The 71888-nt window shown below is 34.3% G+C and overlaps 6 protein-coding genes across 16 annotated transcripts in view; 3 read left to right on the top strand and 3 right to left on the bottom strand.

The window, feature by feature from the left end:
- LOC137824545 (probable beta-1,3-galactosyltransferase 14) overlaps positions 1–1233 on the bottom strand; it is a 6428-nt gene extending 5195 nt beyond the window's left edge. Inside the window, exon 1 of one of the 2 annotated variants that reach the window (XM_068630213.1) lies at positions 721–1233. In XM_068630213.1, coding sequence (XP_068486314.1) covers positions 721–1082 — 362 coding nt within the window. In that variant the 5' untranslated portion in view covers positions 1083–1233. The remainder of the gene's footprint in view (positions 1–720) is intronic. The other variant, XM_068630217.1, reaches the window with a different exon arrangement.
- Positions 1234–12915: 11682 nt separating this feature from the next.
- LOC137808535 (uncharacterized) lies at positions 12916–17626 on the top strand. Its single transcript, XM_068609700.1, has 3 exons — positions 12916–13251; positions 13326–17398; positions 17547–17626. The coding sequence occupies exons 1-3, from the start codon at positions 13199–13201 to the stop codon at positions 17624–17626; spliced, it is 4206 nt and encodes a 1401-aa protein (XP_068465801.1). The 5' UTR covers positions 12916–13198.
- Positions 17627–21462: 3836 nt separating this feature from the next.
- On the bottom strand, positions 21463–25557 carry LOC137823036 (cold-responsive protein kinase 1-like). Of its 3 annotated transcripts, none has more exons than XM_068628141.1 (7): positions 25365–25557; positions 24721–24831; positions 24278–24393; positions 23752–23962; positions 23430–23667; positions 23136–23286; positions 21463–22264 (listed from the first exon to the last, which is right to left on the bottom strand). In XM_068628141.1, exons 2-7 carry the CDS (start codon positions 24791–24793, stop codon positions 21884–21886), a joined length of 1170 nt encoding a protein of 389 aa, XP_068484242.1. In that variant the 5' UTR covers positions 24794–24831; positions 25365–25557; the 3' UTR covers positions 21463–21883. The 3 variants fall into 3 exon arrangements, with proteins under 3 accessions (XP_068484242.1, XP_068484221.1, XP_068484232.1); XM_068628120.1 differs by having other exon boundaries at positions 24721–24767; positions 25365–25492; XM_068628131.1 differs by lacking the exon at positions 25365–25557 and adding an exon at positions 25130–25327.
- Positions 25558–37888: 12331 nt separating this feature from the next.
- On the top strand, positions 37889–40728 carry LOC137827558 (cytochrome P450 703A2). The gene is made up of 2 exons (XM_068633746.1): positions 37889–38871; positions 39933–40728. The coding sequence occupies exons 1-2, from the start codon at positions 37942–37944 to the stop codon at positions 40605–40607; spliced, it is 1605 nt and encodes a 534-aa protein (XP_068489847.1). The 5' UTR covers positions 37889–37941; the 3' UTR covers positions 40608–40728.
- A 63-nt stretch (positions 40729–40791) lies between these two features.
- On the bottom strand, positions 40792–44951 carry LOC137827566 (uncharacterized). The gene is made up of 6 exons (XM_068633760.1): positions 44814–44951; positions 44328–44716; positions 44028–44080; positions 43746–43783; positions 42393–43005; positions 40792–41179 (listed from the first exon to the last, which is right to left on the bottom strand). Exons 2-6 carry the CDS (start codon positions 44704–44706, stop codon positions 40997–40999), a joined length of 1266 nt encoding a protein of 421 aa, XP_068489861.1. The 5' UTR covers positions 44707–44716; positions 44814–44951; the 3' UTR covers positions 40792–40996.
- Positions 44952–62764: 17813 nt separating this feature from the next.
- On the top strand, positions 62765–67783 carry LOC137828357 (UBP1-associated protein 2C). Of its 8 annotated transcripts, none has more exons than XR_011083866.1 (3): positions 62784–64233; positions 67169–67255; positions 67296–67415. XR_011083866.1 is itself a non-coding variant. In XM_068634891.1 (2 exons), exon 1 carries the CDS (start codon positions 62913–62915, stop codon positions 64227–64229), a length of 1317 nt encoding a protein of 438 aa, XP_068490992.1. In that variant the 5' UTR covers positions 62765–62912; the 3' UTR covers positions 64230–64233; positions 65111–65450. The 8 variants fall into 8 exon arrangements, 6 of the variants coding, with proteins under 6 accessions (XP_068490992.1, XP_068491042.1, XP_068491031.1 ...); XR_011083864.1 differs by having other exon boundaries at positions 66913–67255; XM_068634891.1 differs by lacking the exons at positions 67169–67255; positions 67296–67415 and adding an exon at positions 65111–65450 and having other exon boundaries at positions 62765–64233.
- The last annotated feature ends 4105 nt before the right edge of the window (positions 67784–71888 follow it).

The raw sequence follows: 71888 nt of genomic DNA, 5'->3' as shown, positions 1-71888 counted from the left end.
AATCCCTCAATCCAAAAATGATAGTCTTTTCATACATTATTAATAACAACAATAAATATGTTACTTATTCAAACAATTTTATTATACTAATGTCATTCTTCTCAATAAAGACATTACTTTTATTCGTTGCAAAAGCAAAACATTCTCTTCAATACTTGGGAGCAAATTAAGAATAAAATAAATGAAAACTAAGAACATAAGTTCATTTGACTTTTTTTTCTAGACTAAAACCACAGACTTCCCATGTTCGACCTTAGTAGAAACAAACAACTCTTTGTCAGACTTTACTTATCTTTCGGTCGAGTATAGTCTTAGCCAAAACCCTGGGATACTGGTGAATCATATCCATGGACCAAAAAACACGACACTCATCCTGGGAAAGATGAACTAGATGTAATTGTTTGCTAATTTCATGACTGTCGAGATATGAGACAAATGGAGGCAACCAATTTTAATCAATGAAAACATTCTAACACTGAAATCGCTCAATTAAACATATACTAACAAAATTTGCATAAATGCAAAAGAACACCAAAACTGTGAACAACTACAACCACAACAACCACAACACAAAAAGCCTTATATGATTGATGAGGTGGACTAAAGGGACGAAACGGCACTATTTGGCAGAGTTAAAAAGCAAAGCTTGAGGACAAAAACTGCATTTAAGCTAAAATACACAATTGGAGAGGAGTTAGAAGAGATAAAGCGAACAAATACCGTTGAAGGCCTTGGTGATCAGAGGGAAACCACGTCTTCCTCAACGCCTCTCTTCTCCCAGCGGATCCAAACCCCGTTTGAATGCCCACAAAGCCCATGACCTTGTGCCTCTCGCCATCGCCGACACCGACAGCGGCGTTGGCATTGGCATTGGCGGCGTGTTCCCAGACGACGCGCACCGATCGGGGGTGCACGTTGATGCAGCGGTTGTGGCGAATCTGGGCGATTAAGGAGACGACGGCGAAGAGGAAGAGGATGAGGAGGGCGGAGAGGAGGAGAAGAGAGAGGGTGGATCTGCGCGTGGCGAAGGGCGAGGGGTAGCGCGCGTAGGGGAGGGCGTAGGACTTGGGGGAAGAAGGCATGGCTCAGGGAATGTTGTGAAGGTTGAAGAAGGTACGTTCATGGCACACAACAATGAATGAAGACTCATTTTGTTCTTAGAGACTAGAGACTAAGAACACTCACCATAACGCTTATGCTTCTCACTTTTTTATTTTTTTTTTCATTACACCTAAATAACTTTCCTTCCTATCAAAATTATTAAATGAATATACATAGGTAAAAATAATATACAAATTTATTATTTAAAGGTTTTATATTAAGATATTATAAAATTTTGGATTTAAAAAAAAAATCCAACTTTAGTGCTTCTTAATATGATCATACCCAGTTTTTTTTTTAATTAGAGTAGTAAAAATGGCAATAAAAAATGTTGATTAGATGCCAAGAGTTCGTTTAGAGTTTGAGAATGTTTAAAAAGCATAGGAATTTTGGAATTAAGATTACACTCAAGTCAACATATAGAACCTTACTGATAATTTAAATTAAACACTGGATGATGAGAGTAAACACATGTTAATAAAAATATAGTATTGTTTTAGATCATAAAATTGTGTTTGGTAAAAGCATTTTGGAGTTATGTTTATTCATAGTAAGATTATTTTTTGAATTCTTTTTGAAAATGTGATCATATAATTAGTTATGTAAGAATATTATAATAGTTGGACAGTAATATTACTACCACATAAAGTAGGAAGAAAAGAAGAAGAAAAATAGAAGAAAGAGTGGTTGAATTATGTTTTAATTAAATTTTTTTAAAAATTGTAAATATTGTATAATATGTAATCTTCATATGATAGTTTTATTTATTTATGAAGTAAATAGACTATAGTTCTTGTGTCCCAAAGATTACAAAAGATAAAATAAGAAACTTCCATTAAAAATTTGAGTAGGATGTTGTTAAAACTAGGTTAGTGTATAGGAGAATAACCTCTAGTAGATATGAAATATATAAAGCAATATATATTGGTTATTGGTTCGTTTGTCGTAAGAAACTACATTAATTTTGAGTTAATAAATAAAATTTAATTAGCAGATTAATGTTGCAAAGTACACTTTGAGTATTTTTTAGGTTCATAGTTATTTCTAACTAATTCATTGAGTATTATTTGACCTAATAATCTTATGATTAACTTTTTGAGTATTTTTTTTCCACAAGCTACTCTTAACTTGATAAAGTATTATTTCTTAAGTCACTCCTAACTCAATGAGTTTTCTTTTAGATCAGAGCACTCCTAGTTGGCGTTGACCCAGTTAAAGAGTATTATTTCTCAAACCACTCATGGCTCGATTAAGTATTTTTGACCAAGTCATTCCTACTGGCTAAAGAGTATTCTTTAGCAAGTCACTCCTGACTAAACGAGTATTCTTTACCAAATCATTTTTTATTATACGAGTATTCTTTATGCTTCTACTAGACACTCCTAATTACTCCATCGATTATTGTTTGTGAAATAGTTGTTGAACCAAGTGGAGTTCAATGTTTTGAAGAATCCAAATCCTTTGAAGGATGATGAAGCCTCTGCTTTGCTTGATGCTGTTGTGCTGGTTTTAGCCTTGTTCTGGAGTAGTTTAATGTTGTAATCAACACTTAGGTTAAATCTCAAAGCAATTAGCATCTCAATTTTAACAAAGCAAAATGTTTTACAAACTAAGTTGAAACAACCGATTGTTTTGTCGAAACAACCGATTGTTTACACTTAGGTGTTTTGAGAAAGTTTGAAAACTGTTTTTGAATGGTGGATTTTGTTAAGTAACAAAACAACCGATTGATTCGAAGAAACAATCGATTGTTTGTTTCAAAACCATAACAGAAAAACTATTTTCTTTGACTGAGCTTTAAATGCTTTAACTGAATACGCTCCAATCATTAAATGTTTTGACCAATCTATTTTAAATGCAATTAAGAGTTTGTTAAGATTTGATAACAAACTATATTCTTAGATATATTCTAAAAAATAGTTTTTGATATATTAAGAATCTTGAAACAAAGTTTTCATCTAAGAGTTTTTCAAATATTTCTGAGATTGCAAAAGAGCTGAGAGATTGATCAAGGTGCTGAATAGGGATTCTCTTGTATTGATTTCAGATATTCATCTGTAACAAGTGTAATCTGTGTAAACTGCTGAACAATTTTGTTTGTGTGTGTTGTTGAGATTGGTTGTGTGTTCTTGAGGTGTTCAAGATCAACAATCTTAGTGTTGGCCAAGTAGAGTGTGTTTCTTGAGGTTTTCAAGGTCATTCTCTTGGTTGTGGTGTAAGTGATCAAGTGGTGATTGCTTAGTGGATATCCTCAGGGTTTCTGAGAAGACTGAACGTAGCTCTTGTTTGGAGTGAACCAGTATAAACAACTGTGTACAATTTCTCTATCCCTATCTCTTTAATTCAGTTTGATATTTTGGAACTGGTATAAACAACCGATTGTTTTTCCAACTTTGTGCTTTTGCTATTTGTTTTGGAAAAACCGAATCTGTGATCAAGGATCTTTCAAAGAAGTTTCATTCTAAGTTTAAAAGTTTTCAAAAATCCCCCTTAAACAATTCACCCCCCCCTCTCGTTTAAGGCCATATATTCTAACAATTGGCATCAAGAGCTTGGTTCTTGAAAGTTATTCAAGTTGATCCAAAAATCTTTTTTCTATGGCTGGAAAACTATCTTTTGAGGAGGGTGCTTCAATCTACAAACCACCTTTATTCTGTGGATTGAATTACAAGTTTTGGGAAGCAAGAATGAAAATCTTTATTGAATCTATTGATCAAAGAATTTGGGACTCAATTGAGAATGGTCTTTACATTCCAAAGTTCAAAAAGGAAAATCCTTTCTTTACAAAACCTTTGTCCAAATGGGCAGATGATGAATGTAAGATGGCTCAGCTTGATAAGTCTGCCCAAAATATTATAGCTTCTGCACTAGAAACTAATGAATTTTTCAGAATATCAAAGTGCAAAACTGCTAAGGAAATGTGGGAGACACTCAAAGCTGCTCATGAACCAAAGGAAGCAATGACAAAGAGTCAAGCAAGAAGAAAGAAAAGGCAAAATAAGAAAAGCCTCAATCTTTGCTTAATGTCCAGAAGGGAAGATGACTCATGTAGTGTAAGTTCATCAAACTCTCCAAACTCTGAAAATTATGGTCAATTGCTTCAAGCCTTTCAAGAAACTCATGAAGAAGCCAACCGATTGGCTCTCTTGAACAATCGGTTGAAAGAAAAGAATAGATGGCTTGAAAACAGAGTAAAGGCACTGGAAGAGGATTTAGAAAACTCAAAAATGGATTTTGAAAATCTGGAAATCATTTACAAAAAGTCCTCCTGCAAGTGTGATACTCTAGTTTGTGAAAATTGCGAAAATCTTGAAAAGAAGGTCCACTATCTTGTTAAAACAGTGGATAAGCTTTCTAAAGGCCAATCTAACTTTGAGAGTGTGCTAGCATCTCAAAATTGTGTTTTTGGAAAATCTGGATTGGGTTTTAATCCACAAAACAAGCAAGATAGATTTTCAAAATCATTTTAAAAAATGCCAGAAAAACAATCGATTGGACCATCGAAACAACCGATTGTTACATGCTTCTATTGCATGAAAAGAGGTCATTCTGTGCGATTCTGTAAAATCAGAAAACATGTTGTTCCTAAAGGGCTTATGAAGTGGATTCCCAAGAAAAATAAAGCTTGTATTGATGAGTATAAACCAAATGGACCCACATTCATAAGGGGACCAAACCTATGTACTTGATAATCTTTTTGTAGGACATCTTGGAGGAAAGAAAACATCTTTGGTACTTGGACAGTGGATGCTCCAAGCATATGACAGGGGACAAATCAAAGTTCCTGAGAATATCCTTCAAGTAAGAGGGTTATGTCACCTATGGAGACAACAACAAAAGAAGAATACTTGGAAGAGGATCCATAGGAGATGAAAGAATCTTGGTGATTCATGATGTGCTCTTTGTTGAAGGCCTAAAGCATAATCTTCTGAGTATTAGCCAACTATGTGACAAGGGATATCAAGTAATGTTCAAGACAAACACATGTGAAATCTGTCTACCCAACACCAAAGAGGTAATGTTGGTAGGTAAGAGAGTTAATAATGTGTATCTTCTAGATATCTCTACACCATGTTCAATTGGATGTCTTCTATCCAAGCAAGATGAATCTTGGCTTTGGCATAGAAGAATTCCTCATATTCACATGAATCATTTGAACAAGCTAATATCAAAAGATCTTATGATTGGGCTGCCAAAACTCAAGTTTGAGAGGGATCACATTTGTGAAGCTTGCCAAAAGGGGAAACAAGTGAAGAGTTCTTTTAAAACCAAAAATCTTGTCTCTTCATTGAGACCTCTTGAACTCCTTCACATGGATCTCTTTGGACCCTCTAGAACTATGAGTCTTGGTGGAAATTATTATGCTCCTGTTATTGTTGATGATTTCTCTAGGTACATTTGGACTTTGTTCTTGGAATCAAAGAGTGATGCCTTTGCTGCATTCAAAAAGCTAGCAAGAAGGCTTCAAAACACAAAGAACAACAACATTGGCTCCATAAGAAGTGACCATGGAGGAGAATTCCAAAATGAGAAGTTTGCAAAGTTCTGTGAGAAGTTAGGAATCCTACACAATTTCTCTGCTCCAAGAACACCACAGCAGAATGGAGTTGTAGAGAGGAAGAACATATCTCTTGAAGAGCTTGCAAGGACAATGCTTAGTTAATCATCACTTCCTAAGTATTTTTGGGCAGATGCAGTGAGCACCTCTTGCTATGTAATGAATAGGGTGTTTATAAGGCCCATCTTGAAGAAAACCCCATATGAGCTGTTCAATGGAAGGAAGCCTAACATCAGTCACCTCAAAGTTTTTGGTTGTAGCTGTTTTGTTCTCATCAGTTTGGAGAAGCTAGATATCTATGCAGAAAAACAACCGGTTGATTCGCAGAAACAACCGATTGAAATTCTGCAACAGAGTGAGCTGCCCAAAGAATGGAGGATTCCTAGAGATCTGTCAGTGGATAACATCATAGGGCAGATAAAGGGAGGTGTCTCCACACGTAGCTCTATCTCAAACTACTGCAGGCACACAACTTTTGTTTCTCAAATTGAACCAAAGTCAATTGAGGAAGCTCTCAAGGATGAGAAGTGGGTTGAAGCTATGCATGAAGAGCTAAATCAATTTGAAAGAAATGAGGTATGGTTTCTTGTCCCTAAAACTAATGAAATGAATATTATTGGTTCGAAATGGGTTTTCAGGAACAAGCTAGATGAGGATGGAGTGATCACTAGAAACAAAGCAAGGCTAGTTGTCAAAGGCTACAATCAAGAGGATGGCATAGACTATGGTGAAACCTTTGCTCCTGTGGCTAGATTGGAAGCTGTGAGGCTGTTGCTGGCCTTTGCATGTATGAGTGGCTTCAAACTCTTCCAAATGGATGTAAAGAGTGCCTTCTTGAATGGCTACATCAATGAGGAAGTCTATGTAGATCAACCACCGGGTTTTGAAGATCACAAGTTTCCTAATCATGTCTTCAAGTTGAAGAAAGCTTTGTATGGTCTGAAACAAGCTCCAAGGCAGTGGTATGAGAGGCTTAGCAACTTTCTGTTATCTCATGGTTATGAAAGAGGAATGGTAGACAAGACTCTCTTCATCAAAAAGTCTAATGCAGAAATTATTCTTGTGCAAATCTATGTTGATGACATCATCTTTGGTGCTACACAAGATAGGCTATGGGAAGAATTTTTGACTGCAATGAAAGGTGAGTTTGAAATGTCTATGATGGGAGAACTATCTTTTTTTCTTGGATTGCAGGTTAAACAAACAAAGGATGGGATCTTCCTAAGTCAATCAAAGTATTGCAAGGAAATTCTCAAAAAGTTTGACATGGAGAATTGCAAAGAGGCAAGCACTCCAATGCCATCAAGCTGCTATATGGATGCAAATGTTGCTGGAAAGAGTATAGATCAAACAAAATACAGAGGTTTGATTGGATCATTGCTTTATCTAACAGCAAGTAGACCGGACAGCATGTTTGCGGTGTGTCTATGTGCAAGATATCAAGCAAATCCTAAGGAGTCACACTTCAAAGCTGCAAAAAGGATTCTGAAGTATCTCAAAGGAACATCTTCTGTAGGACTATGGTATCCTTCTCATTCTCCAATACATTTAATTGGTTATTCAGATTTTGATTTTGCAGGTTGCAAGCTAGATAGAAAAAGCACAAGTGGCACTTGTCACCTTCTTGGCTCAAGCCTAATCTCATGGCATAGCAAGAAGCAAGCATGTGTTGCTCTTTCTACTGCTGAGGCAGAATATATAGCTGCTGGTAGCTGCTGTGCACGGATCCTATGGCTCAAGCAACAACTTGCAGATTTCGGTTTACAAATCAGCAAAGTTCCTTTGATGTGTGATAACACAAGTGCAATAAATCTTACCAAAAATCAAATTCAGCACTCAAGGACAAAACATATTGAGATAAGACATCATTTCATCAGAGATCATGTGCAAAATGGGAACTGTGAAGTGAAGTTTGTGGAGACCAAACTGCAGCTAGCTGACATCTTCACAAAGCCTTTGCCAAAAGAGAGGTTTTTCTTCTTGAGAAATGAGTTAGGTATTCTTGATCTTAATAATCTCTCTTAAATTTATTTTTAATACATATTAAAGTCTATTTGTGAAGACAAATAGGGGGAGAATTATTGGTTCTTGTATATCTATGTCTTATATGCATATTTAAATCTCTGAATTTAAAATTGCTTTCTGCTGCTGATAGAAACAACCGATTGTTTATTATGCTTAATGAGTGAAATCCAACTTGCTACTGTAAGAAGCTTTGGATAGTATGAATGCTTTCTCTGCAGGAATTGCTTCAGATTTAATCAGTACAACACAAGCACCAGGGATTTGTCTTCATCAAATAGGGGGAGATTGTTGAACCAAGTGGAGTTCAATGTTTTGAAGAATCCAAATCCTTTGAAGGATGATGAAGCCTCTGCTTTGCTTGATGTTGCTGTGCTGGTTTTAGCCTTGTTCTGGAGTAGTTTAATGTTGTAATCAACAGTTAGGTTAAATCTCAAAGCAATTAGCATTTCAATTTTAACAAAGCAAAATGTTTTACAAACTAAGTTGAAACAACCGATTGTTTTGTCGAAACAACCGATTGTTTACACTTAGGTGTTTTGAGAAAGTTTGAAAACTGTTTTTGAATGGTGGATTTTGTTAAGTAACAAAACAACCGATTGATTCGAAGAAACAATCGATTGTTTGTTTTAAAACCATAACAGAAAAATTGTTTTCTTTGACTGAGCTTTAAATGCTTTAACTGAATACGCTCCAGTCATTAAATGTTTTGACCAATCTATTTTAAATGCAATTAAGAGTTTGTTAAGATTTGATAACAAACTATATTCTTAGATATATTCTAAAAACAGTTTTTGATATATTAAGAATCTTGAAACAAAGTTTTCATCTAAGAGTTTTTCAAATATTTCTGAGATTGCAAAAGAGCTGAGAGATTGATCAAGGTGCTGAATAGGGATTCTCTTGTATTGATTTCAGATATTCATCTGTAACAAGTGTAATCTGTGTAAACTGCTGAACAATTTTGTTTGTGTGTGTTGTTGAGATTGGTTGTGTGTTCTTGAGGTGTTCAAGATCAACAATCTTAGTGTTGGCCAAGTAGAGTGTGTTTCTTGAGGTTTTCAAGGTCATTCTCTTGGTTGTGGTGTAAGTGATCAAGTGGTGATTGCTTAGTGGATATCCTCAGGGTTTCTGAGAAGACTGGACATAGCTCTTGTTTGGAGTGAACCAGTATAAACAACTGTGTACAATTTCTCTATCCCTATCTCTTTAATCCAGTTTGATATTTTGGAACTGGTATAAACAACCGATTGTTTTGTTAAAACACCCGATTGTTTTTCCAGCTTTGTGCTTTTGCTATTTGTTTTGGAAAAATTGAATCTATGATCAAGGTTCTTTCAAAGAAGTTTCATTCTAAGTTTAAAAGTTTTCAAAAATCCCCCTTAAACAATTCACCCCCCTCTCGTTTAAGGCCATATATTCTAACAATAGTCACTCACTCCTTACTAAGGTTGGAAGGTTAATTGTTTATATGATCATAAAATCATTGTGTTTGCGTATTAGGAATTGGTTTTGTCATACAACCAATACAAGGTATGGAAGTCCTCTTCTAGTACATATCATTGATTTAACTCTCTTTGAGGATATACTCAGGATCCCATCTTACCAGAAATTTCAAATTAAACCCCTTGAATCTACACACATCATCAATATTGTTAATGTCAGTGCTAGTGATCTAGAAACCCTTTGGCATTTTCGATTAGGTCATATTTCAAATAAATGTATTGGTGTTATCAAGAATAAATTTCCTTTTGTTAAATATAACAAATCTTTTGTTTGTGATGTTTGTCATTTTGGAAAGCAAAAAAGACTTTCTTTTTCTATTAGTACATCTAAATCGAAAAAATGTTTTGATTTGATTCATGTAGATATTTGGGGACCATACTCAATACCATCAATTCATGGCTATAAATATTTCTTGACCATAGTTGATGACTATTCGAGGTACACATGGATTTTTTTTTTTTTTGAAACAAAAATCTGAAGTTGTTAAGGTTTTGGAACATTTTTGTTATTTTTGTTCAAACACAGTTTGAGACAACAATAAAAATAATAAGAAGTGATAACGGAACTGAGTTTGTCATGACTAATTTTTTTGTCAGTAAATGAATAATACATCAAACATCATGTGTCAATACTCCACAACAAAATAGTATAGTTGAAAGGAAACATGGTCATTTATTAGATGTAGCAAGAGCTCTTATGCTACAATCTCATTTACCCAAAATTTATTGGTCATATTTAGTGATACAAGTTGCGCATATTATAAACATGCTTCCCACACCTGTTTTAAACTATTCTTCTCCTCGTGAAATGCTTTTCAAACTGATGAGATTTTAATGGATTAAAGGTGTTTGGTTCTTTATGTTATGCTAGCACTTTGTCAACAAATAGAAGAAAATTTGATCCAAGAGCATCAAAATGTGTTTTTATTAGTTGTCCAAGGGGGACAAAAGGATACATTTTGTTGAATATTCAATCAAGAGAAATTTTTGTGTCTAGGGATGTTGTCTTTTATGAACATGTTTTCCGTACCAAAGGGTTCAAGATACTAGTAATGAAACTAACAGTCCCAATATTGATGATCAAATTTTGTTTGCTGAAGATTAATCTTTCTTAAGTCAGCCATCACAAGTCATTCTTGCACCTTGTGATAATGCACCTTGTGATAATGTTGAAAATAGCAGTGATAATAATTGTGAGTCACAAATTGAGGTTTCAGACGTAAATTGTTCCCATATAGACCAAAACCTCAATGAAAATCATGATATAGAACAAAGTTTTGAATCAGATCCATCTGTCCGAATGAGCACAAGAATAAAAAGACCACCTGACTATTTAAAGGATTATCATTGTAATCTTAATGTTTTCAGTACATCTTCAAGAGTTAAATATCCTTTGAATTCTGTTTTTTCTTATAGCAATTTATCACCTTCTTACAAATCTTTTGTTATGTCTCTTTCTTCACATGTTGAGCCAAACACTTATTCTGAACCTGTGAAACATGACTGTTGGAGAAAAGCTATACAATGTGAGATATCTGCTTTAGAGTCAAATCAAACTTGGGAGACTGCTCTTCTGCCTAAGAACAAAGATGTCATAGGTTGCAAATGGGTATTCAAAATAAAATATAAGGCTGATGGGACAATTGAAAGGTATAAAGCAAGGTTAGTGGCAAAGGGATATACACAAACAGAAGGCATCGACTACCTTGATACTTTCTCTCCAGTAGCAAAGATGACCACCATAAGGTTGCTTCTTTCTTTAGCTTCTATTTATAATTGGGAATTGAAACAATTAGACATAAACAATGCCTTTTTACATGGAGATTTGAAAGAAGAAGCATACATGGTTGCTCCTCCTGGATTGACTTCTATTCCACTAGGAAAAGTTTGTAAACTAAAAAGGGCTTTATATGGTCTTAAGCAAGCTAGCAGAGAATGGTTTGCCAAACTGTCATCATTTTTGCTTTCTATAGGATATAGTCAATCTATGAATGATCATTCCTTGTTCATTAATTCTTCTGAAGGATCTTTTACAGCATTATTGGTATATGTGGATGATATAATATTGATAGGAAATGATAAAGAAGAGATTGCTCGAATCAAACAAGCCTTGAATCAAACATTCAAGATTAAAGATCTTGGAAATTTAAGATATTTTCTTGGTCTAGAAGTAGCAAGAAGTAAGACAGGAATAATGGTAAATCAAAGGAAATATGCATTGGAATTATTAACAGATGCAGATCTTTTAACTTGCAAACCTGCACCCACTCCTATTGATAATCATGAGAAATTCTCTTATGGAAGTGTTCCTTTCACAGATATTCAAGCCTACAGAAGATTGATTGGAAGACTTATGTATCTCACTAATACCCGACCTGACATAACATTTTTTGTGCAACAACTTTCTCAATTTCTTGCTAAGCCTACAATTGCTCACTATAATGCAGCGATTAGAATTCTCGGATATATCAAAGGGGCTCCAAGTCTTGGTCTATTTTTCTCTTCCACTATCTCTGTTCATCTGAAAGCCTTTTGTGATAGTGATTGGGGAACCTGTAGTGATTCAAGACAATCAGTGACTGGTTTTAGTGTGTATCTTGGGAATTCTCTCATATCTTGGAAATCAAATAAGCAAGGAACAATACCAAAGAGTTCTTGTGAAGCTGAATATAGGGCAATGGCCACTGTTACATGTGAAATTCAATGGCTAACTTATCTTCTTCAAGATTTCATTTCAAAGTTCCTTTTGAGCAACCATATTTTTTATACTGTGACAATGACTCAGCAAGATACATTGCAGCAAATCCAGTGTTTCACGAGCGTACAAAACATATAGAAATAGATTGTCACGTGGTCCGGAAAAAATTAAAGAAGGGTCTCATCCATTTGCTTCCCATTTCCACCACAGAGCAACTGGGTGGAAATGGGAAGCTTTAAGTCCTCAATCTTTTAAGAATATTTGTTCCAAGCTGGGTCTCATCAATATTTGCTCCTCAACTTGTGGCGGGTATTAAAGGATACGGATACTAGAGTTATAGAAAGATCCTAATATTAATTGGGTGTCTTTTCTAATTATCAGTTGTTTGTTTCTCTTTATAGAGAAGAAGAATTTGATGTCTTTTCTAATTATCAGTTGTTGTTTCTCTGTACAGAGGTGAATAACCTTTATTTTGTCTTGTGTGTTATGATTCTAGTATTTAATTATTGATTTTTTTTCCTCTTTAGTTAAACCTATAATGAGTGAGTGTACTACTTGTATATATTCAGACCATTTGTTTTTTATTTGTATATAAGAAAGAAGAGATATTCATTCTTATATCCTTTGTCTTCAGTCTTCAGGTTTACTCTTTTGTTCATCTCTGTTCTCTTTTGTTCATCTCTATTCTATTTTGTAATAACGTGTTCCCTTAATTTGCTGGATGAACACCCCGAGTGTTCTCCATAAAGCTTATTGAGATTCAGAAATTCTAGACATCTTTTGGCATAGTACAAACATGTATGCTTGTTTCTTCTTCTTGATAAGATGGAAGATAAATTGGATAAAGATAAATTGTTGTATAGTTTGAAACAATACAGTTTCAACCAATCTCCATATGCACATTATTAATTCTTTCTCCTAATTGAAAAGTGTGGCTAAGTCTGATATGGTGATTAGTTGGAACAATCGGAAAAGAACATTTTAAAAAGAACAAAAGATTCCTTGTTCTCATCACTTACTGTACCGGTCCGCACCGGACGACCGCAGGATACTCATGGTAAAATCATCACAAAACCCTGCGTCTTATACGACTCTTCGTCCTTCCATGACCTCTAGCCGGACGAACGAGTGGTTTATGTCGAATAAATCTAATTTAATCCGGAACGTGGTTACACGTGTAGAAAAGAGCAGTTATAACAACCATTGACGAAGTAAAAACACGTCCTCTAAACCACTCCCCTGGTTTTCAGGAAACCACCAGGCACGACCCAAAGACCACTAAGCATGTCTCTAACCATCAACTGATTGGCCCACATGGCCAAGGCCCAGGTCAACCTACTAAAGGGACTTCTGAAAAGGGGGGAAAGGTACGTTTTCCATACTATCAGAGAATTCTCACTTGAGCACCATCGCTGACTTGAGCGTCGGAGTGCAATCGCAGGTACCCCCGCCGGCCGACCGAAGCACGCGAAGAGAAAGAAGACTTGAAGAATAGGACAACCAAGAGTGAAGAAGACACCTTGTATCGACGTGGATCAACATTACTCAGTCCCCAATATCCATACAGGTACAATTGGCGCCCACCGTGGGGCCCGAGTAATCATTATTCCCAGACCCAAGGATCCCAACGCTTGAAGATGGACTCAACGGCAAACAACAACAATGATATCTCCGAAGAGCATAGGACCATACTCCAAACCCTCCAGATTCAGATGCAGGAGTTACTCCAAAAAGGAGTCATCGATCAACTTCGCCAGGATGAAGAAAGGAAAAGACGAGAAGAAGAGCGTCAACAACACGCAGAGGAGATAACACAATTGAAAGAACAGAACAAGAGATTGTTGGATAGACTTGAGCAATCTGAACGCGAAGGGCATTCACGTGCACCTTCTCCATCACCGTTCCAATCAGGAACAAGAACAATAGCCCAGGCTATACCTCACACGTCACTCGTTCAACACACCCGTCAGAGTGCAAAGCCAGTAACCCCAAACGAGGTAGCAAACCCGAAAGGCCATCCGTTCACTGATGACATCATAGCCACTCCTCTCCCTGACAAGTGGAGGGGCCTAACGATAAACCTTTATGACGGTTCCACAGACCCAGACGAACATCTGAATATATTTAGAACTCAAATGACCCTTTACACAACCGACCGAACGGTATGGTGTAAAGTCTTCCCCACCTCTCTCAGGGAAGGCCCCCTTGGATGGTTTTCGGACCTTCCACCCAATTCCATTGCAAGCTTCGACGCTTTGGAATTGAAGTTCACCACGCAATACGCCACAAGTAGACCTCATCGGACATCCTCCATGTCTCTTCTAAATGTCAAACAAGAAAGGGGAGAATCATTGAGAACATTCATGAACAGATTTAGCAAAGTGTGTATGAACATTCGTAATCTTAATCCAGAAATAGCCATGCATCATTTGGTCTCGGCCATACTACCAGGAAGGTTCACTGAAAGCCTTATCAAACGACCTCCGTGCAATATGGATGAATTAAGAACAAGAGCAACAAAGTTCATGCAGATAGAAGAACATATTGACTATCATCGAAAAACTTATGCTGAGAACACGGACAATAGCAAAGGAATTCGTCCCCCCACAATACCGACCGACCGAGAACGACATCGCCCCAATAGGGGACCCCGTTTCCACAACTACACTCCCTTGATTGTACCAAGGGGTAAGGTTCTCGACGAAGCACTGCAGATTGAATTGATTCCGACATTGAGGCCATCACAAACCCCTCCCAATGCCGACACCAATAAACGTTGCCAATACCATCGTAACTATGGCCACACGACCGAAGGATGCCAAGCACTGAAAGATAAAATTGAAGAGCTCGTCCAGGCCGGTCATCTGCGCAAGTTCGTGAAAACCACCATCACTGCACCCAGGTCACCCCAGCGTGATCATGATCCCCGCGAACGTTCGGGACGAAGAGACGACCGTGACAACCACTATCGTTCAAACAGAAGAAAAAGAAGCGAAAGTCCGATCAGACGAACGAGGCCTAAAAGCGAAAGCCCTGAACGTAGAAGTCGAACTAAACAAAAAGTTCGCACAGTCATCAATACAATCGCTGGACCGGTGTCGCTCGGTCAGCCCCCTCAAGAAATTAATTACATTGCAGGTGGCTTTGCGGGTGGAGGATGCTCTAATTCGGCAAGGAAAAAACATTTGAGGGCAATTCAATCCGTTCATTCGACTCCCACACAACGCCGACCGCATATACCACCAATCACTTTCACTGACGAAGACTTCACAGCAATCGATCCATCTCAAGATGACCCCATGGTAATAACTGTGGAGATAGATAAATTTGCAATTGCAAAAGTTTTGGTAGATCAGGGTAGCTCGGTCGACATCCTATATTGGGAAACGTTTAAGAAGATGAAGATTCCAGAAGCAGAGATACAACCCTACAACGAGCAGATAGTTGGTTTCTCAGGGGAAAGAGTGGATACGAAAGGATTTATCGATCTATACACCACGTTCGGGGATGATTACCTCAGCAAGACCATCAACATACGATATCTACTCGTTAATGCCAATACATCGTACAATATTTTGCTCGGTCGACCATCTATCAACAGATTGAAAGCCATTGTCTCAACTCCTCATTTAGCTATGAAGTTCCCCTCGGTCAATGGAGACATAGCAACCGTACATATAGACCAGAAGACAGCACGAGAGTGTTATGTAGCTAGCCTGAAGGTGGAGCCGACCCGAAGGCTTTATACCACGTCAGCCGAACGGACCACAGAGCGAAGAGGTCGGTCAACAGAAAGACGCTCCAGAGGAAGAGAATCTAGAAGACACTTGGTCGCTTTAGTCGATCTAGATCCTCGACTGGATGATCCCCGAATGGAAGTAGGAGAAGATCTTCAACCCATATTCCTTCGGGACAAAGACCGGAAAACATACATGGGAACATCCCTCAAACCAGACGACCGAGAGACGATCGGTAAAACATTAACAAAGAACGCTGATCTTTTCGCCTGGACGGCTGCAGACATGCCAGGGGTAAAATCAGATGTGATTACCCATCGATTGTCTGTTTATACAGAGGCCAGGCCGATCGCTCAAAAGAAAAGGAAACTAGGTGAAGAACGGCGGAAAGCCGCACGAGAAGAAACCGAGAAGCTAATTCAAGCTGGTTTTATTCAAAAGGCCCACTATACGACATGGCTAGCCAATGTAGTGATGGTAAAAAAGACGAATGGAAAATGGAGAATGTGTGTAGACTACACAGACCTTAACAAAGCGTGCCCAAAGGACTCGTATCCTCTACCTACTATCGACCGGCTGGTCGACGGTGCAGCCGGTCATCAAATCCTAAGTTTCCTTGATGCTTATTCAGGTTACAATCAAATACAAATGTACCACCGTGATCGAGAAAAAACCGCGTTTAGAACAGATTCTGATAATTTCTTCTATGAAGTCATGCCGTTCGGCCTCAAGAATGCAGGAGCCACATACCAACGACTCATGGATCACGTATTCCACGACATGATCGGTCGGAATGTAGAAGTATACGTTGACGACATCGTCGTCAAATCAGACTCTTGCGAACAACATGTTTCTGACTTAAAAGAGGTTTTTCAAGCCTTGCGTCAATACCGCATGCGTTTAAACCCGGAGAAGTGCGCGTTCGGCGTAGAAGGGGGGAAGTTCTTAGGCTTCATGCTCACACATCGGGGTATAGAGGCTAATCCAGAAAAATGCAAGGCAATCACCGAAATGCGAAGTCCCAACGGACTCAAAGAGATCCAGAGACTAGTCGGCCGTCTCACTTCGTTGTCTCGATTCGTACCTAAGCTTGCCGAACGAACGAGACCCATCATAAAACTTCTGAAGAAGACAAGTAAATTTGAATGGACAGATGAATGTGAACAAAATTTCCAACAGTTAAAAGCATTTCTGGCATCTCCACCGGTCATCCAGAAACCGAACGCACGGGAACCCATTGTGGTCTACCTCGCCGTCTCCAATGAAGCGGTGAGTTCCGCAATGGTACAAGAAATTAAAGCGGAAGAACGACCGGTATATTTTGTAAGTCGAGTCTTACATGACGCAGAAACCCGGTACCAAATGGTCGAAAAAGTTGCCTTCGCTTTGGTCATCACCGCACGACGGATGCGGATGTATTTCCAAAATCACAAGGTCATTGTTAGGACTAACTATCCCATTATGAAGATTCTCACCAAACCTGACCTCGCCGGACGAATGATAGGTTGGGCAGTCGAACTGTCAGAATTCCACATCAAATACCAACCCAGGGGAGCCATCAAGTCCCAAGCCCTCGCCGACTTCACAGCAGAACTCACTCCCTATCTGACCGAACGGACTCCCCGATGGACACTATACGTAGATGGGTCATCTAACAGTCGTTCGTCCGGAGCAGGAGTTGTACTTGAAGGACCAGGGGAGATTGTTGTCGAACAAGCCATGAAATTTGAATTTAAAACTTCCAATAATCAAGCCGAATACGAAGCTATAATCGCAGGTTTGCATCTGGCGATTGAATTGGAGGTAACAAATATAACTTGTAAAAGCGACTCCCGTCTAGTCGTCGGACAGCTTACAGGGGAGTATGAGGTAAGAGAAACATTACTCCAACAGTATTTTCATTTCGTAAAAAATCTTCTAAACAGGTTCAAAGAAATCTCCTTCCAACACGTACGGAGGGAAAATAATACTAGGGCGGATACTCTATCGAGATTGGCTACCCTAAAAAAGAAAGGCGCCCACCGGTCGGCCATACACGTGACCCTGGCTAAACCAAGTGGGCGACTGACACCCAACCTAACTGGATGACTCCCATAAAACAATATCTTACCGATGGTGTATGCGATCCACATTTGGAGAAAACGATGAAGTTACAAGCCGCCCGATACATACTGATTGGCGAAGATCTTTACAGGAGAGGGTATTCCCGTCCCCTCCTAAAATGCCTTGGTCCAGAACAAGTCACTTATGTAATGACCGAGTTACACGAAGGGATATGCGGAACCCATTCAGGAGCGCGGACTATGTCCGCCAAAATTCTAAGAGCAGGATACTACTGGCCGACCTTACAAGGAGACTGCACTGAATACGTTCAAAAGTGCGTGAAATGTCAAGAGTTCGGCACCCTATTGCACCAAAAACCAGAGCATTTGCACTACATCCTATCCCCTTGGCCGTTCGTGAAATGGGGAATGGATATTATCGGACCTTTCACACCCGGAAAAGGGCAATGCAAGTTCCTACTGGTGGGTATAGATTACTTTACCAAATGGATTGAGGCTGAACCACTAACAGCCATCACCGCCCGGAACGTACAAAGCTTTGTGTGGAAAAACATTGTCTGCAGGTTCGGCCTACCTCAGATCATTATCACAGACAACGGTCGACAGTTCACCGACCGTGGGCTAGCTGAATTCTATGAGAAACTTCACATCAAACATATAACGAGTTCGGTCGAACACCCTCAAACCAACGGTCAGGCGGAAGCCGCCAACAAAGTTATTCTCAATGAGTTAAAGAAGAGACTTGGCCCGTCCAAGGGAAATTGGACTGAAGAATTGTTAGAGGTTCTGTGGGCTTGTACTCCCCAGTCAACAACTCAAGAAACACCTTATAGCCTGACGTACGGCACAGAAGCCATGATTCCGGTCGAAATCGGCGAGCCTTCACTACGCCGACAGACGTTAGACCTAGACTTAAACAAGGAAAGTCTACTAGTCGGCCTCGACCTCATCAATGAATTAAGGGACAAATGCAAGATAAGGGAAGAAGCATGCAAGATACGAGCAGCACGAAGGTACAACTCCAAAGTGAAGCCACGAAGCTATCAGAAAGGAGATCTAGTTTGGCGCATGCGCAGCGACGCCCGAAAGGACGGAGGAAAGTTTTCAAGCAATTGGGAAGGTCCGTTCCGCATCTCCGACACAGCAACAGGAGGAGCTTATTACTTAGAATATTTGTCAGGAAAATCTGCACCGAGAACGTGGAATGCCACGCATCTCAAATTCTATTACAGTTGATGAATAAACTTAGTGCACTCTTTCCTCGCTCGGTAGTTTTATCCCTAAGGAGGGTTTTCTACCGAGAAGGTTTTAACGAGGCACTTTAAATCACCAATCTTGGTCAGAAATTCAGTTAATTCACCGTTCATTCGGTCGGAATACATAACGAAAGTTATCCGAATTATAACTTAAACGTTATTCACCAATCTTGGTCAGAAATTCAATTAATTCACCGTTCATTCGGTCGGAATACATAACGAAAGTTATCCGAATTATAACTTAAACGTTATTCACCAATCTTGGTCAGAAATTCAATTAATTCACCGTTCATTCGGTCGAAATACATAACGAAAGTTATCCGAATTATAACTTAAACGTTATTCACCAACCTTGGTCAGAAATCGAAATTATTTATGCCTCGTTCGGCATCAGAATTATTCAGAATTATTTATGCCTCGTCCGGCATCAGAATTATCTTATTACTTTAATGTAATCAGAATTATTTATGCCTCGTCCGGCATCAGAATTATCTTATTACTTTAAGGTAATCCGAATTATTTATGCCTCGTCCGGCATCCGAATTATCTATTAATTCATTAACCGTGCGTTCGGCTAGAATATATAACGAATTATAACTTCAACGTTATTCACCAACCTTGGTCAGAAATCGAAATTATTTATTAATTAACCGTTCATTCGGTCGAGATTATATAACTACGGCTATCCGAATCATATACTTCTTCAAAACCCGGATCTATGCTCACAACAATCTCTGCAACATAAACACGAAAGTAAGAAACAGATACGCTATTAGCCGAACGACCGCAAGAAGAAGGTGCTCACCTTTTAGTTCCGCCTACTGCTTGGACGACCCATAAAGAGCTATCAGTTCCCACGTAGGGAGCCTACACGGTAGTTGATTCACGACCATCAAAATTTCTTGGTCGATGGGAGACAAAGATTCCCAAAGCCGATGGTCAAGAGAGGTGGGATTCTCCGTCCAATAGAATGGAAATTTTGTGCCTCCAGCAGCATTATAGAATAGATTTCGTGCGCCAAGTGTACCGGTCCGCACCGGACGACCGCAGGATATTCATGGTAAAATCATCACAAAACCCTGCGTCTTATACGACTCTTCGTCCTTCCATGACCTCTAGCCGGACGAACGAGTGGTTTATGTCGAATAAATCTAATTTAATCCAGAACGTGGTTACACGTGTAGAAAACCCCTGCGTCTCATACGACTCTTCGTCCTTCCATGACCTCGAGCCTGGGGGGCAAGTGTACCGGTCCGCACCGGACGACCGCAGGATACTCATGGTAAAATCATCACAAAACCCTGCGTCTTATACGACTCTTCGTCCTTCCATGACCTCTAGCCGGACGAACGAGTGGTTTATGTCGAATAAATCTAATTTAATCCGGAACGTGGTTACACGTGTAGAAAAGAGCAGTTATAACAACCATTGACGAAGTAAAAACACGTCCTCTAAACCACTCCCCTGGTTTTCAGGAAACCACCAGGCACGACCCAAAGACCACTAAGCATGTCTCTAACCATCAACTGATTGGCCCACATGGCCAAGGCCCAGGTCAACCTACTAAAGGGACTTCTGAAAAGGGGGGAAAGGTACGTTTTCCATACTATCAGAGAATTCTCACTTGAGCACCATCGCTGACTTGAGCGTCGGAGTGCAATCGCAGGTACCCCCGCCGGCCGACCGAAGCACGCGAAGAGAAAGAAGACTTGAAGAATAGGACAACCAAGAGTGAAGAAGACACCTTGTATCGACGTGGATCAACATTACTCAGTCCCCAATATCCATACAGGTACAACTTACGATTAAAAGAAAAATGCATAGACAATGTTTTGCTGGATAATGGAGGAGTTTTGGTTGAAGTATATTGGCGTGGAGATCACACCACTTGTTTTGACTTAGTTCATCACCCTGCAATTATTTTAGGCATCATTTTCCAACCATGTTAATGTCCTTGAAGTTTCTCTTTCTCTTGCTGTCAAGGAAAGTCTAGCTATTCAAACTCCAAAATTTATTATGAGGATTTTCATTTTAATAAATCTAGGCACTTCAAGTCCTACATCCACGAAAAGTCAACAAAAATATTATTATTCCATATGTAATTTTTCTAGCAAAAACTGCAAACCTTCTCATGTAATTTTCCTGAAATAAATTCTTGCACAACTTTTCAAGAATAAGTTGTGAATCTGTCAAAAATTACAAATCCTCTTCTACAGCTATTCAAGTCCCATATACACTCAAGAAAAACTTATTGAATTGTGGTGACAACACTTATATGAACTCTTTATTTTGTTAGTATGTTTTTACTTTTCTTTTATTAGCTTGAGAGCTTTTAGTACTATGATCTCCTTCACCATGTGTAAATTTAGTGTACAATTACTATATTAAGTCAAGACAGGTAATGATTAGGAAACGAGTGTTGAAATTCTTAGCCATTTATATAACTAAAACGAGTTCATTTTGCATTAACTGGAATAAAGAATTTTCATTATACAAATGTTGACAGTACAACACACGAATCATGTCAGAATCAAATATTAAACTCAATTATGAGCATAATAATACAATCAGAAAGTCACAGAAAAATAATGCAAATCTACATTTGAGAAGATCCTTGAGAGGATTACAATTTGCATACTAAAGGGAAGTGTGACATACGAGCCAGCATTGTTCTTAAGCAAAGACCACCAGCATAAGAGCCACAAAAAACCAAGCCAAAAATAAACAATGCCCTGATTCAAAATACTACGGTATTATGGCCTAGATAGATCAAAAAGTTTGCCCAACCGATGGATTACAATATTGAACTCATGACAATTGATTAATATAGAATGAGAAGAAAATATTAGACAACAAATTTACACTCTGCTTTGTAGCCAAAAAAGGCAGCAAAGATTTCTTCAGAATGAGGGGGGGAATCAAGGCTACCTTGTGACAATCAAATTAATTGCTTCGATCATATATTGCTGTGAAGGTCATGGTAGCAAAAGAGCTCATGGTTTCTGAAGAAGATGACTCATCTTGCTTCCCTTCAGCCAACAAAAAATTACCTTTCTCTTCAGACTTGCCCTTTTGTTTCCCTGCACTTTTGGCTTCCACAAATTCAAATATCATGCCTGGTTTTGTCACATTCTCCTCATTCAAATCTTTTTCACCTAAAAGCATTTCAAGCACAGTGGACATAGAGGGCCGGAGGTGAGGAGAATCCTGAGTGCAAAGGAGACCAATTTTACAAAATCTGATTGCCTCCTCAATATTGAAGTCTCCATCTAGAAAAGCATCCACCAATTTTTCTGTCTCCCCACCCTCATACAAATCCCAAGCCTGTAAGACACATCGACTTTTGAGTTTCCATCCACTTAATGGTGATGATGAACATTAATATCCTCTTACTACCACTAACCCCACATCCATTTTCAATTCAAATTCAAAGATATTCATGAGAAGGATCTATAAGCTATGCTGTTTGATCCAAGCTCTTTAAACCATATAAAGTTTCAAAATTTTGAGGAAATATGATTTTTCACTCCCTATTGATCCCAGGTTAAGTATGCCTTAGTTGTACAAATTTACATTACAAGAGCTCATTCTGTTATGATGGCTACATTGCATCTATTGAAAATGTCTTATTGCAAGCATAGTAACAAGTTTCTTAGCAAACAGTCATAGTCATGTTCATGTATGCTTGCTTATTAATAACCGTGAAAATGAACAGTGAAACTATAATCTATAGAGACAGAATCAACCATGTTACTTAAACAAATATAACTTGTTTCCCGTAGAGTGTAGCAGCTCTAGGCCAAAAACCAAGAGGTTTCACCCATAAGCCCATCTTCTTAGTTGGAACTTTAATGTCAACATGTTAATCCTCTTTCTTAATGTGTATGAAATAGTTAACACGAATTAAAAAGACTACCACAAGAAAAGAGGAAATGATTTATTTTGGGATGAACACAAGGTCTGATATGGCTTCTCCTATTTTCATTTATCTTTAATTATCGACAAATTTTTTAAAGATTGTTACCAGTTAAGTTTCAGAAAGTCAAGATGGGAAACAGATGTGGCTGCTTCGCCACTGATAGAGGGAAGAAGAAAATGAAGTGCCATTGAAAGAGCATAAAAAATAAATCCTCAACTGCATCTAATTGCTTTTACCTGTTCAACATTTTTATTAAGGAAGGTAGTTACTACTTACCCTTGTGAGAAGATACTGTTCTTCATCAGGTAAACGTCTATTTGTGTTAGGCCTTCCGCTAACAATTTCTAATAATAAAACTCCAAAGCTATAAACATCTGATTTTCTAGTCACTTGATTTCGGATTGCATATTCAGGTGCTAGATAACCACTACAATACCAAATCAGGAGAACGAATAAGAACAAGATGAGGGAAAAAAATGCTAATAAACCTGAAAATTCTAAAAATCTGCAATTTCACAATATGAGCTAATTGAAAAAGTGCAGCAATTGAAGACAAACTGGTGAGCTTACGCTGTTCCAGCAACACGTGTACTGATATGGGTCAGGTTTGGTGGAATAAGCTTTGCAAGCCCAAAATCTGAAATTTTTGGCTGGAGATCTTTGTCGAGTAGTACATTGCTTGCTTTTATGTCTCTGTGGATAATTTGTGGCCGAACCTCTTCATGAAGGAATGCAAGGCCCCGGGCAACACCTACACAAATGTTCCTTCTTGTAGACCAACTGAATTGGATGCTACTGTGGCCTGAACCTGTAAACTCACAAGGATTAGTTCATAATTAAGATAGTTCTTTTAACAATCCATACTCATACCACATGACAACGATTCAATTACCAATAAGTGTTTGTGCTAGGCTGTTATTCTCGAGATAGCCATATACCAAAATCCTGTGCTTGCCTTCCACACAACATCCATGCAACTTAACCAGATTCTCGTGCTCTATACTAGAAATCACCTTGATTTCTGTCAAAAACTCTCGGACCCCTTGTCTTGATTCAGCTGATAAAACCTTTATAGCTACCTGAGAACCATTTCTCAGCTTTCCCTGAACCATGGAGAAAGCTATCAGTCACTGAAATAGAAAAGTATAGAAAGAAGCGTAACACATGCTTTTATTTAAACTCATGATAAACTTCTGCATAAGTACTTATAGAAGAAGAAAGTAAAATGCATTGAGTTTCTCCATAAGCTATAAAAGTTAAGTGCACAAGTGTTAGGTAGCTCCTGGAAAAAACTCAATTAATTTTACCTTCTTAGTTTCGTTTCCTACAAAAGCTTATTGAGAATTTATCCAATCAGAACCTTAGTAGGTCTAAGAAATCTTCATAAATTCTAGATGATACCATATTGCTGCAATCACCTTATAGACTTCTCCAAAACCTCCCTGCCCTATCTTGTTTGCAGGACTAAAACCTGCGGTGGCATTTCGCAGTTCCTTGTAAGTGTAGATATTGACATTCTGAATTTCTGAAACATCTGTTGCAGCATATACATAGTAACTTGATTAAAATACGGAACATTTTGATCATATCAATGTTTTGTACATACTGTAAAAACAAAGCATATAAAAAATTGGCTCATGCTTCTGAGTATTGTAACAGTCTCCACCTACCCAAACCCTTTTCAAAAACAAAGATTCAAGTAATAAAAAAAAAGGAGGGGGACCCTAAAACTGGATTATTATGTTTTGTAGTTTATGGAAACACCAACAAGGACCAAGTCTTGGAACAATTCAATTGAATAAATAATTTCACAAAATCAGAAGCTCATCCATGGAAGACTACATGATATATTAAAGTATACCTAAATCAACTCCGGTCAATCGAGTGTCTGAGGAAGATCCTTTCTTTCTGAAAAGATGAAAGCAACAAGTCATCAGAGTAACCCTCCTGCTCCAATTGATCAAACCTAGTGCTGTAAATGTGAAATAGATAACTGAGAATCCTCTTGAAATCTCTCAAAATCTCCAACCCCTCAAAGGGTTCCTCAGAAAACAAAAATCCTGTTCAATTTTTAGCAGCAGTTGCAGGGAACTTCTGCTACTGAGATAATATGCAATTAAAGAAATATCTTTGCATACAAACACTCCTATCAAAGAATAATGAACAACATTCAACCCTAAAAAGTAATATTAAACATTAGTTATTCTAACCAACACGAAAAACCAAGATCCAAAGTCAATCCTTTGTTTCTTTCTTTATGAAAAGTCAACCTGGCTTATTTCTTTGCGTAACAAAGTAAAATAACATTCCATAGCTATCACACTCTTCAATTGTGCTCACAAAAACTCGAAAATGATAGAAGGGTATATCCTATATGACATATGCAACAATTAAATATACGAAACTGCAACAAACTACAATCTTAACAACTCTAAGAACCAAATCTAACTTCCTTCCCACATTTCTTATCAAATGAAATTGAACTATAACCATAGATAAACCTACATGAAGAAGAAAACCAGTTTTCTCAAACCAAGTCTTTGAAGATGTGATTTATTATAGAGAGAGAGAGAGAGAGAGATAGAGAGAGACAGAGACAGAGAAACCATGTTTCTTCTGTGAAGTTATGAGCTTGTTTTTAAAGCATGGAAATATGAAAGTATTTAGTTGCAAAATTAGAATAATACTTAGTAAACTTGGACTTGGACTCTGTCATAAGGGTCTATATACAAAAAATTTAATTTAGTCTAATTTTATAAAATTTACTTTAAGCACTTTTCTCTCCATATTGTTATTAATTAATACTAATATAACAAATAGAAAAATAATTATGACACAATATATTGTTAATTATGTAAATATTTTTAAATATAACAAATGCATCTTTCTATTGAGAGATTAGAACTCAACCTATTTTTCTCACCTCCAAGTTTTACTAGTCAATCTTATATTTCATTAGAAGAATATTATTATATGAATGGAAATCAAATTAATGTATTTATTGATCATATTTTAATTTGTACAATAGACCCATTAGACTAGCTGAAAGGGTGTTAGAATAACTCTTTTTTCTATATTAAACTCTAGAGTTTAATTATTAGATTACAGATTCGCATTGAACATGAGGGTTAAAACTTTAAAACAATTTGTTTTTGTACAACCGAGTATCAAATACACCTAGACTTATGGTCCACCAATCCTGATTTTATCAGACATTTGATAGGTACTCAGTTTCTTGGCAAATAATTTTGGTGGCTATAATCCAGATATTATACTCAGACATCCTAAGTTGGTCTCAAGATATTAATTATTTCACTACAAGAAAATCATGAAATAGAAATCAATTTGTAGAAACTAAAATAATTAGTTGTAATAGTAACTAAATTAGAGACCATTTTAGAAACTAAAAAGAAATTTGGTTTCTAAATTAGTTTCTACTATTTTCTATTATTGTTAAATAGTTTCTAAATTGGTATCTAATTAGCAACCAAAGTTTTTGCTACCAAATTTAGAAACTAAATAATTGGTAGTTAAAACCTTAGTTGCTAATTAGATACTAATTTAGAAACTATTTAACAATAATAGAAACTAATTTAGAAACCAATTTTTTTTTTAGTTTCTAAAATGGTCTCTATTTTAGTTCTTATTGTAACTAATTATTTTGGTCTCTAAAAATTGGTTTCTATTTCATAATTTTTTTTGTAGTGTTTGTAAAACATGATTAAGACTTAACAATGTAATTAAATAAGTATTAGGTGTGGACTTAACTTAAGATAATATTTGTTTTTAAGGAAAAACTATAAATAAAAAAAGCACATGAAGAGAAGTAATGAATATCTAACATTGAACTTATAAGTTGAATATAATCACATCTTGACTGTAGTGTTAGAGTGTTTTTACATGTAATTTAACTCTTTTTTTAAAAAACAAGAAAAAGAGTGGCCGAAAGTTTGAAGAGCCTAATAAAAAATATACCATTTTGTAAAAACAGTTTTAATTAAAATATATGTTTTCAAAGTATATAGAAATTTTCGTTATAAGATGTGAAAATATTTTATTTTTTCTAAAATTTAACTTTCATTTTATGTCATAAAATGCAGAAAAGTGCCGTAGAATTTTCAAAAAAAATCTAACTTTTATCTTAACATACCATTATAATTTAGGATGGTGATATTTTGACACTTAAAAAAATAACTATTTAACAATTTAAATTGTTAATAAATTAAAATATTTTTTATTTTTAAATTAGAATACTAATACATGCTATTCAAACTGCTTTGGTTGCTGAGTTTTATGGAGTTATACATGCTATGGAGGAAACTCAAAAGATGGGACTTACTAATGTTTGGCTTGAATGTGATTCGGTCTTGGTTTGTGTTGCGTTTACTGCTAGGACTAATGTTCCGTGGATGCTTCGTAATCGATGGAATACTTGTCTTAATTACTGTGGGACAATCAGGTTTAAGGTTACTCATATTTTTCGGGAGGGGAATGCATGTGTTGATAAGTTGGCTAATTTAGGGTTCATTCATAGAGAATCATTTCATTGGTATAATAGACTTCCATCTAGTCTGTTCTTAAAATTCTTTATATATAAGTATAGTCTACCTATGTATAGTTTTTGTTAACATGTGGGTTTTGGTCTAATCCCCATATTTTTGTATTTTCTTTCTTTTTCTTTTTTTTAATAATATTTTTTTCATGTGATGGCAGATGATTATTGTTACTTGAGGTGTCAGCCTTGCTGAGATGTCAAGTTGCATAGTAATACCTAACATGAAAACTTTTATAAAAAAAAATAAAAATAGAATACTAATAAATATTATTATATTGTCAAAGTAGGTTATTGATTACGTGTTTTTTTTAGTGAGAAACTATATTTTTTCTATAATTTTTGTGACTAAGTAGACATAACTAACAATTGTTCCACATGCCCCTTTCCTTCTACATTCCTTTACCCTTATTAAGGTTTACGACTTGTAACAACACGTTTATTCCACGCATTTCTTCGATAATATATAACCAAATTTTTCTATATGTAATTTATAGAAGGGAAATTATTTTAAAAAATAAAATCAGTTTTAATAAGTTAAAATTAATTGATACAAAAAATTAAAATAACAATTTAAATAAGTAATATTAGAGAATTTATGTAGAGTTATTCCTCATTTTCTCTTCTTATTTTTATCTTAGTCTAACAGCAATACACAATTACTTTTTTCTTTTTTTTTTATCAGCAGCAATACACAATTACTTATTAGTTATTTATTTTCTTCCTAGAGTTATTTTCGGAGTGAATTGGTTTCTCCTAATATATATATATATATATATATATATATATATATATATATATATATAATTATAATTTAATAATGGATTATATATATATATATATATTCTAATTGTAATAATAATAATTATTATTATTATTATTATTATCAATTAAAATCACAATTGGTTTTTATTTGAATAAAATTTACAGAAATGTGGTTTTAATGTTTTTTGTTTAAATGTAAGGGGAAAAAGGTTTTCATGTGAAAAAGAACATGTATGAAAAAAAGAAAAATGTTGAAAAATTATTATAAGTTAAAATATTTTTATAAGATAAAAAAAACTACTAAATATTAGTTTATGTCTTGAACAAGCTGAAATGTAGTAAAAAAGGAATTTAAAAAAAATATCTAAATCTCAATTGTTTCAAACAAGCAGAAATATAGGAAAATTAAATTAAATGATAAATAAAAATATTATTATGCCTCTATTCCAACAATCAAAATCGATAATTGGGCACAGAAATTAATTTTGCAGATATAATTTGCAAAAAATAAATTTTATTTCTGCACAATCGTTTTTTCATAGAAATTTAACATCTTCGATCATTAAAAATATTGATTCCAGTATACTAAATTTGATAATGAAGAATTGTCAAATTCATTATTTATATTTATATATCTATACCTATATATAAAGGGATTCATGTTAAATGCTCTTAATTTTTTTTCTTATTTTATCCTTATATTAATATTTAATTTTATTATTGTATTATGGTCATTGTGTCATTTTTTTATTCTCCTCTTAATTGTTTTTAATTTTTTTCTCATTTTATCCTTATATTAATATTTAATTTTATTATTGTATTATGGTCATTGTGCCCTTTTATCTATATATAAAGGGATTCCCCTCTTAACTGCTCTTAATTTTTTTTCCTATTTTATCCTTATATTAATATTTAATTTTATTATTGTATTATGGTCATTGTGTCATTTTTTATTTTTCTCTTAATTGCTCTTAATTTTTTTCCCATTTTATCCTTATATTAATATTTAATTTTATTATTGTATTTGGTCATTGTGCCCTTTCTTATTTTTCTACAATATTTGGTATACGTAATGGAGCGGTTTTGAATTGAAAGAGAGGTGAAAAAGCGGTATTGAATTGAAAGAGGAGTGATTATGAATTGAAAGAGATAATTTATTTTGAAAATTAATTGCATAATAAGAGAGTGTATGTTGTATGAGAGAGAAATAAATTTAATAAAATATTTGAAATAAATGGAGCAACTCTTTGAATTGAAAAAGATAATTTATTTTGAAAATTAATTGCATAATGAGAGGGAGGGTTTGTTTTATGAAAGAGAAATAAATATTAAGAAATGTGAGTAGTGATTATTACTGAGCGGTTACGACTTTCTTCATTAGTTTTCACCGTCACCATTTACATCCACTTTCTTACGAATGAGTAGTTTTCACCAGTTACATTCACTCCCTTATAAGAAGTAGTTGAGCGGTTATCACTCTCTTCCACTTCCTTATAAGGAGTAGTTTTTCACCGTTGCATCCAAAGAAAAAAAAATGCTCATAAATTTTGACACATTTTGAACCCTCTTCCTTCACGCTCCATGTTCTTCTCTTACTCTCACCCATCTTAGTCCCTATTCAATCACCACTATACAACAACAATCACTTCCTCCTTTTCGCACTTCCCAAAGCGTTCGAAGCAGAGACGTGTCTCATTTTTTTAGGATTTCAACATTTTTGTTTCTATTGCTTTCTTAATTTTTTTTTTATATTCTTGTATGAATCCTAAGCCCAGCTTTGCGGACGAAGTTTTTATGTCTACGGGTGCTTTGATCTATTAGATATTACATAAGTTGGAAGTTTGGTAATTTGTATTTAGTTTATTATTTTATTTTTTTCAACTTCTTTGCCATAGAAGATGTGGATTCAATTGATATGGTGATAGATTCTACAACTTCCAACATACAACCATTTGCATTATGTTTTGACATTGTTTGCTGGTCCATTTTTTTTAAACCTTAATTTTAATCTTGATAACCTTATAAAGTTCAATATTACACCCAAGTTAAATCAAAATTTAATATTCAAAAACAATAAAATGGAAATATAAAAAAATTAACATAAAATTTTAATAAAACTATTATCCTGCATTTAGATAATTTACATATCTTCTTATATAAATTAATATTTATTAAAATTATATAAATATATAAATAATAAAAATGAAAAAATACGAATACACAGAAAGGTCGTGCCTGTGTTTCTGCTCGTTTATATAAAGGATATAACTCTTTGTAACTACTTTTTAATAACTCTTTTGTAACTACTTTTTAATAAGACTGTTTTATTATTTATCTTATATATAAAAGATAAACTTTTTCGTGTGATTTTTCAATGAAGCTTTTTACTTTCTATTAAATTAAAATATTTATGTTATTTGAGGAAATACATAATTGCATAATATATATAATAATTATTGCATAATCTCTCATCTAAAAAATAGTTATTTAATTTTCACTTTTTTCCTTACAAATACATTTATTTTTATATTTTTATATTTTAACACATACGTGAAAGCCCGTGTATTTATATTAGTATATTAAAAAATAAAAATAAAAAGATTAAATAATAAAAGTTTTGATATAGTAAGTTACTGGTGAATATAATTCGGAGAGTGTAAATAAAATTGTGGAAGAAAAGTAATAGGTTAAGAAAATAGTTATATGAGTAAAATACAACATACGTACACTAAAATTAAGAAAAATTTATTAAAATAATAATTTTGGTACTTTTTTTTTAAATGGGTAAAAAATTAAAAAATAATACTTAAATGAATAAGTACATAGAAGCATTAATTCAAACCGAAAAAGTCTTGCTCTCATCTGAAAAGTCTTGCTCTCATTTACAATTTTGATATTCACCATTATTATACTTGTTAAGAAGTCGTGCTTATATATAAACTTTTAATTTATTTTGATAGAAGTCGTACTTTTAAATATAATTTCTATTTTTTTTATATATAAAAGTTGTGTTTTTACGATTTTTAATTTTTCAAGAAGTTATGTTACCATGTACGATTTTTAATTTATTTTATAACAACTTTTAATTTATTTTTTATTGAAGTTGTGTTTTCACACATGACATCCAATTTTTAATAATATTTCTATGTAGTTATTTCTATTTTGTGTTATGGTTAATTTTAAATTTTATTTAATATTATTTATTTTAATGATAATAAGTTATTTTTAAAAAAATTATATAACATTATTTATTTTAGAAATAGTTTTTTTCCATAACTATTTAAATTATATTTCTTATGGAGAAAATAAACAATATTGAGAAAATAAGATTACACAATAACTAAAAAAATATATATTAGTGAAGACACAAATATTATAACATAGATTTTAATTGTTTATATGAACAATTTTCTTGATTATGGATTTTGTTTCAACGAAAAGAAAGTGGTTGACATTCTTGACTATTTGTGTGTCAAAAATAAAATTTAAACTTATTTAAAAAGAAAAATAATTCTCATATTGAATAAGATGAAATCAAATTTTATAAGCTTTATAATTTGTTTGTTGTCTATAAACGAGGTCAACAAATGTGTGAATGACAAGAGGTAATAATACGATTATGATTTTCGAAACGTGACGAGGAAAATGCAGCAGCACCAAGAGTATACAAATGATCGGTGGTGAGCAAGAGAAAAAGGGAAAACGATCGTGAAGAACACGGGATAAGAATGCAGAGAGATAAAGTGAAAGAGTAAAGTAGAAAGAGATATTGTATTATTATTAGTATTCCTGTTTGAATAAGGTACAAAACAGGTAATATAAAGGAAAATGAAAAGAAACAAAAAAGGCATGGGTTATAAAAGAACAAGGCCCAAAGTAAAAGGGTTACACAAAGTAAAATAGGGCCCAAGAAGAAGCCCAGCAATAAGATTAAAACCCTCCCTTAAGCTTGGAATATATATTCTTCATTCCAGTTTGGACTTAAGATTTTTGAAAACAGCAAGGGCCAGGGGTTTAGTTAGAATATTTGCAGTTTGCATGGCAAAAGAAATAGGAAGCAATTTGAGGAGACTGGTATTAAGTTTTTCTTTTACAATATGACAATCGATCTCAATGTGTTTGGTTCTCTCGTGGAAAACCTGGTTGGATGCGATTTGAATGGTTAACTGATTATCGCAATAGAAAGTGGTTGGTGAAGTGAAGACGAGACCAAGGTCTTGAAGAATGTAAGTTAACCACTGAAGCTCACAAGTAGTAGCTGCTAGAGCTCTATATTCTGCTTCAGAGGAGCTCTTAGAAATTGTTTGTTGCTTCTTGGATTTCCAGGCGATCAGAGACTCGCACAAAAAAACAGAGAAATCAGTTATAGATTTTCGAGAGTCAGGACAAGTGGCCCAATCTGAGTCACTATAATCTTTTAAATGAATAGGACTACGGCTAGAAAGAAAAATACCAAAACCAGGGTTGCTTTTGAGATACCTTAATATTTTGAAAGCAGCTTGTTGATGAAACTTGGTGGGTGCAGAGACAAATTGACTGAGATTGTTAATGTTGAAGGCAATGTCAGGTCTAGTGTTTGTAAGGTAGATTAATCGCCCAATAAGTTTGTGGTATGCTGAGGTTTCGTCTCTATTGAGAGGAATACCTTCAATTGATGAGAGGTGGGAAGAATGCGTCATAGGTGTAGGCATAGGTGCACAGTCTTGCATACCCGTTTCATGAAGAAGATTAATAGTGTATTTTCGTTGACTAAGATGAATTCTAGAATTGTTGCGGGCTACCTTGAGGCCTAAGAAGTAGGTGAGATCACCCAAATTCTTAATCTTGAAAGTCTGGTCCAACATGTTGGTTATATTAAGAATCTCGGCATGATCATTCCTAGTAAGCACAATATCATCCACATAAACAAGAATAATAGTAGTGTCAATGTCATGACGTTTTAAGAATAAAGAATGATCAGCTGAAGATAAAATGTAGTTTTGTGAAATTAAGAAAGTTGACAGTTTTTCATACCATTGCCTTCCAGCTTGCTTAAGGCCATAGAGAGACTGCTGAAGTTTACAAACATTGTTGTTAGGAAAAAGAAGTCCAAGGGGAGGCTGCATGTAAACCTCTTTATGCAAGTCTCCATGTAGGAATGCATTATTAACATCCAATTGTGTAAGAGACCAGTTATGAGCAGCATCGAGAGAAAGGATGAGACGAAGAGTAGTTAATTTTGCAACTGGTGCAAAAGTATCCAAGAAATCAAGACCTTCCAACTGAGTGTAACCTTTGGCAACCAAGCATGCCTTGTAACGACCTACAGTCCCATATGATTTGTATTTAATTTTATAAATCCATCTACAACCAATAGTCTTCTTACCAGGTGGAAGGGAAGTAAGTTGCCATGTTTGATTGGCGTCAAGAGCATCTAATTCAGCTTTCATTGCTTGCTGCCAGCAGGTTTATTTGAATGTTTCATTATAGTTGTGTGGCTCCATATGGGATGAAATAGAAAGAATCATATGCTTAAAACTAGGTGATAAAGCATGGTATGAAACCTAATTGCTAAGGGGATAGTGAGAACTTACATTGTGTACAGCTGGCAAATCAGTTTGAAAATCTTCTAAATAAGCTAGAGGTCTCCTTGATTTTATTGAACACCGAGGGGGAGGATCAACAACATTTTCAACATTGGTGGTGGCAATAGTTTTAGCAGTATAAGATGTAGTGGAAAAAGAGATATCACATTTTGAATCATAATTGGGAGGCAGAGGTAAAGACAAATTATTTGGACTCTATTGAACATCAGTAGTTAATTAATATGGAAAATTAGTTTCATGAAAAATAACATGCCTTGAAACCTCAATTTTATGATTTTTAAGATTAAGAAAAATACAACCTTTGGTGTGATGTCAGAAACCAAGGAAAACACCACGAACAAAACGTGCATCTAATTTTTTTTCTATGTGAAGTGAGAGTGTTAGAGTAGCATAAACACCAAAAAACACGTAAATTTGAAAGAGCACAAAGATTACCATTTAGTTTTTCATAAGAAGAAGAATTTTGTAAAAGGGAAGTAGGAGTACAATTAATTAAGAAAGTTGCATGTTGTACAGCAAAGTTCCAAAACAAGTGAGGTAAATGAGCTTGAAAAAGTAAGTCACGAGTCACATTTAAAAGATGTTGATGTTTGCGTTCAACATGCCATTTTGTTCAGGGGTTTCAACACAGGTGGTTTGATGAACTATACCTTTAGCAAAAAAAAAATATTTCATAGCAAATTTAGCACCATTATCAGTTCTAATAGTTTGAATAGTAGCTTTAAAGTGGTTTTCAATATAAGCAACAAAACTAACTATATGATTACGAACTTCAGATTTATTGTGCAAAAAAAATGGTCCATGTAAAGCAAGAGAAATCATCCACAATAGTTAAAAAATAACGGAAACCTTGCATAGAAATGACAAAACACGGACCCCAAATATCCATGTGAATAAACTCAAAAGATTTTGAAGAACAGGATTTGTTTAAAGTAAAAGGAAGTTTTTTCTGTTTGGCGAGATGACAAGTATCACAAACATCAAACTTCTTAGCAAAAATATAAGGGCATTTAGTGCTCAAAACCATCAATCTTTCATTTGAAACATGTCCCATTCTATGATGCCACAAATTTATGTCCTTAACAGTACAATGTAAAGCAGGAACAATATGAGGTGGAATAGTATTTTTAAAAGTAGAATGTTCAAAAACATACAATCCAGCTCTAGCATCAACTAAACCAATCCTCTTTTTGGTTTGAGTGTTCTGTATCACACAGTTTATGGATGAAAAAATTAAATTGCGGTTAAGATTAGAACACAATCTAGAGGTGAAAATCAAATTAAAAGAAATTTGGGGAATATACAAAACATTAGTAAGGTAGAATTTTAGATTAAAGACAATAGTACCAAATTTTTAGCAAAAACATTTTGGCCATTTGGTAAACTAATTTGAATAGGTGTTATACTTTTATACGTATTAAAAGCAGATAAAGAGGTGCAAACATGATATGTTGCCCCTAAATCTAAAATCCAGTAATTTCCAATTTTTTTTATACTATTGAAACCATAAATGTTACCCGTGGGAGATTGGTATGTTGCTTTGTGTGAGATAAGCAGTGAAGGATCCCACCTAGTTCACATGAGTTGGATTTGCTGGATTGCTGTAGGAATGTTGCCTGAGCAGTTCAGACAACACTTGATATTGTTGTCCAGTGAGGTGAAAATCTCTATTTTCCTGTTTCTTTTGAGAATGCTCGGAAACAACTTCATCAGTAGTAACAACATTATTAACTTGAGCAGTTTTACCATTATAGAATTTATACCCAGGAGGTATCCATGCTTTTTGTAACAAGTGTCAACCGTATGACCATTTCTACCAGTGAGTACATGTTTTTCTGTTATTTTTATAAGTTCTATTATCTTGTCCGGGAAAATCGACTTTACAAAAACACACATTCTCAATGTGGCCATTTTTTCCACAAAAAGTACAAACACCAAGAACACTATTTCGATTGGAATTAACACTACTAATATTGGTCACAGAGAAGTTGTTAGCTAGTTGACGTTCTTGCTGAGCCACCAAAGAAAAAATCTTGGGAATGGGTGGTATAGGTTCCATTAAAAGGACATGAGACTTGATGTTATGATATTGTTCATTTAACCCACACAAGAATTGCATAGCATGATCCTCACATTTTCTTTGACTAATAATCAAAGCAACAGAGTAAGTACATTTTGTTTGACATACACACACAGGATTAGGTCTGAAATTGTCTAGTTCATCCCAAATGATTCTAAGTTTAGTAAAATATTCTGTAACCGAAAAATCTCCCTGATTTAAAGTGACTACTTCAGATCCCAGGTCAGAAATTCTAGAAAGATCTCCTTGGGAATATCTAGTTTTTAAATCGATCCAGACATCTATGGTCATATCCATTCATATTATACTCTGTCTAATAGAAGTAGAGACAAAATGCACTAACCAAGAAACAACCATGTTGTTACACCTTTGCCAAGCTGAATACGTTGGATGGTTCTTGGCTGGGCAGGGATGTGAACCCAGAATGAACTCCACTTTGTTCTTCGCACTCAGTGTCGTCACCATTGATCTGCTCTAAGAATTATAGTTTGTAGAGTCGAGCACCGATGACACCCAAGGGGGCAACAAGATTTTCATTGAGATGTAGGTAAGGAAAATTATTCGTCGATTGGCTTTGTTGATCAGATTGTGTTTGTTACTGTGAATCTTCTTCTGTCATACCTAAAAAAATAAAGAAATAAATTAGGGCAAGAAAACAAGAAATCAATTAAGAGAAAGAAATTTCAGAGTGCACATCAAAGCTCTTCAAAAAGAAGAGCTCTGATACCATAATACTATTATGATTTCTGAAACGCGATGAGGAAAAATGCAGCGACACCAAGAGTATACAAGCAATCGGTGGTGAGCAAGAGAAAAAAGGAAAAACGAACGTGAAGAACACGGGGTAAGAATGCAGAGAGATAAAATGGAAAAGTAAAGTAGAAAGAGAAATTGTATTATTATTATTATTCCTGTTTGAATAAAGTACAGAAAAGGTAATATAAAGGAAAATGAAAAGAAACAAAAGAGGCATGGGCTAAAAGAAACAAGACCCATAGTAAAAGGATTACACATAGTAAAATAGGATCCAAGAAGAAGCCCAACGATTAACAAGAGGAATAATAATTATGTGAGAACAAGGTAGTTGAAAAACTTTAAATTCTCGGTAAAAAAAAAAAAAAATTGTCTTATCTATTGTAACTGAATGTAAACAAATTCACAAATAAAAACATGATGCATAATTATAAAGTTTAATTAATAGAGGAAGAGTTTATTTTAAACTTGATAACAAATAAAAAAAATATGGTTGAAACTTTCCAGATATAATGTTAGGTAAAAGTGTGATTGTTTTAAAATTTAAGAAAAAACACCAAGGAATATGATTTTTTTTATAGTGCCTATAAATTATTATATATAACTCATGAGATAGAGAGGACAAATGAAATAAATTATCAATTAATGTTTAAGCATATTTTCATTTCCCAAAGTAGATATTACAAATATATCTATCACGAATAATATGAGTAAACTTATTGTATGTGAATGTTTTCTTAATTAAATATTTTATTATTAATTACATTATAAGATATGAGTTTTTATCTAATGATTGAGAAATTATATTAATAGATTGAGCTAAAAAATGATTTGAAATTCAATATCTAAGTTATAACATATTTTATCTCTCCAAAATATATAATTATAAAATTACGAATTTTCAAAGTACTAAAATATTATTTAACTCGAATATGTCTTGATTTCACAACCAAATGAAGATCATGCATTGCAATGATTCACAAAAGTTGAAGAAATGCAAAATTTATGTCTGTGACACAATCATCATGCACATGATGTCCTACCCAACCTACACCAATCTTTCACCTTAAAAGAAAATAGTGTTCTCAACAACAAACCAATAAAATAAAACAACAAACAAGAATACAACAAGAACACATGAAGATTGTGAACTATTAAACTACCTAACTAGTTTCATCATCTAAAATATGATATAAAAAGCTTCAAATCATGACTGAAAACAGGGCAACCATTGAATCCAATGTTTGCAAAATGCATCTCAAGATCATTGAAAACAAAGGGTGTGCTTGAGACAGAGCATTTTTTCTTAGATAAAAACACTTGACATTAGACATTAGACATTAGAAAATGGTTTTGACAACGTTTATCTCAGCCATGTTCCTAGCTGCACTAGCCTCTAAAATCATTCGACATTGGCTTGTGAGAAAATCTCTTTTTGGTCACAAGAACAAAGGGCTTCCTCCAGGCCCACCAAAGTGGCCCATTGTTGGGAACCTCCTCCAATTAGGTCAACTTCCACATAGAGACTTGGCATCTTTGTGTGAGAAATATGGACCCTTGGTGTACCTAAAATTGGGGAACATTGATGCCATAACCACCAATGATCCTAACATTATACATGAAATTCTTGTTTCCCAAGATGATGTTTTTGCCTCAAGACCAAACACTCTTGCAGCAGTTCATTTAGCATATGGGTGTGGTGATGTTGCATTGGCCCCTTTGGGTCCCCATTGGAAGAGAATGAGAAGAATTTGCATGGAACATTTGTTAACAACAAAGAGGCTTGAGTCCTTCTCCAAACACCGTTTGGAGGAAGCCCAACACCTTGTCAAGGATGTTTTGGGCCGGGCCGAATATGAGAGGCCCATTAACTTGAGGGAGGTTTTGGGTGCTTTCTCAATGAACAATGTGACTAGAATGTTGTTGGGAAAACAATATTTTGGGTCTAAATCTTCAGGCCCAGAAGAGGCTATGGAGTTCATGCACATAACCCATGAGTTGTTTTGGTTGCTGGGTGTGATATATTTGGGTGACTACTTGCCAATGTGGAGGTGGGTTGATCCTTATGGGTGTGAAAAGAAAATGAGGGAGGTGGAAAAAAGAGTGGATGATTTTCATTCCAAGATTATTGAAGAGCATAGAAGGGTTAGGGAATGTAAGAAGATGAGAAGAGAAGAGGGTGATGGAGACATGGATTTTGTGGATGTTTTACTATCTCTACCAGGTGAAGATGGAAAAGAGCACATGGATGATGTTGAAATCAAAGCCTTGATTCAGGTATCTTCATAATTAATTTTCTTTTTTATGCTTATTTTTGTTGTTGTTTATTTATAAATACACATAATGGGAAGGAAGGGATAAGATAAACTATTGTATAATAATAATGGGAACTTATCATGAACAATTTTAAATGTAGATCTTTCTAGCTATATTTCCAATCACATTGAATAAATTCTTACATACTTTATACTTTGAAACATTAAACGCATTTGATCTAGTATTTCTTTACAAAATATCATTATAACTAAATTTCAAATACACTACTAATTCTTATAAATATCAATTTATTTTATTTTAGTATCCCAATTTTTTTTTAATTGATTTTGAAAGTTCTGAATTTAAAAAAGTGTTCTTTGACATTGATAAAAATAATTAGGAATGACAAAGTGCTAGTCCACCATCATTTAGGTACGACAAGTCAATTTTATGAACTCATCAATCCAGCAGGTCGTAAACAAGGTAGGATGCGTTAGTCTGCCCTTCTTTATTTTTGACACTTCTGAAGAGGAATTTTATGCTTTTGAAATTAAAATTGGTAGTGATCAATGTTTTATATAAAACTTTATTTACATTATTTTTTTTATACTTAATTTGATTCATTGAAGTATTGTTGATATTTACTTTATTTTGTTAGACATTAGACATTATTTGATTAAAATATTAAAGTTTAATTCAATTTTAGTGTTTTTTTTTTTATTATCCAAAAAGTGATATCAATAACTAAAATCAAGTGAATAGATCCAAACAAAAAAATTACAAAAAAAAAACTTTATTTTGAAAAGTAATGAATCAATCCGTCGTGACCCACCTTGTAACGGAACGAATTACTAATTTCAACCCGTATAACATTGACTCACTTGTTTTGTCATCCCTAAACATAGCATTATCTAATAACAATTATGTCATAAAATATATTGAAAAAATATACTATTGTAGTTATATTAGAGTCATTTCCTGTAAAAAGATATATGATTATAAAAAATAAACACTAAAGATACACTATCACATTAATTATTAACCAAAAATAATAAATACTTAACGTAATGAAAATTGTTTAGGACATGATAGCTGCAGCAACAGACACTTCAGCAGTAACGAACGAATGGGCCATGGCAGAGGTAATCAAACACCCAAACATTCTCCAAAAAGTCCAACAAGAACTGGACTCTGTGGTTGGCCCAAACAGAATGGTGTTAGAATCAGACTTGCCCCACCTTAATTACCTGCGCTGCGTCGTACGTGAAACCTTCCGCATGCACCCCGCAGGGCCGTTCCTCATTCCGCACGAGTCTCTCCGCGCCACCACAATCAACGGCTACCACATCCCCGCCAAGACACGTGTCTTCATCAACACCCATGGGCTGGGCCGCAACACGGAGATCTGGGACAACGTGGGGGAGTTCAGGCCCGAGAGACACTGGCCCAGTAATGGGGGCAGGGTTGAGATTAGTCATGGCGTTGACTTCAAGATTTTGCCTTTTAGTGCTGGAAAACGAAAGTGCCCTGGTGCACCCCTTGGGCTCAATTTGGTTTTGATGGCTTTGGCTACACTCTTTCACTGCTTTCAGTGGACCCCACCAAAGGGCTTAAACCCCCAAGACATTGATACTACTGAGGTTTATGGAATGACCATGCCCAAGGCTAACCCTCTCTTTGCTGTTGCTGTTCCAAGGTTGCCAAAACATTTGTATGATTCATGTAACAATGTTTCTAATTTGGAATCATTTTCTTAGCTTGGTGGAGTTGGGATAAATAAGTTTAATCAAAAGAAAAATGTATTTGTTTTATTTTATTTAGACTTTTAATTGTTGTAACTTTGTTTCTTTATATTTTATCAAGTTTTTAAATTATTTACATGGCATTGAGAGGGAGAAAGAGAGATCAAGATAACTTTGAACAGAAACAGAGAAAAAGAGATAAGAGGAAATGAAATGGAATTGAAAGTTGAGTTCAAATTACTCAGACCAAGTTTCCTATTCTACAACCAACAAACTACCAGTATTGGTTAACTTGTTCTACAGATACCTACCTCATAAGCTACTGTTTCAACAAAGAAACTATAATACATATATAAACATCCAAGTGAATGAAGCAGCATGATGAAAAGGGATTCAAGGTTCCCTTATGTATGTAGTTTGCCCTTTCTGTCTCTAGCAGCTTGGATCTGATCAGCTAGTGATACTTCTTTCTGCATTTTTTCTCTCTTGATAAGCTCTAAATCCAATTTATTCTGGGCTGGAAAAATGCAATTAAAAGTGTCTTCCTCTCTAGCTAAGTCACCATTGGTGTTCTCACTTTTGTGAATCTAAATACAAGATAAATATGGCATCATTACAAGCAAAGAGGCATAAATAAAAATAGGTTCAATTGAAAATTTGGTTCCTTACACCATCTCACATAATTTTTCATTTGTCCTTATATATGAAATAACCTCCACATTTTAGTTTCTACATTTGACATCGTTTCTTGTTTTTAGTCCCTATGTGAAAACAATTTATATTACATTTTGATCCTTATATAAAAAAATTCTGCATTTGGGTCAATGGTGTCCCTATATTAGATAAATCGTTTTTCATTTTCGTCCCTATATGAAAAAAATTCTTACATTGAAATACGCAATAGTAATAATTTGTAAAAGAAAATTCATGTAATGGCCAAAATATTTTTTCATGCAAGGACTAAAACGAAAAATGTCTTGTATAAGTTCTAAGTATATTATTTAACCATAAGAGTATAACAAGGGGCTTGGCTTATAATATTGGAATGAAAGTGTTGGAGATCCTAGACTAGAAATATGATCAAATAATAGAATATAAGTGGCTACAAACTTTACATTACTAGCCGGTTTTGTGAGATTGAACTAGGCATAGACTTACTTTCTATGATGGTATCAAAGTCTATCTTAACAAGATTTTTGATAGACCTATCGTACCACTCACTATCTGCACATATCAAATCCCATATTCAAGATATCTAATCCTAAATATGAGGGGGTTCGGAGATCTCGTATCAACAAGAAATACATGGTCAAGTAACAGTTATAGTATATAAGTAGGAATAATGGTCATCTTACTGGCCAATTTTGTAAAGATTTTGAATAATTGACTTAGGCCTAAATCCACTTTCTAAGAGACAAAATAATTAAGGTCATTATAAACAGCTACATAGCATAGATGCTTTTAAGAGCTATACTACACATCACTCTAAATGACATTTTCATACTACTTTCTAAATGGCTTATTCCTTATTTAATTGAGCTCCTCTCTCTCCCTGGTCTAAAGACCTATTACAGGATGTGTTCTAAGTTTCTACTGATAATACAGTGAAAAGTGTTTTTAATTGACAAAGCAACAAATTAAATACCGGATTTAACAACTAGAGTTTCTTATTTTTGTACTCTAACAGAAGAAACTTACAGACATTCTCCTCTATCTTTCAAATGATCTAGGATTGTGTAGCTTAGCCAATGTGTTGCATTCATATATGCGATCAATAAAAGAGGAAAAACAAAACCTTACCTTAGTTGATGGATTGCAGGGTCTGAACTCTTGAGTAACTTCCAAGGAAGCTTTGCCTTCCTTAGTATTTTCGCAGTGATGGCTCTTTATATTTCCTTTTACTTTAGCCCTCTCTTGACGCTCTTTTCTCTTTCGAGTGAGGATGACCCTTTTAATTGCTTTTATCCGAGCTGCTTTCTCTGCTTTTACCCTTGCCAACTCTTTTTTCTTTGCCTTTTCTGCAGTACGCTGAAATTGACGCAGGCGAATCATTTCTTCTTGTATCCTTTCATAGCTGTCCCAGTCAAGTTCTTGTTCCCCACTCCCTCCTTTCTTAGCTGCTTTGGCTATGTTTTCCCTCCATATTAGGATGATATTCTTTGCTCCAGTAACTGCCATCAGCTTTTCTCTTTGCTTTTCCCTGGCCAGCATAAGTTGATGGAGCTCTAACTGTTGTCTTATCTTATGGTAGCTATCCCAATCTAGCTCTTCCTGACCAATCCCTCCTTTCTTGGCTGCATTTGCAATGCTTTGTGTCCATGAAAGCAAAAAATCCTCCCTTAACCGTTTTGACTTCAGCCGCTCATGCCAAACACGTCTCAGTGAATCGCTTATCTTTGCCTTGGTTCGATAACTGCAGGAAGGTTGACACTTAATGAATATCATAGAATGCATAGCCAACGGCTACTCATTTAATATTCATTCCATAGACAAGATTAAATACAACCAAAAAAAATTTGTTGAACACTACCTACCAATGAGTGCAAAATATATTTGAGAGTGTGTACCATAAAGATATGTAACTTTCAGGTGCATTGAGACTGAAAGTATGACGATAATAATCTCAAAAAACAGTGTAGAAATCTCAGATATTACTCAGTACTTACAGGAGAGCAACATGTATGACAGAAATGAGAGTAAATAATGTAGAATGACCTCAATTGTTAGACATATGAATTCATATATTATTTAGTCAGACAAACAGAAATAAATAAGAAATCAAGACATCATATATCTTTAAACAGACATATTATAATCTAAGAAATAAACATTTTGTTTCTCTAAGCTAAGTAACATACAATTCGATGCCATTTTGACAACCTTACTGCCTATACTTTCCGACCACAATTGTGTAAGGTAGAAACTTCCACATGACCCAAGTCTTCAATCTCAATAACTTATAGTCTCCATTCTTCCCCCCTTTTCTGAATCAACAAAGGAGTAGGAATACTCTTCTTTGGTTAACTCATCCACGGTATTTTATTTCCCATTGATAAACTATAATTTTTCCATGGTTGAACATTACATTCTTCTTTGAGGAAGCATACAGAAAAACAGAAAAAATTATTAGATTACCATGACAGATATGTTTACCTATGAGGATGGGGATGTTCAGCCATCTTCTTCCTTACCTGAAATTTGGTCAAGGAGAGAAAGGAAATAAGTAAATATTAGTTACATGGTAATTGAGCTACCTAGCAACAGAAAAACTATGTTGTAAGGTGGCTAGAATTTGGTTAATTATATGAAGAAATGAAGGAACCTAAAACAAAATTATAACAGCTAAAATCACTGGAACAATAAGCTAGTCAAATTGAAAACACTTGTAAAAGGAGGAAACACTCCAAAAACTAAATGACTCTTACTTGACTTCACCTTAGGATCCCTCAAAGCCTCTACAGTTCTTTGCCTGATTCGCTCCCGGGTCTCTGCATTGTGTCCGGAATCACAATCACTTACAAAAAAACTAACCAACTACATGGTACACACAAGGCTTTAAAAGACTGTCTGCAACCACGATTTTGGCCACAACATCAAGGATTTTCAGGGTTCATGACTACAATTATGGCCACATCGACCACATTTGTCCACAATATAAAGAATCATTACAAAAACCCATTACCACAATTTAAAACCTTGGATACACACATCAATGTCAATTGAAACATAAACTACCTGCACTGTGTTTCTTTCCTTTGTTCCAAGGAACTTTCCCACTGTTTGCCAGCCCTATTCTCATTCTTCTAATCCTCTCCTTGAGCACCTCCTCACTGAGGGAGTCACCAAAGCCAACCACTTCATCCCCATTGTCCAAATAATCAGAGTGATCAACAACAGCCTCTGAGGGGTCCCCATCACCACCATTACTGAGTTGAAGCTCCTCAATGGGGAGGACCCTTTGGGAGGAACAAACAAAGGTCAACTTTGAGGGTGCAGCCCTGGGCAGAGGAAGCACTTGCAATATTGCTGGAGGGTGAAATGAACAAGTGCAATCCACCATGGTGGGTAAAAGAAGGCGTGAGTCAGTGTTGGAAATGTGGAATGAAACGAACATGGCTCTCACACTGACACAAGAAATTCAAGTTCAAAACTTTATAAGAAAAAGTCAGAAAGTTGTTAACTTTTGCATATGTTTATACAATATACAATCTAATCACATACACAACAAATGGGGTGTGTTAAATCCAAGTCAAAAAGAGAAGGAGAAAGGGAAAGAGATTAGGAGTGGAGTATGAGCGTTGAAGCTGTGGATGAGAACATGAATGAAAGGGAGATGAGAGCTCTAATCCTATCAAACCTAACCAATCAACTTTTTCAGTGGGTTTTTGCCTACAAAGGTGTCCATTTTTTTTTTTTTATTTTTTTTTTTAGGGTTCATGTTTTCTAAAATAGTCAGTAGTTTGATTTGAACAATTTTGTGTTAGTTCTCAGTGCTAAATTTCATTTGAACTTTTCTAAAATTAATAAATTAAAATAATATAAAAGATTAAAAATCAAATTTCATAGTTGAATAATCAAATCTAAATTTTAAAAAATATTTCTTGTATTTCTATATTATTTTAAGAAAATGTAAACATTAAAATATAAAATAACATAAAGTACAATCGTTTTTTATTGTTAAATTTGATTTTGCATTTGTTTCTTGGATAGGTTTTCTAACATATAAGAACATAGATGATTTAAAATGTTACTATATGGTTTTCACCTAAGACAAGTTTGACTAAGTAGGTGGAGAGCATACTACACAAAAATGAAATATATAAGGTTTTAACACTAGGGTGACACTAAGTTACATGGAACATCACTCTTTAGAAGAATGGATGTCTAGTGAGAATGACGATTCTATTATCAAAATTTTAGGGAGCTTAACAATTAAATCTTTAGATTTTAAAACTCGTTTTTTTATATTCGGAAACTCTTGCTTCTTAAATTAACTTTCTACTAATTAAAACTACCTAGAAAAAAGCATTTGAGGGTTGAAACCCTATTATGCAGTCTAAGATGATGGATTGTGGAAGTTAAATGGACTGGCAGCTAAATGAATAGGAGTTTGCACCGAGAATGATAGATTTTTGTGAGGAATTGGAGTAATTTTGGTGCTAGGAAGTAGAAAGAGGTTTGACCAACTTTTTAAGGTTTACTAGACCTTGAAGGCTCTTTAACAATAGGAGATTTGAGAGATAATGAGTATCGAATTCACAGTTATTCAATATTTGAAAATATTTATAAATCTAAATATAATGTGAGTCTCACCTATTTATAGATGAAGATGGGGTAGCTTGCTCCTTGAACTATCGTAAGTTTTTTATTTTCTATAAGCAAAATTCCAAATTTTTGCTTCAATTTTAAATATCATTCAATAATTGAGTTGCAACTACTGCGAAGATCTTCATAGGAAAGACCATCCTCTTCTTTGTCATTAGACGAATAAATAGATGTTAGAAAAATCAGGAAGGCGATAACTTTGTCTAAACACTAGTGCAAAAAACGCATACTACAACGACTTTCTAGGTCGGTCAAACGAGAATCGATGTAAACAAAAATGCGGTGCATTTTGAAAATATTTGGTACAATTACACTGGTTCGATGGTCCAACAGGTAATATACTGGTCTAACACTTAATTTTTTTTAAAACTTTTTTTTTTGTGTTAGCATGGTATATTACATCGGCTAGATAGCCCAACCGGTGTAATATATCACGCTCCCACTTAAAAAAATATAAACCTTTTCTTTTGTTTGAGCAGCATATATTACACTGATGGATGACCCAACTAGTGTAATATGTACCATTCTGAGTAAAAAAAATATATATTACACCAGTGTAATGTATATTTTTAACCTGTTTTCAAGCTCGCGCCTCACTGCTCATTCGCGCTACTACTTTTTTTACTCCATTTTGCTCTTTCGTCTTCCACCGCCGTTGTTCCTTCACGCTTTCATTCTCGCTTCTTTGCCTTCGTTTTCATTCTTGCTTCTTTGCTACTCTAGTGTGCCTCCATTTTTCTTCCTCCACCGCTGCCCTCAACTTCGTTCATCTCCTCTCCATTCACCACCCCTTCAAAAATTTCTTTCTTCTTTGCGGCCATCACTCTTGCTCTTCGGTGCCACCGTTCTTCCTCTTCAGTGCCACCGTTCTCCCTCTTCGTTTCCACCAATCCTTTCGTCGTTGTGCCTCCATTATCGCGCCACATTGCCCTTGTTTCGCAACCACAGCTCCTCCGTTCACGCTCCAAGGTGAGTTTTTTATTTTCAAATTTTGTAATTTTATTTTTAATTTTTAATTTGTAATTTTAATTTTAATATTAGTTTTAATTTTAATTTTAGTTTTAGTTTTAATTTTAATTATTAATATATTTTTAATTATTTTTATAGATAATTTTTTTCCTGCTTGCTTTCACTACCGCCACCACAGCTCATCAGTTCACACTATAAGTTAGTTTTTTTTTTTTCAAACATGTTAATTTTAAATTTAATTATCAATTTAGTTCACAATTATTTATATAGATGATTAATATTATTTGTATTTGAAATATATTATATTATGTTGAACGTCTTGGTATTGGATTCAGGGGTGATTGACCCTCGACAATTTGTTTTTTTTTTTTATCAACAATAAGGATTGAATAACAGGAACCACTTAAGGGATGGTTCAACCCTTATACATACCTATATAATAGGAACCCTCGACAATTTGTAATATGTTTTATAATGTATTATGTTTGGGATATAATGTTGCTTTAATTTTTATATGTTGAACGCTTTGGTATTGGGTACAAGGGGTGATCAACCCTCGACAATTTGTATTTTGTTTACATAAACTAAAAATTAGTTGATATTGATAGATTAGTTTTTCTATTACATAGTATTAGTCATGGATCGAAGTTGGATAAATGAGAGTCATATCAGTAGTGTATGAAAATGACGTCAAAAAATTTCTACTTTGCTCAACGGAATGTAGAAGCTGTAAATGGAATATACTTTTGCCCATGTGTTAATTGTGTGAATGGGAGATTATTAGAAATTAGGTTGATAAGAGAACATGTTCTATGTGATGGTTTCTTGAAGAATTATATAAAGTGGATATGGCATAGGGATTTTGTAGACGTAACACCTCTATCTGATAGTTAATATTCTAATATACATTTTGAAGATCACATGGAGGACATGATTCGTGATATTGGAGAAGATAGTTTCCAGCAAGCACATATGTGTGATTCATTGAAAGATGATTCTAAAACACCTCTTTATCCTGGTTGTTCAAGTTTCACACGTTTGCCAGCAATATTAAAATTAATTAATATTAAGGCAAGAAATGGGTGGACCGATAAAAGTTTCACTGAGTTGCTCAAGTTGTTGCATGAAATGCTTCCAAAAGATAATACATTGTCCACCTGTCATTATGAGGCGAAGAAGATATTGTGTCCGATGGGTATGGAGTACATGCATGTGCAAATGATTGCATATTGTATAGAATTTTTTTGAATCATTGCACAAGTGTCCAAGATGCAGGGTATCATGATACAAAGTGAAGGATGACGAGAGTGAGGAAAATTATGTGAAAAAGGGTCCTTCTGCAAAAGCATTATGGTATCTTCCAATCATTCCGCAATTTAAACGTTTGTTTGCCAATGTTAATGATGCAAAAAACCTCAGGTGGCATGCAAATGGAAAAAAATCTAATGGATTATTATGTGATAAATGCCAATGTGTAGTTTTTATGATTGAGAAAATTGAACACTTTGGAACTTAATTGTTGCTTAATGTAAGAAAATTACCCTAATATGAGAATTATTGAAACTGATTATATATTTTGAACCAAGAAACAAATGAAGAAATTTAATCTCAATTTTTGTCTAAATTGTAGATGAATATGAAGCATTGAAAGAAAGAAAGCAAAAACTTAATTAGATCACAAGAAGATTTAGCTCAAGCTTAAACTGTCCAGATTTGATTAGAGGTGCAGTACTAATCTAGCTCAGGCTAGAATTGCTAGCTCAAGCTAAAAATGCATCGAAAGATCTAACTTAAGCTAAATTGGCTCGCTTGAGCTAAAGTTCAATATATAAATTTTGGAACAAGGTGAAAACAAAAGCAGTGGAAAAATATTGAATTTTTATAGAGGGAGATTAGTGAGAGAAGAAAATGAGAACTCTATTCTAAGAGAAGAACTTGCTCTGATCAGCCCTTCTTATGCAATCCAGATCAAGAATGAAGATTGGAGGAGTTGTCATGAGTGGCTAAGTGATTTCTAACTTGGGATTGAATGTAATCTACTTTGATCAAATGTATTCTTGGTGATATATATATATATACATATATATATATATATATATAATTCTTTTTTCTACTTGTTCTTGGTATTTTCGTTTCATGCGTATTGCTTGATTCTATCTGATCAATGGAGTCTTGATTTTGATCCTTAAATTTAACTGGAAAGTACTTTTAAGGATCTGAAATAGACGAAAATACTTGATAACTTGTAATGCTAGGAATAGATTCCAGGTTATTGATTGCATCATAATTTTGTTCCTAAAGTTGGATGATTTGTTAAATACCTGAGGAATCAGTGTTTGAGAAATTATCTTATGAATTTCATCTGTGAGGAATCAAGGTGAATGACTTTAAATTAAGCCTCAAGAATAAGTAGTTTTTAGTATTATGTATTGTATTATTCCAAAATACAGATGATTGAAATAGACTTAATTCAATCCCAAGTATCTTTATCTATATTTGATAAGTTATTTTTGTTTTTGGTTGAATCAAACCCTAAACCTTTGAGTTACTTGTGAAATCTTTAATTTGGTTATGAACAAGTTCTCAACAATTATTTTCTATACTTAATGAGTTTTATAATAGAACATCTTAATTAGAGTTGTTCCATGTAGGTTCAACATTCGTACTTTAAAGAGTACTATATTACATTTGATTCGGTACACTTGCCGGGAAAAATCAACATTATGACATGTTGTCGATTCACCGCAATGGAAGAAAATTGATTCTTTGTTTCCTGAGTTTAGGAGTGATCCAAGAAATCTTAGACTTAGTCTTGCAACAAATGGTATGAATCCTTACGATAATTTAAGTAGAAAACATAGTTTGTGGTCAGTGTTAGTCATTATTTATAATTTTATCATATTGGTTGTGTATGAAGAGAAAATATATGATGTTGTCTATGATGATATCAGAACCAAGACAATCTGGAAATGACATTGATGTTTACTTAAGTCCATTGATCGAATACTTGAAGCTTTTATGGGATCAAGGAGTTGAAGTATTTGATGCATATGAGAAGGTCAATTTCAATTTGCGGACATTGTTATTTTGCACCATTAAGGATTTTCCAGCATATGCGAATTTGAGCGGTTATAGTGTTAAAGGACATAGTGCTTGCTCGATATGTGAAGAGAACACAAGTTACCATCAACTGAAATATGGGAGGAAAACTTTTTACATTGGGCATCGAAGGTTTCTAAAGTGTAATCATCTTTATCGTAGGTTAAAAAAAGCTTTTAATGGATCTCAGGAGGACAAAATTGCACCTCCACCCTTCATTGACGAGGAAGTGTACAACCGATTCTGTAATGTGAATGTGACTTTTGGAAAAACATTGTGAAAAACATATGGAAGAAGAAATCTAGGGATGGCAAAGCGGGGCGGGCCATGCGGGCCGGCCCGCGGCCCGCAGGTAAAAAACGCGGGGCGGGATGACCTTTTCAACCCGCTAACCCGCATTAGCCCGCAACCCGCGCGGGCCAGTTGCGGGGCGGGGCGGGCTGGCCCGCAAACCCGCAAGAAAAAAATATTGACACTTAATAGCAGCAGAGCAACCTAAACTGGGTCATGCCAATTAAATCAATTTCAAACACGATAAAGGAGCAAGACACCAGTTAGAGAAGGAGAAGTAAGCAGAGGGTATTTTAGAAGTTACCGATGACCAAACCATCAATTGAGCCAAAAGTTATCTTATTTTTATTGTATTATTTTTATGAAAAATTAATTAATTAATTGTCATTGTTTTAATATATGCAGATGACGGGGAAGATTATAATTACGAAAAAATGGATGAAGGTTCTACTAAGGTGGCATCCAATGTTATTGAAATGGAAGAATGTCAATAATGTTTATGTTTAATGCTTTTGAATTAATGTTTATGTTTAATGTTTTGGAATTAGGTATTTTTAATGTTTTGAAAGTGGAAGAATAGTGATATTTGATATTTATCTTAATGTTTTGATGTTTGACTATATTTGAAAAGGAAGGAAAAAAAATTAGGTTTGATAATAACAAATATATAGGTTTAATTTGACAATTTTTTAATAACAAAATGTAAAAAAATAAATATTTAATTTAAAAAAAAAAAGAACGCGGGCTGGCCCGCAAACCTGCGGGCCAGCTCTTATGCGGGGCGGGTCGGGAATTCTAGCCCGCAATAACTTTGCGGGGCGGGCCAACCCGTCCCGCATTTTTGCGGGCCAAACGCGGGGCGGGCCAATGCGGGGCGGGCTGGCCCGCTTTGCCATCCCTAAAGAAATCCATATTCTTTGAACTTCCATATTGGTCAAAGTTAGATGTTAGACATTGCATAAATGTAATGCATGTGAAAAAAAAATGTTTGTGATAGTATAATTCGCACGTTGTTGAATATTAAAGGAAATATGAAAGATAATATAAATGCTCGTAAAGATCTAGGTTAGATGGGTGTTCGTTTGGAGTTGCAGTCACAACCACATGGTAAACGAACATATTTGCTTCCAGCATGTCATACTTTGTCAAAATTTGAAAAGTTAAGTTTTTGCAAGTGTTTGTGGGGAGTTAAAGTACCACAAGGATACTCTTCAAATATTAAAAGTTTTGTGTCGATGCAAGATTTGAAACTTATGGGCTTAAAATCTCATGATTGTCATGTTCTCATGCAAGTCCTTCTCCAGTTGCTACTCGTGGAATTTTACCAAAAAATGTTAGACAAATTATCACTCGCCTATGCATATTCTTCAATGCTATTTGTAGAAAAATTATCGATCCTAATAGCTTAGATGAATTAGAAAATGAAGCTATCATTATATTGTATCAACTAGAGATGTATTTTCCTCCTTCATTTTTTGACATCATAGTGAAAATTAACAATGCTATCCACTCACTAACTTGTATCACTCGACTATTTAGTAAAAGAGGGAAGAATTGCAATGCACTCAAGAAAGATTTGCACTCTAAAAACAAAGTTCTACAGTTGGTAGCAACACCTCAAGTGAAATATGACAAAACTCTTACACTTGCTCACCAAAGATCCCTACAACAAAACTTAAGAAAATTTGAAGGACAAGCAAGAAAAGCTCAAAAGAAAGAACGCTAAACCAAATGGGAAAAGGATAGTGACAAAACTTTGAGAAGACAAACAAGAAAAACACTTTAAAATAATACTGAAAGAAACTTACTTAGACTTTTAACTATGAAGTTTTTTTTTCTTAGAAATTGTAAAAGCAAGAAAGATAAAATTCCACAAATATGAAAACAATTTGCCACATAAAAAGAATCATTTTTTTTGTAATTTTGAACTTGGAAAGTGAATTGCACTAACTTTGTTTTATTTTTTTGTCTTTGCTTTTGTTTTATGGATACAAAATGTCCATAATCTTGGCATGCATATTTTAATTCACTTTCAATTTTCACAAATAGATTGGGATTTAATTCATATGATCACTTGAATTCTTTGTTTGGAACTAAATCAACCACTTACTCAAACAACTTCTAATTTGATTTTAGCTCTTCACAATTAAAATCAAAATAAGTAGAGTGGATTTAAGACTCCTAGAACACTAAGAACATATGACTCAAGAAAAAGATGTAAGGAAAAAAAATTAACACAAAATAAAATTCAAAAGCGGAATTTAAAGTACTTAATGAATAAAAAGCGGAATTGTAAATGACAAGGAAAATAAAGGCGGAATTGAAATTGCTTGAAGGTAAAAGCAATAATTTAAATGTGCTAGAAATTAAAGGGTCGAAATCAACTCAAAGCAAATAAGCACAAAATAACCATGCTCTGAATACCACATTATATGAGTTGATTTTATGATTGCACATTTTAATTGGTTGCTCTTGTTGATGATTTTTTATTTTTATCAATGCAAGGTGAGAACTCAAAGAAGATCCCCATTGGACACGAACTTAACCAAGTGGTTAAATAAGTGTGAAGGTTCACTTCAGAAGGGCAAAGAGAAAAGGAAATTATAAGGTGACAATGATGCATCAGAATTAGAGACAAGGAACAAATAAAGAAGCAGAACAGAGTAAAGAACAAATTAAAGAGAAGAAGACATATATGGAAGGGAGGTGGTGCAAAATAAAGAGTAAAAAAGGAAGGGGTGAAGAAAGCTTATGGGAAGATGAAGTCACGTCACTTGGAGCAGAGGGACTCCAAGATGAGTGATGCAAGAGTCGTCATTTGAGATATTACCCACTTAAGATAAGACTCAAATAACTATAGCTGCCACTTGAGATATTACCTACCCAAGATAAGACCCAACATGAACTCACAAGTCTCACAAAATCACTTATGTAGAGTTTCTTTACTATTCAAATTCAAGTTGTCAATGCATGAGGCAAGACACCCTATTTATAGAAATGACTACCTTGGTGGGCAAGAAAGGGGAAGGGTAAAAGAGTCATATGAAGGAGGGTGGCCAAGGAGGGTTGACCAAGGTCAAAACCGCCCCTTGGCTAGGTCTTCTAGAAGGTAGGGCAATCTTCCTAATCCTAAATGCCTTGTCTTGAAAAAATGGGCTTGATACAAGCCTACTTCACTAATTACACTCCCTTTTATGCCATGTGAACTTACTCTAGCCTATTTTGCTATTTAGACCCCCAAAGTGAGTCCAATTTATTTACAAACATGTTTTTTTCTTTTAAGAAGATCATAAGAAAGAACATTTGGTGTTCAGGTCTATGCTCAACTCTTCTTTTGGTAAGGTTCGTCTGATATTTGATGGGGTCTTGACTTGATTGCTGAGATGATTGCTCACAGTGTGAATTATCTCTTGAGTCCTTCGTCATCTTCTTGGCTACTTGGATTGTATCAGTCCAGGCATGAAACAATGTGTGAAGGTAAAAGCACACGAGGTGTGAGGGTGGTTTAGAAAGACCAACATGAAGTTATCCAAGCACATTTGTATATTTTGAACAACACCGATGATGCTCTTCGTTATATAGATGCACACAAGATGTTGTTAAAGTCAATGAACCCTCGTGCAAATGAGAAATGGTTGTTGACTGAGTATAACAAGACCTTCTTGAAATGGTTTAAAGATAAAATTGGTCAAGAAGATTCTAATATTGAGGAATTGAAATGGTTAAAACAAGGACCTAACTTTGATGCAATAACATGGACTGGGTACGATATTATTATGATGTCTTTTTATAGAAAGACTGAAGATGAAAAAAGTACCATGCAGAATAGCAGTGTTACCCTTAAGGCAGAGCCTATGCACTTTACTAGTTCTAAAGACAATAATCTTATTGTGGCTACTCTAAGTTACTTTGGAGTAATTGAAGAAACGTGGGAGGTTGACTACGCCAAATTTGTAGTGCCTGTATTTAAGTGTAAATGGGTTAATTTGTAGATGATTTAAGTTTTACTTTGGTTGATCTTACAAAGAGCATGGAGGGAAGATCCTTTCATTATGGCTTACCAAGCAAAACAAGTATTTTATGTGATAGATCCTTCTAATGAAAGGTTGTCAATTGTCATACATGGGAGAACTGAACATGATGTTCATCCACATGATGACTCAAGGGTCCAATCTGTGGAGAAATCTTCATTCTCAAGACAATTACCTCCTTTGAATAACGAAAATGATGTAGATGAAGTACATGCTACAACGCATGATCACAATGAAGGAATATGGGAGAACATTTTAACACTTCCATAATAGAAATCAAGTATTTTTTTTATTAGCTTTTATATTTAAAATTAATTTGTTTTATTTAATTTAAATATATATCTTAAACTTGTTTTTATTCTTTGTAGGTCGATCACATGACTGAGTCATCAAGGAAGACTAGGGATCCAACATGACTGAGAATTCTTGTGATCAGGCGTATAGGTAGTAATAAGGTTCCAGTTCAAATAAACATTCAAACTGACAAGGTATCACACCCTAATCAGACTCAATTTGTAAGTTATTTGGGAGTCTTAGCTCGATCTAAGTTCTCTATCTTGACCCCTGACTGGAACCACGTATCAGAAGTAGACAAGAATCTCATATGGAAGGATATTTGAGTAAGTTATTTATTTAAATGTTATTAAATTATTTGTCTATTGAATTTACATACTTTAATGATTTTTTTTATTATAATTTGTAGACAAATTGAGTTTGAGACTTCGAATTTGGTTCAGAGCAAAATAATGTCTTCAGTAACTACAAAAATGGAGGCAATTCAAGATAAATTTGACAACTCATTACATCTTTGGTAAATACAAGGACAAGTCTCCTTGTGAAAATTATTCTATAGATGAAGAGACATGGTCTCAATTTGTTCAAAGTCGAATGGATCCCAAACGGGAGTTTGGTGAACATTTCATTATATATGTTATTAAATCTTATCATGGAATTCATAATTTATGTGTACGATGTACTTACAAGAAAAGAGGAAGAAATCTCAGATGATTGCACAAAAAAATGCTATCCCCAACAGACTGTCTCGGGGAGGTTATGATTTGTTTTAGAGAGAAGAATAATAGAAGAAAAGTTAAAAAGACAACAAGCAAAATTTGGTTATGCTGAACTTATCTATCCTCCATCCCCTCTTAGTCAATATGAGAAATGAAAGTTGGCTAGAACTAAACCAGGGGACTATATGACATATGAGAAATCATTAGAGATTTCTCAGCGTATTGTAAGTTCATAATTACTTGTCATATTTTTAGTGTTACAAACTTATCATTATATATTATTATATTAACACATTGTATTATTTTTTATAGAATGAGCTAGTGGAGCAAAGATCATAGGGAAGTTTTGTTCCGAAAGGTCGAGATGACATCTTGACCGTGGCCATTGGCATTGAAGAACACCCTGAGCGTGTTCGCACGACTAGTTTTGGTGTTGGTGTTAGATAATATTTAGATTAGTTTCTCGACCTAGTTTTTCTGAAAATGCCAGTTAACAGATGATGAATCAATTAGCTGCACAATTGATAGAGAGACTGGTTGGACAACTGACTAAGAGCATAAAAGAACAAGTTACTCAAGAGTTAATAGCTGAATTCGAGCAAAGATATAATCCAGTTGAACCAATGGATGTAATTTATGCTTGTGGTTGAGCTAACACCAAAAGTAGTTGTGATATGGAGGACTTTGAAGATGATAACACTGAATCCTCTTATCAGTGCAAGTTATGTGTTGATTAAAATCCTCCTCGTGTAGTGGCCATTGGCAGAGTGTATCCAGAATGTTCAACCATCCACATCGTGCCCATGCATAATGATTTTTCTTGAGTGGTGGTTGTAAAAGTTAGAGATGCATCTGTTGCAGTTTCAGTGCCCACATCAAAGGTTAATACAGTGGTGGAGAGGCATTTAGAACATTTATTGCATGGCCTACACATATGATAAAGACCATTTTAAAAAATTATCAGGTATATTTCATTAAGGGTTATTAGTGTTAAAGTGGTTTTTAGATTTATACTTTATATTTATTATTATGTTTTACAGGACTCTGCTATGAGACAAAATGAACCAATTGTGTTCCTTTAAGCCCTCAAATCCAACCACAAGTCCAACCGTATGTGAACCCAATCCAAGAGTTGGTTGGGGTTTCACATCAAATGTTTTAAAATTCTTGTATGATTCCTTGGGATGCCACATTATTTGGGGTTGATAATGGTGGTATAATATTGTACATAACCATGCAAGATGTCTTTGAAATCATCTAGGGTAATCAATTGTTGAACATTGCAGTTATTCAATTATGGATGATGTAAGTACCTTTAATAATTACATGTTATTTATTCTAATGATGTTTCATGAATCGTGTCACTCATATTTATATTAACAATGTAGGTATATAAATCAAATAATTATCAACATGGAAAATTTTGATACTTATGGTTTCCTTAAGCCCCAATCCATACAGAAGTCTGGGAATAAAAAACTTAATTGTCAGACTTACATTCAAAGATGGATTCAAACATCAAGAAAAATGTTTTATTTTGCTCCTTTTATAAATGGGTAAGTAAAACTTGTTACATTTAAAATTTACATAATTATAAAAATGACTAATGAAATGTTTTATAGTAGGTCTCACTGTCAATTGATGCTTATTTGCCCCATTGACAACTCTGTTGTCTGGTTTTGTTCACTGCATAGAAAAACCGAGTCAAGATATGAAGATTGTAGTACAAAAATATGTTATTGTAAGTCATATAATTTATTGTGAATTACTAATGATTTTTATTTTTTTCGTGCAATCAATGTATGCAGTGTCTTACGGGTATGTCCACTTCATCATCACAAACTCTAGGTTGGATTTATCCTAAGGTTATTCACTTCTTCATTAAAACTATTAAGTTTTACTTTTTTAGTTCAATTAAATTAATTGTTAATGATATTTCATTATAGTGTAATAAGCAACAAGGAAACTTTGAATTTAGTTATTATGTGATGCATTGGATGTAAATCATAGCACGTGTGAGGATTATAGACTCTGGGGAGCAGGTATTATGTGATTTTAAATGATCTAACTTCTCATTATGGATATTTAAAGTTAGTATGAACACTAATATACTCATACATTTCTCAGCTTTTTGAAGATTTCGCGCCACTAAGCACAAAAAGTCTTTGAAGAAATTCGCCAGGAATGGGTTAAGTACTTTCTACAAGTTAGAAATCAAAACATGCAATGATTTGTAACATGCAATGATTTGTAACTTTCTAACATATGTACATTTTCATTAGATGTAAATTATACAATTTTGATTAGTTTCAATAGCAATCTTTATATTTCTCTGCATATACAAATCAATATGGCTAGTATTATGGTTTTTTTATATTTATAGGTTTGTAAATTTGAGAAAAAGCATATTTTATTAAATTTATAAAAAAAACTGACACATTTTACACCGATTATGACCATAATCGGTGTAATATAGGGCTCAATTCACTAAAAAATGTGCTTTAGAGACACATATTACATCGGTTATTACCTTAACCGGTGTAATATGTGACCTCGATCATAATTCAAATTTGGCTGTATATTACAGGGATTACTCGAGCCAACCGGGTAATATAAGAGCTTAAAATGTGCAATGGGTAAGCTGACATATATGAGCTTACCCATTGGACATTTTAAGCCCCTATATTACACCGGTTGGCTCGAGTAACCTGTATAAGATGGGGCTACATATAACATCGGTGGCTTAATCGATGTTATATGTAATTCACATTTTACAATGCCCACATCTGCACCGGTGTAAAATGGCTCATAGAACTTATGTAAAATGTCATTTATGCACTAGTGAAATAACAAATCATGTAAAACACAACTGTTGTGTCTCTTAAATGATACAACACTCAACAATCTAGTTTTGTTTTTCATTTAACATGGAACAAATATAATCAGACGATAAGCGAATAGAAGTAAGCTAACATCGTACTTAACATAAGCATATATGCTTATTCTGTGTTATAGGGAATGTCCATCTATCAAAGAGATTCGTTAAAGGTATAAACTAAAATCGACATGAAAGATCTCTTGGATTTCGAGTTGTTTTTTTTCAAAAAATCCCTTACATTGAGCATTGACAACTCTAGAAAGATTGTCTACCTCGTATGAAAAAAAATTAGGCCAAGGCATACCTCCCAGGAAAAGATAACCATATTCAGTTATTAAGTAGATTACGTAAAAGAATAATAAAGCATTTAATGTTGTATGGAGTGCATTTAATGCATCATACTCAATCAAGTTCGTCAGACGCAAAAAGGACATCTAAAAAGAGTTGAAGCTATTCAATGACTATAAATAAATCCATAGAATACTTTCTTCAAAGCATATATAAAGTAACTCAAAGAGAAGAAGAAAGTGAAAGACTACAAACACTTCTAAAATTTTCGAGCCAACAAACAACTTCAAGAGAGCACTATTACTATTCATTTCAGTAAGCTAGAAGAAAGTATCAATCTTATATCCATCAACAAAAGGTCAACCTCTCTAGTTAGCAAAAGAACGTGATAATTTGATCTCCACTTAAGCAACCTCTACATCCAGGAGTGGTTGTTTTGCAAATAATACTCGGTTATTAGTTAGGAGTGGCTATTGTTCAAAGAATACTTATTTAAGCTAGAAGTCGCTTATGAAAGAATACTTGTCTAAGCTAGAAGTGGCTTGTGGAAAGAATACTTGAACGAGAGCAACAAAAAGTGACTTGTGAAAGAATATTTGAATGGGGCAACCATGAGTGGCTGCAAGTTGAAAGAATATTCGTTAAGCTATGAGTGACTTATGTTAAGAATACTCATTAAGTTAAAAGCGCATTGTGTCAAGAATACTTGTTACGCATGGAGTGTCTTGGATCAAGAATACTCAAGGGGTTATCCAGGAGTCACTTTGGTAAAAAATACTCAAGGGGTTAGCCAAAAGTGGCTATGTGCCCAAATAATTCTCACTTTGTTCTTGCAGTATTAGTATGCTTATTAGAACTCAATATGCTACTTAAGAAAGAAATAAACGTAATCTATTGTGACAAACAAATCAATATAAAAATGTTGTGTGAATTCTTTTTTTTCTGTACTTCTCTATACTACACTTTACTTGTATTTGTATCAACATAGAAGGAAAGTTGTGACATCCATAATTTTACCCATATATAATGAAATAAAAGTAAAACAAGCAATATCTAATTACAAATAACATATACTACTTTCTCATATGTGTATCTCAAAAGAAATATCCCTCTTCATAGGGATTTAATATATACATCAAAAATTTTAACAACAAAACAAAACATTCAAATAAAACTATCTCATTCTCCAGCTGCTCACTAAGGAGCTCTATTACCTGCAATCTTATCTACTCCCGTGTAAAACATGATCATCACAGATAAAGAAACAAACACAAACAAATAACAGGGTAAGCTATCTATATAAAAAGTTTTGATATAATTTAAATTTCAAATTAATAAGCATAATTCATCAATTCTCATATGATTTCTCAAACAAAAAAGTGTCTATTACATTCATAAAATTCATCTTTCATATGTGAGACTTTTACTGACTCACAACACATAGACACTTGACTCTACTTCCGGAAGACTCGTGTATTGAAATTAGCATCCAGAGACCTACACCTGTCATACTACTGATGTGAAACCCACACAACCATGCACATAATTATATCAATATCTCATCATCTCATCATCTTCATATGACAGGGTAAATCCATTTGATATGCTCTGATAAGTTCTTTCAAACCTCAGACTTAGCCAAATGGACCTCCTTCGACTCTCACCAACTGATTAACTTCATCTATGTGATTTCATTATATCAGTAGAGTCAGGATCGTCTCATTCACAGGACACTCACAAATCAATACACCCTAATAACAATCTCAACATGGTATTTCCTTTCCTGAAAATACTACGTCTTGATCACACTTGAACCTCATTACATACATCATTTAACATATCAATGCACCACTCAATCACTTCATATTTAAACTTTCTAAACAATCCAAATATATCTCAAACTTTACTTAAACACATAATTAATTCCAAATATATGCTCTTTAAATCAATCATCATCTGAAATCACACAACCACTTCTCATCAAACATCTCACTTAAGTAATTCAACAAAATATTCAAAAAGAACAGTTCAACTCATTTATATTATCATTCAAACACTTTCAATTCTCAATCACAAACACTTTCAACAAATTATTCACCTTAAAATCAATATAAAAGATTCAAAATCAACCATTCCAGTCAATATATTACTTTACTCTTCAAAAGAGACAATCCTGCAAGCAAAAACAAACGTCACCTCCACATCCAAAATCTTCTAACCTAGGGTTTTATTGAAATTAATAAGACTAGCTTCCCTGAACTTTAGCTAATGCCTCCAAATCTACCCAAAAGCTTAAAGGTAATTAACCTGCACCATAGAGTCCTAATCAAAATCTAACTATATAACTAGGACCTTGAGTTAACAAAGATTAACCCTAAAACTAAAAGAGTCACATGTAAAACTCATGTAGAGACAGCCCTATCATGTTCAAAATTTGACTCAAAGAAAAGGACCAAAAATGAACTTACTCTGTTTAGGATTTTGATCGGGCAGTTCATTGCCAGGAGTCCAATGACAAACTCCGATCGTCAAACTGATAACCGAGGATGTCAGAATCATAGAGAGAAGGAGAGGAAAGGAAAAGGGTACAAGGCAGTCGCTGCTAGGAGTCTAACGACGTACTCTGATCGTCAAACAGATGAACGAGGAGATCAGAATCTTAGAGAGAAGGGAGAGAAATGAAAATAGAAACTTTTAGAGAGATGGTGGTTATTTTAAAATGAAACCTGAATAACTGAATTTTCTATTTATATGTCATTTTCTTTTAATAATAAAATATTCAGGTATCATTTAAAATATACCACTTTTACTCTAAGGTTATTTTCTAGATCCTTACAAAAGTCGTTGAGTGAACAAGTGCAACTAAAATGTTTAAACAAGCATATTTGTTATGTACTAAAGTTGAATTTCTTACACTTTATCAAATAGATTTACTATTAATGGATTATTCATACATACATAACCTTTGTTTGATTTACTTCACAACCACTTGACATATAAAACTATCATCTTAATATTTCCCAAAACAGACAACATTTGTGAAAAGTGCCTACAAGTTTTCAAAAACACAATTCAACTTTCTCTTCTTATTTTCTTTTCTTTTCATAATATATATATACACATATATATATATTTATATATATATATTTATATATATATATATATATATATATATATATTAGAATTTATGTAATTTAATATAAATAAGCTAATGTTTTTCAATGGGTAGTACTAGCCTACTACTTCAACTAATTCATTAAGTGATCAGAATTTTAAAAATAGGTTTAATTAAGTTCCAAGTCTCTCATAAATTTGAGTGTTTTCAATTGAGTTCTATTATTTATTTATTTATTATGTACTTCAATTTTTTATATTTTTAATTGAATCCTTGACGTTTAATTTTTAATTAACTGGGTGACGTGGTTGTTATCTTGTTTTGTCATTTTGCTTACTTGTCTCCCCGTGTTAATATATGTGAGGTTTTGTGGTCAATATAAAACGATATTACGATTAATGTAAAATGACAAGTAACTTTCATTGCTTTCATTGAAAACATGGTGGCTAACAAAAGGTTGTTATTCTCACTTACATCAATGGTGGTAGGGATGATTGTCCCTTAATCGTTGTACAATGATCTTATTATCCATCACATCTTTAATAAAAATAATAAAAATATTTTTTTAACAATAATATTATTTTATATTAATTATAAAATCTCACATTTTGTTAATGTTAAGATAACATAACAATCATGTCGTTAAAAAAATATTAAACAGTTGAGACTGAATTAAAAAATATAAAATTATTGAGTATTCAATAGAAAAAATAAATAATAAAAATTCAATGAAAAATACTTTAATTTATAAAAGACTTAAAATTTAAATCGATTTATCATATTTTATACTTTTGTTAGAAATCTCCATAAAAAGTTTTACATGCATTTAATTTTTATTACTATTTATTAATTTAATTAATTCTTGATGATATCTTAAATAAATACGCTAAATTTAAGATTCAAAAAAATCAAACTAAAAAAATTATGTAAATATAAAATTAAACCAAAAGCATGAACTTCTTAAAATCAAGAATCTAAGATTGTAAAAGAAATTGTTACTTTACCTAATTTGTTAGTAATATATTTGAAAGTGTTATCCAATGCATTAATATATGTGTTGAATATTTTTGAATAAAAATATTTTAAAAATCTTACATTGAACGCAACCCAAACACAGCCAGTGTCTACTGGGCCTATAAAAAGGCCCAACATTCACTACGGGTATATATTCCCAAATATCTTTTTCTTTTTTCTCTCTTCACTCAGTATCAGTCTCTCTTTCCAAGAAGAGCGCCAAATTAGGGTTAGGTTAGGGTTTAACCGTTCCTACACTCCATCTTCAATCTCTTCTAAATTCCAATCCCAATCGCAATGGATCTGACCAAGAAGCGCAAGCTTGATGAGAACGGTTTCGGTGATTCTGACCCGCTTAAACTCTCTCCCTCCGAGGCGCGTAAGCTCATCGAGCGCTTCACCCCGGAGCAGCTCCTCGACATCCTCCAGGACGCGGTGGCGCGCCACGCCGACGTGCTCGCCTCCGTGCGCGCCGTCGCGGACCCCGATGTGTCGCAGCGGAAACTTTTCGTACGCGGCCTCGGGTGGGACACTACCACCGACGGGCTACGCTCGCTTTTCTCCGCATACGGCGAGCTTGAGGAGGCTGTTGTAATCGTCGACAAGGCAACCGGCAAGTCCAAGGGCTACGGTTTCGTCACCTTCCGCCACGTGGACGGCGCGATCCTCGCCCTGCGAGAACCCAGCAAGCGCATCGACGGGCGAGTGACCGTCACGCAGCTGGCTGCCGCGGGAAACTCCCCGTCAAACGCTAACGCTGCTGATGTTGCGCTAAGGAAGATCTACGTGGCCAACGTGCCGCCGGACCTCCCGGCTGATAAGCTCCTCGCGCATTTTTCTGTGTATGGTGAGATCGAAGAGGGACCGTTAGGGTTTGATAAACAAACTGGAAAATCAAAAGGGTTTGCGCTTTTTGTTTACAAGACTCCTGAAGGGGCTCAAGCTGCGTTATTAGATCCTGTGAAAACTGTGGAAGGAAGGCAATTGAGTTGTAAATTGGCGATAACGGATGGGAAGCAGGGGAAGCGAGCCGGACCAGATTCGGGTCAGGCGCATGGGAATGTTCAGCACGGTCATGGGGATGGAGTGGGGGCTGGAATGGGGATGCCTCCTGCGGCAGGGTCTGGACCGGGCCAGTATGGCGGCCCGCAGTATGGAGGACCGGTTGCGTTGGGTTCGTATGGTGGTTTTGGTGGACAGCCTCCGTTGGGTAACCATAATCATCCTCTGAATTCGTCCAATCCCGTACCCGGTTCAATGGCCGGTGCTGGAGGATACGGTGCTGGGATGGGTGGGCCTTATGGTGGATATGGTGGGCCGGGCTCGACGGGCTTTGGTGCTGCAGGTGGGTTAGGAGGAGCTGTTGGAGGTGCCGGTGTTGGTGGTGCGCTTGGAGGAGCTGGTGGGGGTCTTAGTGGTGGTGCTGGTTCTTTGTATAGATTGCCGGGTTCTGGGGCTATGCCTGCAAGCGGTGGAGGATATCCGGAGGGTGGTCATTATGGTTTATCAGCTTCGGCTGGATACCAGAACCAGCATCATCCTCCTTCTGGTGCTTCTCCTGTGCCTAGAGTTCCACCTGGTTCGATGTATCCGAATGTGCCTCCGTACTACTAAAGAGGTAAAATTGTTTGTTCATGTTTCTGAAATTCTTTGAAGGTTGTGTGGTTGAAATGCAATTAGTTCATATGTTTTCTTTTCCGTTATATTTCTGTGTGGACTGCTTGGTTTTTAATGTGTCTATCTGTTCGGTGTGTATGTTATGAATACTGTTGGTTTTCTTTTGCCTTGTTTTAATTTTTGATTGTGTATTGTTCATGTTTTTTAGACCGAAACATACTTAAATGATTTGTGTTGTTGGGGATCATGTTGCAGATTTGTGGTTGTGAACCGAACATTGAATACTGTGATTCTCTTATGCAACACTAGCTTGCTAAATTCAATATTGATAGTTCGTGAGCTTGTGATGAGATGCATATCAATGAAATCTAGCGTGTAATTCAACTCAGCCTTCTAATTTGTTCTGTTTTATATTATTCTTTTTGTTTTTTTATTATGTTTTGATTACTATACGTGAATGAAAGTTTATTAGGTGCTGGTTTAATTTATGTTCCAAATAACTTGGATTATCATATGTGGCCTGATATTGCAGTTTGATCGTTTTGCTAGCACTCATCTTGTTTGTAGTTTTTTGTATTCTTTTGTTTGTCTTCCCCAGCTTCTCTATTAATATTATGTTGTTGCATATGTTTTGTATTTGTGTTTTCACTTTGCATTCATAATTTCGTGGTGGTTGTGTTTGTTTATTGATCTTACAAACTATATTGTTGGTTACGCATACATGGTACCTTGACATGGGCTGTTTGTTCATGTAGTTCTGACAAAAGGGTGAGCAATGATTTGTTTTTTTTTTTCTTTTCTTGTTTTTATATTATAATAATGCTCTTTGGATGATGGTTGTGAAATGATGAATTGAGTTGGATGGATGTTTGATTCAGGTGTATCATCGCTTATTGGGTGCAGATGCTTTGTGCCTCTGGTGATTGCGTGAATTGCAGACTATGTACTCTGGTGTAATGAATGTGTTAGCCTGTTCTTTTACAGTCTCTTGACTTCATCTGTCCCCCTTTTAAGCCTTGATTCATATGAATGTTATTAGTTAAAACCAGTTGAGATAGACTAGTTTTGTACTTTTAGATGGATCATCTGGGCTGTTACAGCCTTTGTTTTAATTATATAGTTCTGGATTATGGTAATTTTATTAGCTGAGTTTGTACTTAGTCACATTTTCCTGTGGTTAGTTTTAACAAAAGTTGCTCAATGCTGCGGTTGTTTCAATTGTTTATGTTTACAATATTTTCTAATGCAGTGTTTTAGTCATGTTGATTTGATGCTATGGTATTCTCATAATTTACTTTATATAATGTTTGTCAGGTTGTAATAATTTACTTTATATAATGTTTGTCAGGTTGTAAGTGAAATGGCGTCAGCAAGTGTATAATTATTTTCTAACGGAGTGTTTATACTGTATATTTGATGCGTGGCTATCTAATAATTATCATTGTAAAATGCAAGTAATGTAACTATAGTGGCGTTCACAATTTCTAGTGGTATATCAATTTTCTCATCCAATAAGCAATATAGTAATATTTCTTTCTTACACTGGGGATTGTAAACATGTTCTGGTAATTTATAATAGTGACCATTTTACTCAAAAGCTATGCCTGGAATACTCGTTGTATCTTTGCAAAATAATTCTGATAATGGGAATTGGTGATGTTCTCTGAAGCATGTGTATTTCATTGTCAATGGAACCCATACTAAAACGCTTGTGGGTAAACCAATTACGTTTGCTTTATTTTAAAAAAAATTATGACTGATGAGATTAGATGTTATTTGGGATACACCAGTGTTTACTTTCAGTGCTGGTTAAATAATTTTCTTTCCAAATAAAGTAAATTTTTAGGGATTGTCTTCCCCTCTCAATATATCCGTGTTTGTTTCTCAACTTTATCAATTGCTTGTGAAATGTAAGATGCAAGTTTATTAACTTCTTATCTTATATTATATATTATATGTTTTCACGACAATATTCCAATATTTTAAATTGTTCAATAATAATAAAATCTTATCCCACCAGTTAAAGTCAATTTCATGGATCTGATGACATTAATGGACTTGGATAAAAGCCTTATTTTTATTGATATTAATATCCTTGTTTTCCTTTTACCCCATATAAGTTTATCTGGTTTTATGGTGGTATAAAAAACATAATCTTTGAGCTTGGTCGTTATTTTGTTGTCATAAGTAACCTTAAATATTTTTCTCCATTTTAGCCACTCAGCATGTATGCTGTGAGTGACATTTTCATGTTTTTTTTTCCATCATTAATATTGATTCCTGTTACTTGAAATTTCTGGTATTACATCATCTCCAATTTTCATTATTGGTATTATTAAGCTTTTAATATTTTATATTCTTTAGTTAAATTAGTAACATGTTGATTTAGCTATATTTTTTTTAAATTGCTACATTTTGTATGTTTATCATTGTTATGTAGCTATACTTCTTAATTTTAACATTGTATGTTAGTGCATTTAATATTTTATCATTGTTAATATAGCTATACTTAATTTTTTTAAGATCATATATAGCTTTTTCTAATTACATCCTGCCAGTCATTAAATCTTGGTACTGTCCATATTTAACTTAAGTAGGCTTTGGATGTATCTCTACTGTTTTGTATTTCCCATTTCTGGGCACTTGAATGGAATTACTACTCTTTGTCTAATTGTATCAGGCGTGTGCTGTATGAATTTATTGTCAGGAGAGTGGCGAGTTATTTCACTAGATGGCTGTTCACTGTCAGTGGTTGCTTATACTCTTGAAATCTACTTAATTTTAATCTGTAGTTCTCTTACTCCTTTAATATTGTGCATTATCGTCTTTTCATTGTCTGGCTTTGAGTAAGTGTCTGTCAGACCACCTTGTACCCAGTGTTGGTTTGTGAAATTGCGAACTCCAAGGAATTGATGCTGTTATTTCTCATCTTATAGGATTTAGATTGTTTTTGTGGTTGATGACGAAGGCCTTAGCATCATCTTCTGTGTATTGGCATGAGATTATTGACTGCTAATGTGGAGGCTGGATGAAGAACATACTGTTTTGCACTCTTTACTTTAGCCAGATATTTTGTTTATAACGACAAAGAAGCTTGATATTGATGAACATCATTGCTTTCTTATGTTTTTGCTTCTCTTCGTAACCCAAATCCTTTTAATATATGGTTTGGCAAACAATGAATTCTTAAGTCTAACAAGATTAGAAGTGGCATAAGTTCTTTTCTTGACAAGGGTCCAGGGGTTATTGGATCAATCATTCGGGCAGGATTAACTTGCATTTTCAAGAGGTTGATTCCAGAGTTGAACCAAAAACAATGCTATCCTAAATCTACGAGGATGACATTTCTCAATTCTTAATAGCAGTTTGATCTTTTGGATATGGATTATGCATCCATTCTTTGTTTTCTCTGGAACTGAGCCTGGCTTACCCAACTATTTTGATTCTTCTATACCCTTTCCTTCCAAATTATGCTGTAGCATGCATAATTGCATATTTGTAGAATTTGTTTGATGCTTCTTTATATATTCTTACTAATTTTGTGTTGTGCTTTCTACTCTATCTTCAACCTTTTGGGTGATGGTTGCTTTGACGAATCTTGGCTGATGCTTGCTTTTTCGAATCTTATGTTGTGGTCCTTACATATCGGTACTTTATCCAAATTTTAACATTCTTTGCGTTAGATTAATAATATGCAGCTTTGAAATATAAGACAGATTATTTATGTCGAATTTCATGTTCTGTACTATTTCTTTTCCTTTAGGATACTCATACCTGATTATTCGCAGTACTTTTATTTGATTAACCGGCTTCATTTGCGTTGAATTGAAAAAACGTCTCTATCATTAATCTTGTAAACCATTGTGCAGATAATGTTATTTTTAATATTTAATTTAGTTATAGAGATATATATTGTATATTGAGTAGGAATCCCTAAACAGAAGAAAATAAGTTGTACTGTACTAATCACTGTCATTGGCTGTATTTCTGGTTAAATGTTGCTCCACTCAACATGTTGGTTGCGTACATCTGGTTGGTTGGTTGAGCGTCATGTGGCGGAGCATAACTGAGTAATTGAAGTAAGAAACAGTCAGTGGCCCCGTATCAGTATCAATCTTCAAACATTGTTCCTGTTGAAGAATTGATAATGCGTTCTCAGACTTCTGGTAGCGGAGGGCATAGTGCTGCACCTGTCCTAATTCTGACATCTGACATTTCCTTAACTTATTAATGGAATTAATGAGTATTGCCACTTTGTTTTATATCATAAAATATTATTTGAGGCCTTTTTTATATTTCATTTTAATTTATGATGCATTGTGCTTGATGTAGGCCCTACCGAATCCTGGGGAACATTACTCAACATTCTCCATGTAGGATGAAATTTAACTTTTAAATTTTAAATCCTTAATTTCAATATGGTAATTAATTTTTATTATATGTAAAGTGTATTTTAAAAGTTCTTATGAAAGTAAGCTTTGGATATTTTTTGATTTTAACGATAATTACAAATTCAATTAAAATGGTATTATATTTAAGCATGTTTAAATAATGAGAAAGGAAAGAGCGGTGAGAAATAATAAAGGAAAAGATAAAGTAATGAGAGAGAAGTGACAGAGAAAGGAGAATTTTAAGAAACTAAAGAGAGTGTGGATAAGAAACTAAAGCCTGAACGATTTTAAAAAATTGGGGGTATTTACAGAGAAAAATTAAAATTGGGTTTCTTTCGTTATGATTGTCTTGGGTTTATTCATTCGTTTCTACTCTTCAGTTTCCCCATTTTGTCTCGGTAGTGTTGAAGGCGTGGTGTATTGTTTGCTGTGTGGTTAATGTTTGTTGTTTGTCATAATGCAAAACAAAAAATTCAAATGATTACATATGTTGATGTGGATAATTATATTTTAACATTATAATTGTTAATTATATGTGAAAAAGTTTTTTTTATGTGTCTTCCAGTTGTGGTGGTTGATGTTGGTGATGGAGGACATCTAATAGAATTCTCTTCTTTCTTGTTAGTTTTGTAAATAAATTTTTAAAAAATTACAAAAAATATTACAAAGAAGTAGAATATTTTGTATAGTAGATTTCTTGTGTAAAAAGTATGAGTACAGTGGACCTTCAATTAGGGTAAATTGGATGGTTAAAATCCTAGTTCCTAAATCAATTTTATCATCCTAATTAGTCTTAATTGGAGAGTCAAAAACTCTACAAAAGAGGTCAACATATGACGAATCACCACATGGCCAAGAACAAATCTACCAAAGTTTATTACTTATAAAGGTTTGATACAAAAAATTGTTGGATGTGGAACTAGAGAATGTGTAACTGCACCTTGTACAATTTAGTTCCACATCAACAAGTATAAGGAGCTTATGCATTTTTAAATAAGACCTCTTCCTTCCTCTTAAATTTAGTTTGAATTAAACTTGAATTGACTATATTATTTTTCTTGTCTCTTTGTTTTTTAAAGTTATTAAAAATGAGAGTATTCTTCTAAATTCATTCCTTGAAAGTGAGGGTCTCTAGTGAGCCTTGGAGTGTCTTCCATGGGTTGGGTTGTTTGTTGGTAGAATAATTGTGGTTACTGAAACTAAGTAATCATATCTTCAATACTACAGTGGTTAAGTACATATGAAATGTAAAGATTTTATATTATTTTTTATTACGTCTTTCAACAATATTACATTACAATTGTTATCTGATTGTCAAATTCCTATCTCAACAAAACATTTTTTAAAATAGAAAACAAAGGTAAGAGACGAGAGAGTGAGGGAGACGTTTGGAGGTAGGAAAAAAGGCATATGAAAGTATAGGGTAAATTAAATTTAGACATGAAATTTGAAATTTTATAATTTTAAATATAAATAAAATTATTATTTCAATACTTTTAAATTTTTAGTTTTTTAACTAAAAACTAAATTTTATTTTCTTTAACTAAAACAAGAATTTTTTTTTATGTCATTTATTTAAACAATATATTTTATGACAAAACGTTTTAAATTTTCCGAAAAAGTTTATTCGCCTTATTAAAATTTTTAAGCCTAACATATTATCTTATATAAATTACATTTTTTATTTGTATTATTTGTAAATAAAAACATGATTATGAACGCATACAATAATTTTTTAATACAGATCTTATCATATCATGATTCTCTCACACAATCATACCATGAAGGAATAGACACTTACCTTGATCCATGAGTGATCCTACTTGAGCAATTACTTTATCTCCTTTGTCCCAATCTATCTCTTAGCAATTCCGTTTTTGTCACACACTTTCATGATGGTTATCAGTGAGACAACTATTATTTGTAGAGAAAGAACTCTATAACCTTTGGTTCCCAATCTCCATCAGATGTAGGTTTTCCATTAGGTATATCATCAGATATATATTTCTCACATTAACCAATGGACCCTTTATTATATTATTATTAAATCATATTTGGGTCCAAAGTCCAAACTCTAAGTCATGTGAGTCACTTTATAGAAATTAATTTACATAATTTCTTACATTCTCCCACTTGACTCATATGAGTTATAATACTTTCATGATTTAATAATTACATAAATGTGCATTTAAAAGGTCTTACATAAATTGGTTCTATCATTAATCAAGATCAATGATACAAAAATAATAAGAGTCATGGCGGTTACATGTCATTTCAATCAACACATTTCCTTCCATGTACTACTATATCATTCTTTCTCCTTGATATGACTTTATAGTGAGAAATCCATAATAGGTTCAAGCATAATGTCATTTTTCATCAATAACAACATAATTTGTTTTCCACAACATAATTTACATGCATATACATAAAGTAGAAAACATAAATTTCAGAAACTTTATTTATCAATAAGCTCAGAGTGTCAAATAAGCATTAGTAACAACATTCATCATTCACTAGTAGACATAATGCCCATATTTACAACATGACCAATAAATGTTTTGGGCGGTAACCTTTTTGTTAAAGGGTCAGCAATCATAAGATCAGTGCTAATATGTTTTATTGACACTCTATGTTTCTGAACTTCTTCTTTAACGACAAAGTATTTCAATTCCATATGTTTAACACCTTTGGAATACTTGTCGTTTTTAGAAAAGAAGACAGCTGCAGGGTTATCACAATAAATTCTCAGTGGCTTGAGAATACTATCAACTATTCCAAGTCCTGAAACAAAATTCTGCAACCAATTAGCCTGAACTGTGGCCTCAAAGCATGCCACAAATTCAACCTCCATGGTGGATGCATCAATGACTGTCTGCTTCACACTTTTCCATGAAATCGCTCCTCCGGCTAAAAGATACACATAACCAAATGTAGACTTTCGTGTATCCACACAGCCAGCAAAATCTGAATATGTATATCCAATCACCTCAAGATGATTAAATCTTTTATGAGTAAGCATGTGATCCTTTGTTCCTTGCAAGTATCTTAAAACTTTCTTTGCAGCTTTCCAATGATCCAATCCTGGATTACTCTGGTATCTTCCAAGCATACCAACTGCAAAACTAATTTCTGGTCGTGTACAAGTTTGAGCATACATTAAACTCCCAACAATAGATGCATAAGGTATATTCTCCATCTGTTTCCGTTCCAAATCATTCTTTGGACATTGCATGAGACTAAATTTGTCTCCTTTCTATATTGG

The sequence above is a fragment of the Phaseolus vulgaris genome, chromosome 11 (assembly GCF_000499845.2).
Source record: "Phaseolus vulgaris cultivar G19833 chromosome 11, P. vulgaris v2.0, whole genome shotgun sequence".
NCBI lineage: Eukaryota > Viridiplantae > Streptophyta > Magnoliopsida > Fabales > Fabaceae > Phaseolus > Phaseolus vulgaris.
Note: the sequence above shows the minus strand (reverse complement) of the source record. Positions and strands in the feature narration are given on the sequence as shown.

What these genes read in the sequence shown, in the direction of transcription:
- LOC137808535 (XM_068609700.1), top strand. Translation starts at nt 13,199, where the DNA reads ATGGCCAAGGCCCAGGTCAACCTACTAAAGGGACTTCTGAAAAGGGGG. An exon ending in CTTCTGAAAAGGGGGGAAAG is followed by an intron (nt 13,252 to 13,325) that starts GTACGTTTTCCA and finishes GTGCAATCGCAG; the next exon opens with GTACCCCCGCCGGCCGACCG. An exon ending in ATACGAAGCTATAATCGCAG is followed by an intron (nt 17,399 to 17,546) that starts GTTTGCATCTGG and finishes TCTTCTAAACAG; the next exon opens with GTTCAAAGAAATCTCCTTCC.
- LOC137823036 (XM_068628120.1), bottom strand. Translation starts at nt 25,468, where the DNA reads ATGGTTTCTCTGTCTCTGTCTCTCTCTATCTCTCTCTCTCTCTCTCTC. An exon ending in AAACTGGTTTTCTTCTTCAT is followed by an intron (nt 24,768 to 25,364) that starts GTAGGTTTATCT and finishes TCATCTTTTCAG; the next exon opens with AAAGAAAGGATCTTCCTCAG. An exon ending in AACAGTATCTTCTCACAAGG is followed by an intron (nt 22,265 to 23,135) that starts GTAAGTAGTAAC and finishes TGTGTCTTACAG; the next exon opens with GCTTGGGATTTGTATGAGGG.
- LOC137827558 (XM_068633746.1), top strand. Translation starts at nt 37,942, where the DNA reads ATGGTTTTGACAACGTTTATCTCAGCCATGTTCCTAGCTGCACTAGCC. An exon ending in AAATCAAAGCCTTGATTCAG is followed by an intron (nt 38,872 to 39,932) that starts GTATCTTCATAA and finishes AAAATTGTTTAG; the next exon opens with GACATGATAGCTGCAGCAAC.
- LOC137827566 (XM_068633760.1), bottom strand. Translation starts at nt 44,706, where the DNA reads ATGTTCGTTTCATTCCACATTTCCAACACTGACTCACGCCTTCTTTTA. An exon ending in GAACATCCCCATCCTCATAG is followed by an intron (nt 43,006 to 43,745) that starts GTAAACATATCT and finishes ACCTTCCTGCAG; the next exon opens with TTATCGAACCAAGGCAAAGA. An exon ending in CCTGCAATCCATCAACTAAG is followed by an intron (nt 41,180 to 42,392) that starts GTAAGGTTTTGT and finishes TCTTGTATTTAG; the next exon opens with ATTCACAAAAGTGAGAACAC.
- LOC137828357 (XM_068634899.1), top strand. Translation starts at nt 62,913, where the DNA reads ATGGATCTGACCAAGAAGCGCAAGCTTGATGAGAACGGTTTCGGTGAT.